At 37.1% G+C, this 72089-nt stretch overlaps 1 protein-coding gene across 3 annotated transcripts; it reads right to left on the reverse strand.

The window, feature by feature from the left end:
• Window positions 1–5406: 5406 nt before the first annotated feature.
• On the reverse strand, window positions 5407–36008 carry RAD21 (RAD21 cohesin complex component). Of its 3 annotated transcripts, none has more exons than XM_038555379.1 (14): window positions 35808–36008; window positions 27655–27829; window positions 20874–21003; window positions 18743–18842; window positions 16800–16906; window positions 15941–16147; window positions 15352–15477; window positions 14904–15026; window positions 13662–13885; window positions 12456–12615; window positions 11839–11987; window positions 9197–9346; window positions 7717–7800; window positions 5407–7112 (listed from the first exon to the last, which is right to left on the reverse strand). In XM_038555379.1, the coding sequence occupies exons 2-14, from the start codon at window positions 27796–27798 to the stop codon at window positions 6921–6923; spliced, it is 1896 nt and encodes a 631-aa protein (XP_038411307.1). In that variant the 5' UTR covers window positions 27799–27829; window positions 35808–36008; the 3' UTR covers window positions 5407–6920. The 3 variants fall into 3 exon arrangements, with proteins under 3 accessions (XP_038411307.1, XP_038411309.1, XP_038411308.1); XM_038555381.1 differs by lacking the exon at window positions 35808–36008 and adding an exon at window positions 35406–35540; XM_038555380.1 differs by lacking the exon at window positions 35808–36008 and adding an exon at window positions 33964–34070.
• Window positions 36009–72089: the final 36081 nt, after the last annotated feature.

Here is a 72089-nt window from a genome sequence, read left to right on the forward strand (position 1 = left end):
TACTGAGATGATCATGTTTTCTATCCTTCGTTTTGTTAATGTGGTACGTTAGGTTGATCGATTCTTGAATATCGAACCATCCTTGCATCCTTGGAAAAATATCACTTGATTGCGGTGAATGATCCTCTCAATGTATTGCTGAATTTTGGTTTCTAATATTTTGTTGAGGATTTTTGCATCTCTGTTCATCAGGGATATTGTAGTTTTCTTTTATCTACTGTCTTTGGTTTTGGTATCAGGGTAGTGCTGGCCTCATAGAATGTATTTGGAAGCTTCCCTCCTTCTTCTATTTTCTGGAATAGTTTGAGGAATATAGATATGAACTCTTCTTTAAATGTTTGGTAGGATTCACCTGTGAATCCATCTGGTCCTGGACTTCTCTGTTTGTTGGTAGATTTTTGATTAATGATTCAATTTGTTATTAGGAATCATTCTGTTCAGATTTTCTGTCTTCCTCATTCAGTTGGAAGAGTGTATGTCTCTAGGAATTTATCCATTTCTTCTTGGTTGTCCAGTTTGTTTGCATACAATTTTTCAAAAAATCTTTTATAATTCTTTGTATTTCTGTGGTGTTGTTACTTTTCCTTCAATTCTGATTTTAGTTATTTGTGTTTTTTTTTCTTGATTGTACATATCTGTTTTTTTTTTTAATTTTTTCAAATTAGCTCTTGGTTTCACTCATCTTTTCTGATGTTTGTTTAGTCTCTCATTCATTTATGTTCTGATCTATATCATTTCCTTTCTTGTACTCACTTTGGGCTTTGTTTTCCTTTTTTAGTTTCTTTAGGTATAAGGTTAAATTACTTTGAAATTTTTCTTGTTTTTTCAGTTAGACCTGTATTATATAAATTTCCATCTTAGAACTGCTTTTGTTGCATCCTCAAACTTTTGGACTGTTGTATTTTCATTTGCCTCCATGCATTTTTTGGTTTCTCCTTTGATTTCTTGGTTGACAAATTTATTGTTTAGTAGCAACCTTGTTTAGATGGCATGTGTTTGTGTTTTTCCCCCTTATAATTGATTTCTAGTTTCATATTGTCATCAGAAAAGATGAATGATAGGATTCCTGTCGTCTTAAATTGTTCCATGAAAGGGAGGTATATACAAAATGACCTCCAAAGGCAAAAAATGAAGACTGGTAGAGATTGAAGAAGTCTGACAAATCCAGGTTGATGAGAAATAGTTTATTATGGGGACTTTTGGATAGAAGAATGTCTTTGATGGCTGCAAGACAAGTAGATCTCTCTAACACTGCCCTTAAGACCTGCTTTTATAGCCCTGGAGTCTGGGAGTACATGCTGGAGAATGTGTATCATAGTCATATCTGCAGAGTAGATCAAGGACATTAAGCCCTGAGAGTTTACTTAAGGGTGTAGTGAAACAAACAAAAAAATCAGGGTACAGGAGCTGTACTTAAGATTTCTAGTCACAGAAATGTCCCCATGATAGATTTGTCCAAGGTGACATTAGTGTGGTTCACATATAAATTTATTGAGGCTTATTTTGTGTCCTAACATGTATCCAGGAGAATGTTCCATGTGCACTTGAAAAGAATGTATATTGTGTTGTTTTTGGATGGAAATGTTCTATGTATATTATGTTCATGTGGTCTAATGTGTCACTTAATGACAATTTCCTTATTGATTTTCTGTCCGGAAAATGTCTGTTATGTGGAGTGTTAAAGTCATGTACTATTACTGTATTACTGTCAATTTCTCCCTTTATGTCTGTTAACATTTGCCTTATGTATTTAGGTGCTCTTGTGTTGGGTGGACAGAAATTTTTTATGTCTTTTTATTGGATTGGTTCCTTTATCATTATGTAATGCCTTTTGTCTCATTACCCAGCCTTTGGTTTTTTGTTTTTCTCTTTTTAAAAAAAATTTATTTGCCAGAAGCAGAGAGTATGCATACACAAGCAGAGAAGTGGCAGAGGGAGAGGGAGAAGCAGGCTTTCTGCTGAGCAGGGAGCCCAATGCAGGGCTTGATCCCAGGACGTTGGGATCATGACCCGAGCCAAAGTCAGATGCTCAATGAGCTGAGCCACTCAGATGCCCCAACAGCCTTTGTTTTAAAGTGTATTTTGTTTGAAAGAAGTATTGCTACACTGGCCTTTTTTTTTTTCTTTCACCTGTATCAAGTATCTTTTTTCATCCCTTCACTTTTAGTCTGTACATGTCATTAGGTCTAAAGCGGGTCTTTTGTAGGTAGCATATAGATGAGTCCTGTTTTTTTTTTTTTTTTTTTTTTGAGTCCTGCTTTTTAAAATTCATTTCTACTCTTTACTGAGTGGAACATTTAGACCATTTACATTTAAAGTAATTAAAGGTGATGACTTTCTGCAGTGTTAGGCCTGGATTTTTTTTTTATTTTTATTTTTTTAATCTATTTTTGGTTTTGGGTTTGTGGTTACCATGAGTTTCATATATAACATTTTAAGTACATAGCAATCTCTATTAAGTTGATAGTCATTTAAGTTCAAACATATTCTAAAATAATTTTTATTCACATCTCTACATTTTGTGTATGCTGTCATATTTTGTATCTTTTTACTAATATTTTTATTATGTCTAAGTATGGACGTTTTCACTTAAGTCCCTTTGACATTTCTTATAAGGCCAATTTAGAGGTGATAGATTCTTTTAACTTTTGTTTGCCTGAGAAACTGTCTTACAATTCTGAATCTTGCCAGGTCAAATATTCTTGTTTGAAGGTTTCTTCCTCCCAGCACTGTGAATACATCATTCTACTCCCTTTTGGCCTGAAAAGTTTCTGCTAAAAGATTAGCTGATAGTTTTATGGAGTTTCCGTTGCATGTAACTTGTTTGCTTCTGTTTTAAAATTTCTCTTTCTCTTTATTCTTTATGTGTTGTGGTGTAGATCTCCTTGGGTTAATCTTGTTTGGAACTCTCTACTTCCTGAACCGGATGTGTTTTGTTACCTTAGGTTAGTGAAGTTTTCAGCTATAGTTTAAGTTAGTTTTCTTTTTCTCTCTTCTTCTGGGATCTCTGTCATGTGAATGTTTGTTGTCTTGATGTTGTCCAAGAAACATTTAACTTATCTCTATTTTTAAAAATTCTTTTCCTTTTTGCTGTTCAGATTGGTGCTATCACCCTATTTTCTAGATTGCTAATTTGTTCTTCTGCATCTGCTAATCTGTTGACTTCCTCCAGTGTACTTTTCATTGTTACTGTATTCTTCAGCTTTTTTTTTTTTAGGTCTTCTCTTTCTTGAAGCTCTGAGTTCTTCCACTCTTTTCTCCAGTCCAGCAAGCATCTTTATGATCATTGAACTCTTTATCAGCTGCATTGCTTATCTGTTTCATTTAGCTCTTTTTGTGAGGTTTGTTTTGTTTGGAGCACATTTCTGTCTCTTGTTTCGCTTGACTTTGTGTTTGTTTCTATGAATTAAGCAGAACACTTAGTCTCCTAAACTTGAAAGAATGGTCTTCTGTATGGCCATCCTCTATGAAGAGTGTGTGCCTGATGCCTTTCACTGGCTGGCTAGAGCTATGGGTGTGGGCTGAGTCTTGGGGCATTCTGTGCTGGGGCTGCCTGGGGGGGATGGTTGGAACTGAAATAGGCACGGACTGGTCCTGATGCTCTCTGCTTAGTATAAGTTCTGCAGGACAGCTGAAGCCTAAGTGTGTTCAAGCTGAGGACTTCCTTCCAGGTCTCTCTGCATAGATCGTCCCCTGGCAGGACAGATAAAGCTGCAGTGGGTACTAGCTGGGGGGCCCAAGGCTCTAAAGTGCAGAGGGCACACTGGCAGGCTAGCTGGAGCCAAAGTGAGTGTAAGCCAGAGTTTTCTGGGGTTGTGTGCAGAGGTACCTTTGCAACATGGCTGGAGTTGAGGTGAGGCATGGGCCAAGGGGCTTATGGGTCCTCTGTATAGGGGCACCTTGGCATGATGTAGCTCAAGTGGGCATGAGCCAGGGTGATCTGTGCAGAGGATGTCCTGGAAAGACAGCTGAAGCTGACATGGGTGCAAGCTGGCATAACTTGGGATCCTCAGTGCAGGGAGTGCCATGGTGGGGCAACTGAAACTGAGGTTGGTATGGGCCAAGGTTTCCCGGGGTGTTGTGCACAGGGGGCACCCTGGCAGGGTGGCTGGAATCAAGGTGGGCATAGGCTGGGGTTTCCTGGGGTGCTCTGCACAGGGGGCAACGTGATGAGGCAGCTGGATGAACTGGGAGGTCCCAGAGTGCTCTGTGCTAGGGGTTCCCCAGCAAATTTTATGAAGCTGAAGTAATGACCAGGAGTGTCCTGGTGTGGCCACCCTTGGGCTGTGTTGTTGGGACTGGTGGGGGTGGTGTGGGCTAGGGGCTAGGGGCTCATTGAGGTGATAAGCGGGCTAGGGCACCCAGGCCCTACCTCCTGACCACCCTACCAAGGTTTTGTAAAGGAGAATCTAAACCATGGTGCTTGCCAACCTCCCTGATCCCAGAGTTCCTGCAGCTCCCCTTCTGTTCAGCGGTGTTCTAGGGCTGTAGCTTTTATTCTCTAGCTTCTCTTTTAAACTATAGCTCCTTTTTCTGCACCCCAGGACATCCATGAGTGGTGTAGGCTAGGTTTCCAGGGCTTGAGTTAACTGGCTGGCTATGGCACAGGGAATGTGCTCCTGTCTATCAAGGTGGAGGGGGAAGGTAAATCCCGAGGACTTAGGTTCCAGCAGCTCTACCATCATTTGGCAAGGTTCTAGGGCTGCATCTTTTACATAGTGTTGCTATTTATTTATTAAATTTTTCTTTATTTATTCATGAGAGACAGAGAGAGGTGCAGAGACATAGGGAGAAGGAAGAGCAGGCTCTCTCTGGGGAGCCTGATGTGGAACTCGATTCCAAGACCCGGGGATCATGACTTGAGCCAAAGTGAATACTGGTTTTCCTATTATAAACAGCATTAACTATTTACGGTTAAGCCTTGCTGTATGTTAAGCATAAAACCTTAGTGTCTTGAAGCTCACAGCTGGGAACAGGATAAGGCTTGAATGCACAGGAACATACATTCCAAGTTACTGAATGCGCCCCGGCTTTTAGCAGGATTCTCAGATGGACCCAGGAAATCTCCAGCACATGGTCATCAGCTAAGTTTGTTCAGGGCTGCCAGGGCATACACTGACAGGCACGTCATAGCTTGTAGGTACTTAGCAGTTGCAGGGCTATCTATATCTGTGCCCCAAAGATTCCTCAGCACCAGCCCTTTGTTACTTCCATTTTATCTTAGATCACATGGCTCTTCTGTTAAAGACACACTAGTCTTTCCTTTTTTTTTTAACCCAAGACTTCTTGAAAAATTCACTTAACTATTTGTATGGACAATTATTCTAGATAAGGTAAACAAAACATGAGGCATAATTAACATTTTGCTGGGGAACACCTTCAACCAGATAATTAATACTCCAAAAATTACAGCTTATAACACAACTTTTATTAGAAAAGTTATACATAACATAGCATCAACTATTTTCAAGAACAATATTAAACCCGATAAGCAACAAAACCAGACTAACAAAATGTGTTAACAAGAAACTAATGACCTTTCTATAATCAAACATTCAATTATCTACAAATGACTTTTTACAAAGGGAGAAAAATCCATGGTTTACAGGCACATATTGAAAATAAAGCTGCAATAGCAATTTTATACACTTACCATTCTCAAGAAACTGAATCATCAAAACAATAATTACGAGTTCACTAATTTAAAACATTTCACATAATTTAAAATTACTGGGTATACACTGAAGTCTGAGATCCAAAAGTGATTTTTTTTTCCACAAAAGTGCCAACACTTAAGCTAGAACTTTCAGTGTGAGTAATTTTGCCCTAAAAAGTTAAGACATGTTCTGGTAATCATAATAGACACATAATTTCTGGTGCTATCTGGTCTGTTAATAGTAAAGCCTTTATTTGGGTGCTTTTCTTAAATTATAGGAAACTGGATACAGGATTTCTGTTGCAAAGCCATTAAAATAAGGTTCCAAACACAGGAGTGTGCAGCATTGGGAAAAGATCAGTACTAAAACTTATAATAAATATCAGAGAAGCCATTAGTTATTAACAGCATTGTCTGCTTAAGGGTTAAGTCAACCAGGTGTCTCATTTCCCGTCAGTCTGTCCTTTTAGTTGTTGGCAGAGCAATTTCTATTTTCATGATCTGAGTACTCAAATATATCCAAACATCTTTTTAAAACTTTGATTTAGAGTTTCCGGAAAGTCATAAATGTTTTTATATTTATTCTACTCTAAAAAGTCTACTTTTGCTCATTTCAGAGCCTCACTAAAACAACAGATTTTAGAATAGTCAGGTTCATTAAAAAGTTTCAAATGGAATGACTTAAAAAATAGAACATTTTAAACCAAGTCCTATAATTTTGTAACTGAAGGGGTTCAGTTACAGCACAGTTTCACAGACCCTCTTGGTCATTATGGAATTACACTTTATCTCAAGAGGACAATCTGTTTTGGGCACCATCCCTAAACACAGCTGTTAACAAGACTGCCAGTGTTACTCGTAGGAAAAGACAAGTTCTTCCTGTCAAAGACTCACACCATCATTCTCAATTGTCAGGAATTTTTTTTTCCTGACATGTTTTCCTTTCCAATGCAGTGATGGAGAACTAAGATAAAAATCCTGACTATTACATGCGCCAATATTGCACACATCTGTTCTGAACTGTTAAAATGATCTTCTGGGTCCTTGGGTGTGCTTGTTTTCTCCATCAGAACACAAACACATCCATATAAGCAGTTTCCCTTAAAGATGAAATTGATAAAATACTGGAAAAAAATAAAGAAAAAGGCAGAGACTTTGTACAGACACAAATCTAAATTTTCTCAAAGGGTTTTGTGTGCCCTACACACGGGGGCAATTTGTATACACTAGTGAAATGAACACTAGCTATAACTCTTCTAGCTGCTCAAATAATGTGGAACCTTGGTCCAGGTGTTGCAATGATGTCGCTGTATGGTTCTTCCTGCGTCAGCTCAATAGCTTGTTGCTTTTTAAGAACCAAGAAGCTGTAGAACTTTGCTGCAGCTTGCTTTCTGTTTGTGTTTCGACATAACTCAAGCAAACTGATGGATTCAGCCCCAGTTTTAGCAAGAGCTCGCTGAAATAAAACCAAAGGAAGAAGTAAATCAACGTAATCTCACAGTAAGGTGGTAGTTTTAAAAAGGTGCAATTTTGGATCCTAAAGAAAGTATACTGTGTATTCTGCTAAGAGTGGACTTTTTTGAATAGTCTGAGTGATGGTAAAGGGGCAAAGTATATTATGGCACCTCTAAAATCAAAGGTCCATGGAACATTCCAACAAATGTGATACAACAGTAAAACTGAACACATACACAGTTCCTAAAATTTCAACTTATTTTTAAAATCCAACTATCCTTTGCCCCTATTTTGGGAAACTTTGAATAACCTGCTTGGTATTTCACAGATGCTCAAAATATCTCATTTATATCTGGCTCAACAAAACCGTAGGAGATGCAGGTACACAAAGGCATTCTATAAACCACCATAGCTTTCCTTTGCAGCATAACCACAGGAAAAGTGTTCACCTGGAGGCTCTCCAGGCTCACTCTGAGCCCAACACTTTATATATTAAAATACACAGTGCTAGAAACATAGGCTTTCCGGTCCTAGCGTGTTGCTATTTTTTTGAGGGAGCAATGCCAAGTCTTTGCTCAAGTCTAAGTCTGGACTCATGTACCTACCTGAAGCCCATGAAGCATCTGCTGAGTCCTTTTGTTCCATCTTCTTTCTTCTTGATCCTGATCACCTCCGGAAGCATCTTCATCCTGAATGAAAAGGATCCCAACAGACAAAAAAGCTGACAAAAGTGGTCTACTGCAAAATGGACTATTTCCTTATGTCCTGAAAAATCTCTTACTTGGAAGCTTATCTTTCTTAAATTGCAGAAGAAAGTCTTCTGTAACTACAAGTAAGCATTTGGCTGAATATATGATTCTATACTGGTCTATAAGGATGTGCCTACAGAGAGAGCATGGCCCCTGGACAGCTACTGCTGGTTGGTGAGCTACTGGGTATTGATTGGCCCCCTTTTAAGATAATTAACTTATGTTGGCTATAAATCAACTATGCCACTAAGCACACTGGTTATTTCAACAGAATATATTTGTATGTTTTGGTAGCATGATTATCTAGCTGATTTATATTCTGGTGGACCCCAATCTCATTGTGGACCAGTACCAAAGAGCACACAGATTAGCAGGTAAGTAGTACTTGTCTACACAGTGTTTTAAAAGAAATGGGCTATAATCCGTAATACTTGATTTTCCCTGTGCTGCCCAGCTCCCCATCACCTACAGACCTGCCTTCTAAATGACTTTCTAAATTCTGAAGTTCACATGGGGCTACAGCTGAGATGCTTCCATGCTATGCTGAACTACATACCATACTTCAAAGAGCCAAGAGTTTATGGTTTCATACTGAGATTCAACACTAAGTCTGAGGTAATGGCCTACCTTACTACAGAGACTTAGAGTAGCTCTGGGGCTGAATTTTGACTTTAGTGCTTGAGTACTATAGTTTTTTTAAAAATGGTTATAAGATCTATGGCTGACATAATAATATATTATAAATACAGATACTAACAAAAGTATGTACCCAGTCCATAAGCTTCAGTCTTAGAAGAATTTTAAAAAGTTTCGAGGCTTCCTAGAGTTATTTTAAGGTTTTTAAAGTGCCTCTACTTTTTCAAAAAATAAAAGCTATTCAAACCTTTACTCAATCTGTTTTACAAAGTCACGTCTTATCCTAGTCTAACTCCTACAAATGGAAGATGTTTGGCTATCAGATTTCCAGGCCATAGACACAATGAAAAGTCATACCAGAGGTAGATGCTAATTGCAATAAAAATTGGCCACAAGATAATAAAGCCAACTACAAACGATCTAGAATTCAACCAAGAGATCAGTGAAAGGGCAGTCAGTCCTTCTAAAGCCCACAAAAGAGCCAATGACATAGCATGACATAAAATTTGATGTTATTAATGATAATCTAGATCATTAAGAATTCAGTTCAATTGTTCATGTCTGGACATTTTCCTTCGCTGTGATGCTCAACATCAAGTACCTTAGCTTCACTATGAATCTAAAAGAGAGCTGACTGAAGATCTGTGCTAAATCTAGGATAGGATTTATTCATCAGGTCTCTTTGCAAGTGTTTCCTTACCTCCTCCTCTTCATCATCTTCTTTCTCCTTTTCTTTCTCCTTCTCTTTCTCTGGTAGAAGTTCTAACTCCGGAATTAACTGACAGATATTTGGAGGCTCCTCAGGGGGCAGCTCTACGGGGGGTATTTCCACCTGCTCTACCTGCTGGGGCTTAAAGCAAGGGGAAGAAATACTGAGTTCATACTGCCAAACTCCCTCACCATCAAAAATTCTAAGAACAAGATATAATCAATTGCTTTAACAAAAGTGTTGTTTTTCTACTTTTTTAGGAACCAAATACTTATATATAAAGTCTATGTGAGAAATTTGTAAATTACAAGAAAAACTGTAACAGAAAAAAATCCCAAAAACTTTCTGTAGTTTTAGGAAAACCCACACAAAACAGAATTACCCATTAATGCAATGCAAACAGACTTTAATATTACTGTCGACCATTTCTGCATGAAATGGTCCTAAGGCTATTACAACTAAGCTTGGGCTCTAAAGAAGAGTCTTGGGAGCTCTTATGGCAGCATGTTTTCTCTGAGTCCATATCCTGAATTTCTTCCAGGCTTAATATAGACCGCGGAGAATGTTAACAAACAAGTTCTTCCAGGACAGTAGTACTAGAGTAACCCACTCATTATCTGTCCCCACTCCCATTCCTGAGCTCATACAGAAAGATGCTCTTTTGGACAACTCTAGCACCAGAGGGTATAGAAAACTAGTTCTTAGTCTTCTGCAAATACCTCTTAACAACCAAGGTTACCAAAAAGCCTCCGTTTGCCCACCAGATTAATTTATTCTATAAATTTAAGATTGGGAAGCCTTACATTAGACCTTACTTCCTTTATATTTAATGGTAGTCAGTCTGCACAAAATAGGCAGATGTTACTTTTTTTTAAAGGAATTTAACAAGTATATTCTGATTCTTTAATAAGATAGCTCTCTTTCTTTTGCAGGTTACTGTAATATGAGACAGTTTTAGGTTGCGGAGTCAATCCATGCATATAGAGTCTACAATGGAGAAATCTTATTTCAATAATGGTTCTGGGAAAATTGGACCATTATGGTATACCATACACAAACATCAACCCCAAATGGGTTAAAGTTTTGACTGTAGGACCTAAAACCATAAAACTACTAGGAGAAAACATAAGATGGATAAGCTCCTTAAAATAGGTCTGGGAAATGATTTTCTGATTTGATAGCAAAGGCAATAAAAGCAAAAAATAAGCAAGGGGGACTAGACGGAACTAAAAAGCTTCTGGAAAGGATATGAGCAATAATAAAATGAAAAGGCCATCTACAGAATGGAGAAAATACTTGAAAATTATTTATCTGATAAGGGGTTAACATTCCAAATAAAGAACTCACACAGTTCAAGAGCAAAAATAAAACCAATTTGATTAAAAAATAGTCAAAGGAGCTGAATAAACATTTTCCAGAGAAGACCCTACAGATGGTCAACAGGTCTGTGAAAAGGTGCTCAACATCTCTTATGCAAGGAAATGCAAATCAAGAGAGAAACGCCTGTGCACTGTTGGTGCAGCCACTATGGATCACTCTAGGATCCTTCCTCAAGAAGTTAAAAATAGAACCATATATATGATTCAGCAATTTCACTTCTGCGTCTTTATCCAACAGAAATGAAATCATTCCTGTGAAAAGTTACCTGTTTCCTCATGGTTACTGCAGCATTACTTATAAGAGCCAAGATATGAAAACAGCCTATCCATTAAAAAGATGTGATATATATATATGCAATGGAATATTCACTAGGAGAAAGAAAATCCTGCCTTTTGTGATAACATGGATAGAGTTGGAAGGCATTATACTACATGAGATAAGTCAGAGAAAGACAAATACTATATGATGTCACTTATATGTAGAACCTAAAAAAAGTGGAATTCATAAAAGCAGAGTACAATGATAGTTAACTAAAGGCTGGAAAGATACTTTCAGTCGTTAAGCTCTGGGGATCTAATACAGAGTATGGTGACTATAGTTAACATATATGAAAGGTGCTAAAAGTTCTCAAAAGAAGAAAAAATATGTAATTATGTAAGGTGATGTTATATGTATACACATACATATGTTGTCAAAGGATTTCACAAAATCAAATTACTGTTGTACACTGTAAACTAGTATAATGTTGTATGTCAATGATATCTCAAAAAACTGGAGAAAAATGTTCAACTTTACTGGCAAAAACCAAAACTAATCAGACATTCGGAACTAGATGTTAATGAAAAAGTGATATTTTTTAAAAAGAGTGACATTTACTCATTACATACTTGAAAAAGTTAATAGGTTCCATATGTTTTCACCTTTAATCTAGAATTTCAGATTCACCCTGGACTAATCCTTGAGAAATAAAAATGACTGGAATCAAGTTTAGTCAAGGATTCCACACTGGCCAAGGATGGGGTCACATTAGGCTCTGAAACAAGACTATTTAAGAAGAGTCAAAAAGGCTCAAATTTCTGTGTATCTTCTCCTATGTAGGGCATACTGCGTTCACATCCTTGACAGCCATTCTTTCTCTCCAGACCTATTCCTTATTTTTTTTCCTCTAAACCACTATATTTCAAAACAGCTCCTTAGATACTAACACTATTACGAGGGATCTAAAATTCTTGATGACTGATGTGCTTACTTACAGGGATCACAGGCTCTGGGTCAATCTGTCCTGCTTTTCGCTTGACTCCTTGAGGAGGTGGTGGAGGCATGGCTGATTCATCCAAGTTTGTTCTGCTGGTCTCCATCACTGATTCCTGGAGGCGGCTTGGCTCTTCCAAAATGGGCTCATCTGCAATTGGTCATATGAAAAAGAGACATAAATTGTACAAGTCTAACAATATTTTAGAATTTCCTTGAATACTAATGCATTAAGACAAAGGTAATTTATCTAATGAAGAAAGCCAAATAAAAATTTTAGCTCTGCGAAGATTACTCAATTTGTAACAATACACAATACACGTAAAGGGGAAAAAGGGTAAAATCCCCCCACCTGTAATCCAATGCAGGAGAATCCTCTTATTACAAGATTACTCAACTAGTCTAAAACTTTAAACCTTTCCAAAAACAGAACGCTTTCTCTTTAACAAAGCAACCAAATGTAGTTCCCTGTGCAGATATTTGAGTATGTGCCTTTGTTCCAGATTTCTGTTACTCTTGGCAATATATAGGTATATCTTTTTTTTTTTTTTTAATATAGGTATATCTTAAGCCAAATGCTCATTTAAACTTCATCAAGGAACTATTCAAACGAACAGACCGATAACATCACGCTGCTGGTGTTGCTGCTGCTGATCCTCTCTGGGAACCTCTGGATTTTCAAATTCTTTGAGGAATTCATCCAAATTATCAGCTTCTCCTCCTTTCCGCCTTTTTCTAAGATCTTCTGGTACTAGTGGTGTAAGACAGCGTGTAAAGAGCTATAAAAGAATTAAAAATCTCAACTATAAATCACATTAAAAAAATCCATCACTGACATTTCTATTTTCCATTAAGCATGGTTTAATAGAATTATAATCAGTGTGTACATAATTTAGCATGATTTCTACTTAATGTTATATACACTACATTATATCCTGATTTTTAAATATAGGACATCCGGTTTTAAGTGAAGCAATTTTAGAAAAATTAAAACACATTTTAAATTTGCCTGCAATTTATTTTCATATTCATACACTGAAAACTCCATCTAACTGGAATCCTGCCAAGTAGTTTTATGTTTTTTTGACAGTTGATGACTGCATAATATTCCACTGAGTGGAGATACGTGTGTGTATGTATCACATTTGAATGGTTCTTCAATATTAAGACTTTTTAGATTAATTGCAAACAATATAATGATCTTCACAGAAATAGCTTTTTCCATATTTTGAATTATTTCCTTAGGAAAATTTCTAATAATGAGGCCAATGAGTCAAAGAATATAAATATTTTAAGGACTTTCTTCCAAATGATTATATGACTAGGCTTCCAATAAATAGTAAAATCACTTGGTTCAATGCATATTTTAACCTCAGAATAACAGTCTAATAGCACTGCTTCACTCTGAGTTCTTCACTTCAGAACCTTGTTCTGGAATAGTCTGGAACTTAAAGTGAGCCGAAAAGGGCTTATCAGTGCAAATAATTTTCATAAAGCCAGAGAATTATTTACTGTGGGAAAAGGAGAACCATTCCATGGTTTAGAATGAAAGCAAGATGTAGACTGCAACTTGAAGCACAGTGTACACTAAGGCAATAGAACAATAATTATAAGGAGATTGAGGAGGGAGAACTATTAATAAAAACCTGTGGCTTTTAAGTATAGAAAAAATTCCTCCTACATCTTTTAGAAATACAGGTATGAGCAGGATCTTTTCAGATCAGGCTGTGTTTGTATGTTGTGATTTAAGTTAAAAAAAAAAAAAAAGTCAATGGTTTTGAAAGTTATTTTTTAAAAATGGCCAAAAAACTGCCAACTATATTACCTTCAGTAGTCTGTTATTCCATAAAGGCTGAGCAGGTAAGGAGAAGAGTTTTTCCACTCCCCCTGTCTCTTTCCACATCATCAATTTCTTGGTGGGTGGTGCCAAATCCAAAGTTGTAACAATATCAGAATAATCACTAAGTTGGGCTCTAATTGTCTTACTATCCAACTCTTTGACACTGTCAACAATCAGCTTCCTCTTCCTCTTGGCTTTTGTTTCTTTGACTGGAATGACAGGAGAAAATAACATCATTTTCATGTGAGGCCATCATGAAAAACAGAGCTTTTAGACTTGGTCTCATTGTATCCCTCCTTTTCTAGACACCTGTTAGAAGAGCCTCAAGAGGGCAGAATCTATTTTAACTTATGTCTAAAGAGGCTGGCATACTATAGGTGCTCAATAAAAATCTGCTGAATTAATGACTATGTATAGACTTTGGCACAACAGGAGTACAATAATGCAAAAACCAATACATTTTGCCCATGTAAACTTGTATTGTAAATACGGAACATCTCACACTTGATTCAGATTTGGGATGAAGTCCGGGATTGTATGGCTTACTATTACATCTGAGCGGCCATTAAGAAAAGTTACCTTTATCTTAAATCCTCCATAAATGGTCAAAATTACTATGATTTTTGGTGGAAAAATTACAGTTCATATATGGCAGTTGTACAAGCAGATTGATTAAGTGTGTGTGTGTGGGGGGGGGGGGGGGGGGGAGTCCACACCCAGATGGACCTGGAATTCCATCCTAGATTCTTATTGTATATTCATTTCTAATCTTTACTAAAACTCTGCAAAGTAGGTAACACTAGATCAATTTCTCAAGATACAAATTAATTCAAGATTTCATTATACGTCTTAAGAAGCACAACACTGATTTTAGAATCTATCACATTTCCAGACTGTAGCCCAACTATTCAATAAAGACACAGTCAATCCTGTACTTCACTGTAAAATTCTTTGCAATGTTTTCTAATTGTTACACATGTGATCTGTTAGCATAAGACTAAGCTACATATTAGCAAAAAACTTGGTTCTATACTTGTATTTCAAAGCAACTTTTGCAGGTATTCTCTAAGATACTTAGATTATAATAGAAGATTCTATGAGAGATGACTGACAAAGAAGAAAGAAGCTTTGCCATCTATCTAAACAAGAGTAGCAAATAGAGAAGAAAAGCCATAACTAGGACCTTATGTTCTGAATTTTGTAAGACAAAAAGTTTTGTTTGCTCACCAGTGATATCAATAGGTTCCAATGCAAAGGCTTCTTCCTCATTTGGAACAAGTGTTGTCTGATCAGTCATAGTTGGCATTGGTTCAACAGGATCCACTGAATCAGGACTATCAGGCCCACCCACTATAAAAACAGAAATTTGGTCACAAAAGGCATGGGTATTTAATACATCTCCTACAAATGGGGAAAAAAATCCCTTTGAGAAACTAAAAGAAACCCCTTGGTACCAATAACAAATACTATTCTAGTTACAAAGGAGGCTATATTAGCTAAAAGGGGGGGAGGGGTACAGGGTTAACATGTAAGAGAATCAGAATAATCATAAGCACTGTTCTTAAAGAGACTTATAATTCATTATAAGCTGGAACTTTTAGTTTGTGGTCTTCTATTAGATACCTTTTTCACTGCCATACAATCACGTTCAGGTCACTAAACAGGAAATGCTTACTTGAAACATTATCATCCTCATCCATATCATCATGTGCAGGCTGTTCTGGCAACATCACACCTGCCTCAGACAGGGCAGGGGGATCATCAAAGATACCACCATCATTGTTACTTATAAGTTTGTCATCTGAAATACAAAATATATAACTTGAGAAAAAAGTGCTAAAAGAATAGCCTATCACTGGGAAAATAAAATTACGTTAAAATTAACCAAATTAAAAAAAAAAAACTGTATTTAACTTGCATCTCTCTTCAAGATAGTATACAAAAGTATAACAGTATAAAAAAATTCTCTTTTCTAGTTCATATTTCTACTTAAAACATTTATTTAATATAGGTATCAAACACAAAAGAGAGCAGTTTAAGAAGTAGTAACACTTAAAACTCTGAGATAAGCATCTTTAACAAAATTAGGTATTATTATAACCTTTTTAGGCTACAGTTCCACAGAGAACTTGAATGAAATCGATTAATCACAATCCACACATGTATACCTAAAGAGCTGCTTACATGACCCAGAATTAGCGACTGCTCTAAAACACCATAAATGAACAAATAAATGCTAGAATAACCACCGTGTTGCAACCTACCTAATATACCACCATCATTTCCTTCTCCGAAATTGTCATCCTTATATTGGTCTTCATATTCTAAATGGTTAATTTTCTCATTCAGATTGCTGGTGCTCTGTTCAGGCTCTAACAGTAGGTTAGAAGCACTTGTGCTCACTAACATGTCATCATCCTCAAAAGCACTTCCTTCTCTCATTATCTCACGATCATCCATTCCAAAGTCACCTAAACAAATGTTATTAGTTGAAAAGAGTTAAAAACATCACTGTTATAAAAGAACTAAGGATTTATTATAATTGGAATGTCACATTTGCTGAGGCCTTATTTATCTTTGAGTATTAAACACCCAGTTTAAACTTTAAACCTTTAGCCTCTATATTTCATGAACGGATCTGGGGCACGACTAGCACATTCAAACGTAGGATCCAAATTTAGGTTATCTTAAATATGTGAAGTAAATTTAAATACGTGTATAGGTTAGGTTGCATAAACACTTAAAACATTCGTTATTGTGTGTTGTCATCAAGAAAAAAATTTGCCTGTTTTAAACACTATTCAAGAAGAATAGTAGGTACATAATGGAACTGTTCTCAACTGAGCATTATGTCAGTGTTGGGACTTTCTACAGATTCAAATATAGGTTCTATCACTGTGTATGGGAAGCAGGAATAGGCAAGGACTGAACTCAAGTTTGGTGCATAAATGGAAATGCTTAACATACTGGTAGCAAGGTAAATTCTTTTCTTTATGAGAAAGCATGAGATGAAATTTATCCTTTTATCATCATGAACATATGTCTGGGTTTTCCTTTTCAAACTGCTAGCAGTGTCACAACATACTTCTAACATTATTAGCTAGTAATTTGTTTCTCCATTACCAAAATCATTTTCTTGTAGAATACTGATGTTTCCAACTTCTTCTCTCATGGTTATTTCTTCCACTCTACTCTGGTTCAGGCTGAACTGCTGGGCCACATCAATGTCACTTTAAAAGAATTTCAAATACATTTTAGTCTTAAGTCTCACTGCAATGTATAGGAGAAAAAAATATCCTAATTCTCTCTACAAGGAAAAAACATACATATAAAGTTACCATGGTTTAGAAATCTAAGTATTTGACACTATATACAATCTAAGAATCTGAACAATGATTTGGAATTTGTATTTAGATTTAAAAACCATCAATGACCAGAAAGCAAAACATAGAAAAAACTTAGAAATGCATGGTCTAGACAGGTAGGGGTTTTCATCAGGGTCGTGGTATGAACTCTGAAGTTACCCCACTTTTCTGAGACACTGTCTTCCTCTAATAGATTAATATCTCGTATTGTTTAAAAAATACTCAATAAAAGACCTGTAATATTAAACAACGTGGAATATCATCGGCCAAATTCAGAATATAAATACTTCAAAACAAATGACCAGGTTTATTTAGGAAACAAGTGGCAAGTAAAAGCATGGAAGACTTCTGAGACCTATCAATCAAATGTAGTTTGCTGAATTTGTAGAGACCTTAAACAAACTGAGGATTTAAAAAAGGCCTATGTGTAAACTGGGAACATCTGAATGCTGATTGGATATTACATTAAGGAATTATTCTAATTTATATTTTAAAGGTGGGATGTTGTTATGGATGGATTTAGAAAATTCCCTACCTCAAAAGAGATAGTGAGTTATTTATAGAGGAAGAGATCTACTCTTTAAGATAACCCAGTGGGGTGTTGGAAGGTTGAGTCAGGGAAATATTAATGAAATAAAACTGGCAACATATCCATAATTAAAGAAGCTGATTGGTCAATACATGGGGTTCATATTACCAATCTTTCTACTTTTTAGCTGCTGAATTTCCAATGAAAAAATTTTAAAAACAAAGTGGGAAGTAAGGAAAGCAGCTATATAGCACCTACCATTAACACACACACTCCAAAATAAATCATAATTAGGAGTGATGGATCTTTTTCTTTTTTTTTCATGGATCATTTTCAAAAGCAGACAAATATGTCAAAAAAAGATGGGGCTTGGTCTAGAGGGTTCATCAATTGTGCTACTAAATTACACGAGAAGTTATAGGCACATTCCCTGTCATGGTAAAGACAGATTTTGAGGACTTGAGAAAAGGGAAACACTATAGTATTCTGCTGTAATGGCCATCTCTGTACAACTTTCCCCTTAAATGTATGTTGTTTAACAATGACCCTTTCTTGCTCTCCATGAAGAGTTATCTCATATGTTCATTAAAAAACAAACAGAAGAACCAGAAATTGTAGCTGAGTACAGCACAGCAAAGAAGATAACCAGTAAATTTTAATATATACCCCCAAAGAAAAAAATCATGAAGCAATAGTTCATATTCACTGATACTATGAAAGCACACATCTGAAAACTTTAGTTTACACAAGCTTTGGCCAAATAAGCACATTAGAATTCTACAACCTTAGATTTGTTAGAGTTGATATCTATATAACTTTCTTACAGAAGAAACGATTCTAAGGTTGTGCATTTCATATTTATACACTATCCTAATTGAAAGTATATATATTTTAGCCTCATGTTAACTTGATGTCAAAATAGTTCAAGGAAACTTTCTGTTTGGAAGCAAGTCATGTTATCTGTAGACCAAGTCAACAACTAAACAAGGGAGGAGGAAGGGCACCTGGGTGGCTCAGTGGTTGAGTGTCTGCCTTTGGCTCAGGGCGATCCCAGGGTCCTGGGATGAGTCCCAGCATCAGGCTCTCTGCAGGGAGCCTGCTTCTCCTTCTGCCTCTCATGAATAAATAAATAAAACCTTTAAAAAAAGGGGGGGGGGGGAGGAGGGACATACTCTAAGTCAGGAAGTGGCTGATCAAAGTCATGAAATTCTTCAGGTAAGGTAATAGCATTGTAAGCAGCTTCTCGATTTTCCTCAGGCAGGTCAACAACACCTGGAAAAGAAATGGTAAACTTCAAGGCCCGGTTATACCACAAATTATCTAAAGATCAAAGGAAGATAAAGTCAGTATAATTTCCTAAGGTTATAGTCTAGAAAGATCGTTAGCCTATGCAAAGTACCACCAAGGCACAATACTTTTATTTTTCTATAATAAGCCAAACTATTTGCTTTCCAAAAGCAAAGTCAAGGCACTACCTATGCATTAAGGTGATATCCTTAAAAGGACTAAGTGTTAATAACAGTTTTCTCAACAAGAAATTTGTGAGGAATAACTGCAAAGGAGCACCTTAACTGTTGAGGAATTGACTATTTTAGGCTAAGTATGATTATAGTGTTTTAATTTTTTTCTATATTCTTCAAGTGGTCTAAACTAAAAATGCATTGCTTTAAAAGATAAAATTAAACAAAAAGCATGATTATTTAAGCAAAATACAATTAGTATCCACCATGTTAGAAATCATTCAAGTATCATAGGCTCTGCCTAAACATCTTTGGTTTTTAGATTTTTATATAAATTCCAGTTAGTGAACACATAGTGTAATATTAGTTTCAGGAGAATTTAGTGATTCATCACCTATATATAACACTTATATCTAACAAGTGTCCTCCGTAATACCAACCTCCCATTTAGCCCTCCCCCTCACACCCACCTCCCATCCAGGAAGCCTGTTTTCTATAGCTGAGTTTCTTATGGTTTGCATTCTCCTCTTTTTTTTACCTTTCCCCTTTCTTCAGCTGTTTTATTTCTTGAATTCCACATAAGTGAAATCATGGTATTTGCCTTTTCCTGACTTATTTCGCTTAGCATAAGCTAGCTAACACTCTAGCTCCATCCAGATCATTGCAAATGGCAAGATTTCATTCTTTTTGATGGCTGAAGAGTATTTCGTTGTGCACGTATACACACACACACCCACTTCTTTATCCATTCATCAGTCAACGGACATCTGGGCTCTCTTTCCATGTTTGGCTATTGTAGATAATGCTGCTAAAACACCGGGGTGCATCGAGCCCTTTAAATTAGTATTCTTGTATTCTTTAGGTAAATAGCAAGTCGTACAATTGCTGGATCATAAGATAGTTCTATTTTTAACTTTTTGAGGAACCTCCATATTGTTTTTCAGAATGGCTACACCAGTTTGCATTCCTACCAACAGTGCAAGAGGGTTCACCTTTCTCTGCATCCTTGTCAGTATCTGTTGTTTCCCATACTGTTGATTTTAGCCATTCTGACAGATGTGATGTGATATCTCATTGTAGTTTTGATCTGTATTTCCCTGATGAGTGATATTAAGCTTCTTTTCATGTGTCTCCTTAGCCATCTGTATGAATACCTTACTTTTAAACAAAAATTAGATCTAAAAAACTTCACTATTCATATATTAAAATAAAGTGCTAACATATAACCTCAGCAGAAACTACTGTGTAAGGCCATCTCTCTTATGCTTTATTTTAATTACATTAAAATGTCATCAGTGCTTTAAAAAATTGTAAGACAATACATGAATTCAGATAAATGCCCTAGTTATCATCTATGGAGATGGAAATTTGGTTGTTAAAGTCTAGTTTTAGAACCAATCATTAGATAAAACATAAAAAACTACAGAGAACATTTAATAAAAGCCTCAAGTTAAAAGTGAATTTTAAGAATATGCTAAAATTATTCAAGAAAAACACTTTTAAATCCTAAGATTTTCTTTTCTGAGCTATATTTTTTTAAAAAAATCATGTAACAATTAGCTTTCAACATTTTTCCTGTCTATTTATTATTATTTATAAGCTTTCAACATTTTAACTCTTAGTTCTACAAAAGCTGATGAAAAAAGGTTAAAAAGAAGAGTGATTGTTATAATTCCAAATGCATGAGACATGGATTTCTTCCCTTGAACTGCTGCTTCTCCAAGTGTTGCCCTATTTTTGAAGGGTTCCTTGTACTACAATTAAAACAAGTGTATGTTTTGCAGTTTTTCACACTACAGAACTTCCAAGGTTTAAAAAAAAAAAAAAAAAAAGTCAACAATACCTGGCCGAAAAGCCATCTTTATCTTAATGAATGCTTCATTACAGTCTGCAAGGAGGTATTTGGCTTTTCTGTGATAGATTCGAACTACTCCCAGTAAGAGATGTCCTGATGTTCGTAGTGCCATCTTCACCTATGAATAAAACATGAATATTAATCTAATTTATAAAGTTAATATTTTGGTTTTAGAGATAATCATACTGTGAAGCTTGTATTTTGTGCAATTTATAGGCGGCTTTTATCTCTTTATACTTTTGATCATTTATTTGAAGTTATCTTATAGGATGGAATACTTCTAAACTCGTTTTATGAGGCCAGCATCACCTTAATTCCAAAACCAGACAAAGACCCCACCAAAAAGGAGAATTACAGATCAATATCCCTGATGAACACGGATGCAAAAATTCTCAGCAAGATACTAGCCAACAGAATCCAACAGTACATTACAAAGATTATTCACCATGACCAAGTGGGATTTATCTCTGGGATGCATGGGGAGTTCAACATTCGTAAAACAATCAACGTGATAGATCATATCAACAAGAGAAAAAACAAGAACCATATGATCCTCTCAGTAGATGCAGAGAAAGCATTTGACAAAATACAGCATCCATTCCTGATCAAAACTCTTCAGAGTATAGGGAGAGAGAGAACATTCCTCAGCATCTTAAAAGCCATCTATGTAAAGCTCAAAGCAAGTATCATTATCAATGGGGCAACACTGGGAGCCTTTCCCATAAGATCAGGAACACGACACGAACGTCCACTCTTACTAATGCTATTCAACATAGTACTAGAAGTCCTAGCCTCAGCAATCAGGCAACAAAAAGAAATGAAAGGCATTCAAATTGGCAAAGAAGTCAAACTCTCCCTCTTTGCAGAAGACATGATACTGTACATAGAAAACCTCAAGATTGCTAGAAGTCATACAGCAATTCGGCAGAGTGGAAGGACACAAAATCAATGCCCAGAAATCAGTGGCATTTCTATACACTAACAATGAGACTGAAGAAAGAGAAATTAAGGAATCAATCCCATTTACAATTGCACCCAAAAGCATAAGATACCTAGGAATAAGCCTCACCAAAGAGGTAAAGGATCTATACCCTAAAAACTACAGAACACTTCTGAAAGAAATTGAGGAAGACACAAAGAGATGGAAAAATATTCCATGCTCATGGATTGGAAGAGTTAATATTGTGAAAATGTCAATGCTACCCAGGGCAATTTACACGTTTAATGCAATCCCTATCAAAATACCATGGACTTTCTTCAGAGAGTTGGAACAAATCATCTTAAGATTTGTGTGGAATCAGCAAAGACCCCAAATAGCCAGGGGAATATTGAAAAAGAAAACCAGAGCCGGGGGCATCACAATGCCAGATTTCAGGTGGTACTACAAAGCTGTGGTCATCAAGACAGTGTGGTACTGGCACAAAAACAGACACATAGATCAATGGAACAGAATAGAGAACCCAGAAATGGGCCCTCAACTCTGTGGTCAACTAATATTTGACAAAGCAGGAAAGAATATCCACTGCAAAAAGTACAGTCTCTTCAATAAATGGTGCTGGGAACATTGGACAGCCACGTGCAGAAGAATGAAACATGGCCATTCTCTTACACCATACACAAAGATAAACTCAAATGGATGAAAGATCTAAATGTGAGACAAGAATCCATCAAAATCCTAGAGAACACAGGCAACACCCTTTTTGAACTTGGCCACAGCAACTTCTTGCAAGATACATCTTTGAAGGCAAGGGAAACAAAAGCAAAAATGAACTATTGGGGCTTCATCAAGATAAAAAACTTTTGCACAGCAAAAGAAACAGTCAACAAAACTAAGACAACCTACAGAATGGGAGAAGGTATTTGCAAATGACGTATCAGATAAAGGGCTAGTATCCAAGATCTATAAAGAACTTATGAGGGATCCCTGGGTGGCGCAGCGGTTTGGCGCCTGCTTTTGGCCCAGGGCGTGATCCTGGAGACCCGGGATCGAATCCCACGTCGGGCTCCCTGCATGGAGCCTGCTTCTCCCTCTGCCTGTGTCTCTGCCTCTCTCTCTCTCTGTGACTATCATAAATAAATAAATAAAATCTTAAAAAAAAAAAAAAAAAAAAGAACTTATGAAACCCAACAGCAAAGAAACAAACAATCCAATCATGAAATGGGAAAAGACATGAACAGAAATTTCACCAAGGAAGACACAGACATGGCCAACAAGCACATGAGAAAATGCTCCACATCACAGGCCATCAGGGAAATACAAATCAAAACCACAATGAGATACCACCTCACACCAGTGAGAATGGGGAGAATTAACAAGACAGGAAACAACAAATGTTGGAGAGGATGTGGAGAAAAGGGAACCCTCTTGCACTGTTGGTGGGAATGTGAACTGGTACAGCCACTCTGGAAAACTGTGTGGAGGTTCCTCAAAGAGTTAAAAAATAGAACTGTCCTACGACCTAGCAATTGCACTGCTGGGGATTTACCTCAAAGATACAGATGCAGTGAAATGCCAGGACACCTGCACCCCGATGTTTATAGCAGCAATGTCCACAAGAGCCAAACTATGGAAGGAGCCTTGGTATCCATCAAAAGATGAATGGATAAAAGAAGCTGTGGTCTATGTATACAATGGAATATTACTCAGCCATTAGAAACGACAAATACCCACCATTTGCTTCACCATGGATAGAACTGGAGGGTATCATGCTGAGTGAAGTAAGTCAACTAGAGAAGGACAAACATTATATGGTTTCATTCATTCAGGGAATATAAAAAATAGTCAAAGGGTTTAAAGGGAAAAGGAGAGTAAATGAGTGGGAGATATCAGAGAGGGAGACAGAACATGACATACTCTTACCTCTGGGAAACCAACAAGGGGTAGTAGAAGGGGCGGCGGGCAGGGGGATGGGGTGACTGGGTGATGGGCACTGAGGGGGGCACTTGACGGGATGAGCAATGGGTGTTATATGTTGGCAAATCAAACTCCAATTAAAAAAATACAAAAAAAAAATGAAGTTACCTTATAATCACTTCTATTTTACTTTATTTATGCCTTTACCTGTAGTAAATCCTGAGTAGTCACAAAGAACAGATTGTCAGTAATTCATCAGTTAACACAGATAAGAAGGCAGCTATGAAGCAGGTACTAAGGCATTCCAGAAATTGTTGTCATAAGTACTTTAAGGAATATGGAGCATTTTTGGTTGCCTAATCCAGAGCCATTGCTCTTTGCTGGCTAAGTGAACTCTGATTTTGTTTGAGAAGTGACTGTCCCCAGCCTTGAAGAGCTGTCTCATTCTTCCTTACTAATGCTTCTTGAATGGGCATATAACCCAGCTCAACCAACAAAAAAGAAGCATGAAGTAGGTCAGTTCTGAGAATGATGTTCCCAGTACAAGGAGAATGTCTGCCTCTTTCTTCTCCCTTCTTGTGTTGTGTGCAGGTTGGGGTTTGGAGCTGCTTGTAGTCACAGGCCGTGAGTGTAAGGACAAGAAGCCAACACAAGATTGAGGAGTCCTGGGGTGCCTAGGTGGGTCAGCTGGTTGAGCATTCTAATTCTTGGTTTCAGCTCAGATCATGATCCCAGGGCTGTGAGATCAAGCCCTGTGGGAAGGCTCCATGCTCAGTGCAAAGCTGGCTTAGGACTCTCTTTCCCTCTTCCTCTACCCCCACCCTCTCTCTAAAAATAATTAAATCTTAAAAAACAAAAACAAAAAAAACAGTGAGTCCTTAGATGAATGACACCATCGAACTGCTCAACTAATCCTAAATCTTCCTTTTTTCTAAACTTCTGGTTAAGTAAGACTGTTAATTTTCCATTAAGCCATTTTTCACTTAGTTTTATCAGCTGACTGGAAGGCAAACTAACTGATCAAGGATAATCATCTTTCTTCACAACAAAATATACTCCCTCATCCTGTTTTTTTTTTCAAGGTAGATCTCAATCAACGCTTATATGGGATCTAGTGTGTTATGAGTGTCGGTGTTGTAAGGAACACAGGTTATAATATATCCAGAGAAAACTCTACAGAGGTTACCTATGGCTGTTCCAACAGAGGGTTGGGGTTAGGAGGGGCAGAAGGCACAGAGTTGCAACTGAGCTATATGTCTGACACTTGTTCTAAACAACTAACCCAACATTCATCCCTAATGAGAACCACACAGCAAGAGCAAACCTTAGAAATATTCAGGTCAGTTTACTCTGTGGAAATATCTTTATAGTCTATCAAAATAAAACAGGATCAATCAAATAACCTACATAGAAATGGTTAAGTTATTCTCTCTCTCACACATTCGTCACAGTTTTTGATATTATTCCTGAACCATATGCCTTGCTTTGTGGCTACTGGTAGACACCTTCATATATAAGATTGTCTTGTACTCTTTTATAGCACCCCTAACAGAGTACGAAGTACTCTGTACATACTATTAAAAAATTTGTCATCCTTTTAAGCCAAATCACCCTCAATATTAATGGGTGTTAAAGATTAGTCACACATACTAATTTCAAAAAAAGAGCTCAACTTCTTTCCATTCATTTAACTCAGTAAGCCTATCTATAAAAAGTAGAAAATATCATATTCTCATACAATTCAACCAGCAGAGCAAACTGGCACTATCTCCCCACAGAGCCAAATTATAATGCATATCAGAAATCTCTATTATCACACCTGGCCCAACAATTATATTCCTAAACATTAACATTAAGGAAAAACTTACAGATATGAACAAAAGACCACTGAACACGAAGCTTCTCTATGTAATACTGGTTTTGACATATTCTAACATCACATAAAAATTAACTTGGAGTCAAAAAAAAAAAAAAAGACACAGATGTGAACAAAAGATTTTGCAAGCAGTGTTTGTTTATTCAATAGTTTAAAAAAAAATGAAAGAGGAAAATAAACCTGTAGTCCTACTACCTAGAGAAATCTTTGGATAATTTAATGGTTGCACTGTACAAGACCAGAGGAATTAAAATTCAAGAAATTAGGAAAAAATATAGACTACCCAAAAAAGAGACTGGTAAAATAAATCATGTACAATCACAACAATGAATTAGAGGTCCATAATCCTTTAACTTAAATCCTAGGGGCCAAATATGTTTTGGAATTCAGAGGTTTTTTTGATCATAAAGATAATGCAGAGCATGAGATACATATAAAGATATTCCCAGCAACATCTATTTAGAGCACTTTCCAATAATCCTACATGTTAGGGATTCTACACTGAATATATGAATACACAAGTGGCTTCACTTCAATTTCTGTCAAGTCTGTTCCCATTTTTTTGTATTTAAATTCTGTGGATAAGAGGCTGTAACAGTGTATAATGCAACATTAAAAATGATAAAGCTATGAACAGAGCTTTTTCTGAATGCAGCCTATGTTACAAAACATGTAATAAAGCTGTGTATACATACAGTAAGGTGAAAAACTGTGTAAAGAACATGCGCACATTTTAGAAGGCATACCAAAACACTAAAAGGTTTCTCTACATGGTAAGACTAAAGATCACCTATTTTTCTGCTTGTAAAGTTTTCATTTTAATATTGTCTGAGATATAACATGACAGAAATGTCCTTTATAGCAATAAACTCCACCTACTATAGTTCTAAAACCAGCCTAAATTCCATAGACAGATGGAAGCTTTATAATTAGCTAATTACAAATACAAATTTTCACGTTTTCACCTGTAACTTCTTTTCCCACACTATTTTTCTAAATAAGTCTTTTCTATATCCCAGCTTTATTCCTTTGAGATCCTCCTGCTCTTTCAGCAATAAAGAACTACTCTTATTTAACATGTTATGGCAGCCAGCACCATCCAAACTGCCAGTTCTAAGAGTAGCTCCCAACGCTGGTCCAGACAGCTGTGATCTGGAATGTTTTCTCAATAGGACAATGGACGCATGTATATGTTAATACAAGGTCCAGGAAAAGACCTTTAAAATAGGCACGATATGCATGTATACATAAAAATCGTATTTAAGGACTTTTCCTCTGAGATCAGTCTGTATATATTTTTTGAAGTCAATATATCTGTTTTTAAATGAAGTGCTAATGATGTCAATAGATTTAATTGTGTCTGCATGTTCTAAAAGTACTTTCTTGGCAACAAAAAAAACACTGGATTATTTCCAGTTACACTATTTGTGAAATTCAAGGGTGAAAACCACTGCTTCACAGAACAGTTCTGGAGGATGTCAATAAAAGATCCTCTCAGCACAGATCAGTCAACAAAGTAGGTAAGGTAAGGATATTCATGAGGCTTCCATTCTAGTGGAAAACAGAGTAATTAACTATTTAGGAAAGAACATAGCAAGTATAAGTTTTGAGACAGGAAGAAGCTGGATATCAAGAAACAGCAAGTAGGCCCATAGAGCTGAGGAGGAACAAGTGTTATGGACACTGTGGGTAAGATAATTAGATCTGATCCCTGTAACATTTCCTAATTAATGGATGGTCTTTTTGATTATTTTGTAAATTCTCAAATTAGTAACATCTATATACATATTTAAGTACAAAAACATCTAGAAAGAAAAATATAAAATATTTGGGTACTGCTTGACGTCATATTTATCTACCATGGAAATAGGCAAAGAAAATATCTGTGCACTCGGAGAACTTTTTAAAGGGAATACTATAAACATTTCTTTGCCTCCAATATACAGAGATGCCAACCTAAAAAGGTGTTTCACAGAAATCTATCTTACATATCAATAAACAATTGACAAGGTGAATAAAAATATCAACATCAATCATACCTTTGGTGAGATGATACTCTCCACACTGCTCTCTAAATTACACTCAAACACATGGGCTTTGGTTAGCTTCTTATCCCAGTGGGCCGCTAGCCAAATTTTGGCCAGAGGCCCTCTCTTACTGAGGACAAAATGTGCGTAGAACATTGTTCCGGCTGATTATGAAACAGGAGGAAAACTGAAAAGGAAAAAAAGTTAATATAAACACCATATGAAAACAAAGACTTATCAATACATATAAGAAATCTGAAAATAAAATAGTTTCCAATTCTTTTTAATATGAGAACTATGAAAGGTTTGAGTTAGGTACAATACTCATTTAAAAAAACCACCTATTGGGGATCCCTGGGTGGCTCAGCAGTTCAGCACCTGCCTTTGGCCCAGGGTGTGATCCTGGGGTCCCGGGATCGAGTCCTGCGTCAGGCTCCCGGCATGGAGCCTGCTTCTCCTTCTGCCTGTGTCTCTGCCTCTCTCTCTCTCTCTCATGAACAAATAAATACAATCTTAAAAAACAAAAACAAAAACAAAAAACCACCTATTGCTTAGTTTTGAGAGGGCAAGAACCCAAAAAAATTAAGAGCTGAAGGGGGAAAGGAACAAAAGAGTCAAATCACTTTCATACTCCAAACAAAAGTACCAGTTTTTTTTTTTTAAGTTGTCACCAAAGAAACTCTTGTTCATTTTGAAGTTCTATCAAATGTGCATATTTCATCCTGTCCTGATTACTGACTGTGGAGTCTGCCTCTGTCCAAAAGCTACATAAATATATTCTTTATGGCAAGAAAAGTATGTCCAAGAAGAAAAAACATTCAGGCACAGATATTAATCAATACCCAAATTTCTATTTTTAGAACCTCATTAATAATTGATACTCCACTAGATTGATATAATAACTGCTACCTCATAACAAGCACTGTGATATAATAAATATTTCATACTGTAGGTACCAAATAAAGATAAGCAGGTGGGTTGGTCCCATTTTACAGGTGAGTAGTTTAGAAAAGCTGAGGCTTAAAAACTATTATGTATATGGTTTTACCAACTCAGGAAGTTAAAAGCACATGCCCAGTTATAACTAAAACACTAAATTCAGAAAAATGATAGTGTAACACTTATCTTACGACTGAATTAGTCTTAGTAGAAAAGCAGGGGTTATTCATATTTTTCTTTCAGCAAGCTATGTATTAATACATATAATAATAATAATAAGAAGAAGAAGAAGAAGAAGAATAAAAGGCAGCCTAAAAACTCCAGCTTGGAGAGTATACTAACTGTGCATGTTTCCTAGATTTCTTGTGTTGATAGTTCCCTTATCTTCCCTCTTTCACAGAAGACTTAAAAAGTCTATTTTGCCAGATAAATTTCTTTCTAAGATGCCCCATCACTGGAATAAGATGTAACGTTTTTACAGAAATAAACTAAGGAACACCAGTAGCACATGAAAAGTACTCAAACATTTTTAAAACATCTTTGATCTGGAAATAATTATAGATTCACAGGAGTCCCAGAAATAGTACAGAGAGGTCCCATTTACTCTTTAACCAGTTTGCCCCATGATGACATTTTACATATATAGTGCCAAACCAGGGCAGTGACAATGGTGCAATGTGTATGTATAATTCTGTCATTTTATCACATGTGCAGATTTATGTAACCTCCACTGTGAGAATAAAATGCAAAATTAGTTCATTAACACAAAACTCTCCCTCCTTTCCTATCCTTTTTGTCACACCCATTCCTTCCTCTCTACCATTCTTAAGCCCCAACCACCACTCTGTTCTTCATATAATTTTGTCACTTTGAGAACATTATATAAATGGAATCACACAGCATATGACCTTTTGGATTCTGCTGACACTCTTTGAGATCCACCCAAGTCGTTGCATTTATTAACAGTATATATGTTCCTTTTTATCACTGAGTAGCACTGCATGAAATGGATATCCCACTATTTGCTTTGTCAATCACCTACTGAAGGATATTTGGTTGTTTCCAGTTGGAGGTTATCTAAAATAAAGCAGCTATAAATATCTATGTATGCAGACTTAGGTGAAGTTTTCATTTCTCTGGGACAAATGTCCTGACGTATGACTGCTGGGTAGCACAGTAAGTGTATGTTTAGTTTTAAAAGAAACTTTAACATTACATCTATCAAAATCCTAGTGAGTTTTCTTTATAGCCACTGACAATTTCATAAAATTTATATGGAAAGGCAAAGGAATGAGAATAGCTAAAACTATTTCTTTTTAAAAAATCACAGAGGGATGAACTTGTCTAACTAATTTCAAGATTTACATAGTTACAAAAGTCAACATTGTTTGGCAGAGAGAAAAACACAGAGATCAATAAAACAGGACAGAGAACCCAGAAATCTACATAAATAAGTCCAACTGATTTTTCACAAAGATGAAGCAGCTTGACAAAGAGGAAAAGATAGTCTTTTAAACAAATGGTGCTTGGGTGGGGCACCTGGGTGGCTCAGTGGTTGAGCATCTGTCTGCCTTTGGCTCAGGTGGTAATCCCATGATCCTGGGATCGAGTCTCTCACATCAGGCTCCCTATAGCAAGCCTGCCTCTCCCTCTGCCTATGTCTCTGCCTCTGTCTCTGTTTATGGGGGGAAAAAAAAAAAAAAAAAAGTGCTTGGCTGAGTGGATAACATCCACGGGGGGAGGGGAGAGGGGGGGAACCTTGATTCAAACCTCACACATTATATAAAAGTAGTTCAAAATAAATAAATAAATAAATCCCAAACTTTCTTTTTTAAATTACAGACTTAAATGTAAAAGTATAAAAGTTTTAGAAAAAAACAGACAAAAAACCCTTTGGTACCTAAAGCTTAGTAAGAGTTTTTAGACAGAACACAAAACCTGTCCCATAAAGCAAAAAAAAAAAAAAAAAACCCAATAAATTGGCCTTTATCAAATTAAGAAATTGTGTTCTATTAAAGAGCTCAGTGAGAATGTAAAAATACATCACAAAATAGGAAAAAAAAATTGAAAATGAAATATCTGACCTGGGTCCAGAATAAAAAACTCTAAAAACTCAAGAAAAAAAAAATCTAATTAGAAAATGGGCAAAAGAAATGCAGAAAAATTTCAAAGAAAAGGACATACCAAAGGCAAATAAGAATGAGAAGATGCTCACCATCACCAGTCATTAAGAGCAAATTTAGACCCATGAGAATTTAAAAAAAATTTAAAAAAAATTGGGATCCCTGGGTGGCGCAGCGGTTTGGCGCCTGCCTTTGGCCCAGGGCGCGATCCTGGAGACCCAGGATCGAATCCCACGTCAGGCTCCCGGTGCATGGAGCCTGCTTCTCCCTCTGCCTGTGTCTCTGCCTCATTCTCTCTCTCTGTGACTATCACAAATAAATAAAAATTTAAAAAAAAAATTTAGACCCATGAGAGATCACTGCACATCTATTGCAGGACCTAAAATAAAAAATAATGGCAACACCGAAGTCCAGGAGGATATACAGAAGCTTTCTCTCTTACAAACTGCTAGTAGGAATATAAAATTTCTTTTGAACTAGCTTAAAAAAAAAAAACCCCAAAGTTAACTCTAATTTTCATGTTTGTAAATTAAAAAGAGACTGTAAATTTTAAAATGAGAATTTTGCTTACTGTACTTTGAAATAAAAACTGTGCCCATTCTTTCCAGTGATGTACAGAATATATTAAACATATTACAGACAAGAGATTTCATGCCTGTCAAAAATGTTTGAAAGGATACAGGGGGGTGGTGCAAAATTCAGTCAGATTTGTCTCCTCTCCATTTTCCATCACTTAATGGCAAAAGGTCCTGAAATTCTCATTTGCTGAACCAGACATTCCAGGAGGATCATTAATATACACTAGGAAAATTGTCTCAAAAAAAAAAAATGGCCTCATCAAATGCACAATGTTGTGAATTTTCTCTCAAATGTAAAGTGAAGAAAAGAACTTAGGAATATGAAACTAGAGGAATTTAGGTCAAACACTCTAAAGTATAAGAATTAAATAATAACACCTCCAGCTTATCTTATAACCTGCTCAGCAGTATTTTATAGTTCAAAATATGCTTCCCATATTCCAAGAGTCTATGTTGCAAAACAGTACTTTTACTTTAAGCTCAAGTGTTAGTGTGAAAATTAAAACACATCTACAGCACTATAAAGTCTACAGGATTTTGTAGAAAGCCAATATGGCAGTGTGTGGTTAGAAATGCAGTCACTGTCATACACAAGAAGTCCCAAATTTCACGGCAGAAGACAGTTGTGTTCCAAATAAAAATCTCCTTAATATTTAGCTTAGAATACTGCCTATCCCTTGACAACTACTAAATAGGTGCTTAATGAATAAAGAAATGTGCTTCTTAAATAAAAGAAATGAGCCACTTAGGTGGCTCAGTCGGTTAAGTGTCTCCCTGCAGCTCTGGATCTTGGGTCTTGGGATGGAGCCCCTCATTACCTTGGGCACCTTGCTAAGTGGGGAGCCCATTTCTCCCCCCCTCTGCTCCCTCAGTTTGTGCTCTCTGTCAAATAAAGAAAGAAAATCCTTAAAAAAAAAAAAAAAAAAAGAGAGATACACAAAGTGATCTCATAATTGGCACATGTAAAATATTCTGGAGATTTTAGAAATTAAAACTGGTGCTTTTCAACAGGTGTCAGTAGCTCATGGCCTGGACTTAAGCTCCTAGTCAGAGTACCATGCCTAAAATATCCCAGCTATGCGGAGGCAGATTCCTAAATAGATGCTTTCTTGGCATGGGATGGGGTAACTAAAGCAGAGTGGTGCTAAAATTATTCTGGGAAACAATTAGCAAGAGGAAATCACCCTAATAACTAAAGGAAGCCTGAAGCACAGTGGTGGATCAACTACTGGCTTATATCTAAATAAGGAGAAAGTATAATCATTGCTTTTAGACAGTTTTTTTTCTTAGTATTACTATACTTTAGCCAATCTTAAAAAAAAAAAAAGGCTGATTAATCTCTGTAGATTTGGAAGATTCTAAAGCTGCTAATTCTTTGCAAAACATCTTAGCATAAAGCCAGCATTTGGTCCCAGAGCATAGTTTAGCAATTTCATGATTTCTCATTTTTTTTTCTAAAGCAGCAAACTTTTTCCAACATATCCTAAAAAGTAATTTTAGTCTAAAGTGAAATGGCAGAAAGATCAATATTTTAGAACATATTTAGGAATGCAAAAAACAGCAATTTCTTTATGATCTTTCAACAAAAGCCAAAGGTAAATGTGTTTACAACATTAGTTATTACATTTCACTCATCTGTTAGAAAGCTGGGTAGGACAATGGTTGTATGTAAATTGGTATGACCTCTTTGAAGGGCAATCTGCCAACACCTTATGAAAATCTCAAACAATCATACTTTTAAACCAGAAACTGCACTTCCAATAATAATGCCATATATACTTGGAGATGTATAATATTAATAAAAACAAAAATCTTAAAAACCTCACTAAGCTCTAAGAATGTTGTGTCCATCCTCTTCAGGACAGTTGTCTGAAAAGTGCTGGCCCATTTTACAGATGGGAAAACAGAGAAAAGGAGAGGACAATGTGCTAAAGTTCACTAGCATTTAATCCAAGTGGGAACTTGAATTTCAGAGCCCACACCTCTAACTGCAACACCGTGTTGCCCTGTCAGCATGAATTCTAATGACAAAATATTAGAAACAACCCTACCTGGTTGCTAATTGGTGACTTTTAACAAAATACGTATAAAAGAATCCCATGCGGCCTTAAACAATGACATATATATATATGTATTAAAAAAAAAAAGAGGGCTCTTTCTATACTATATACTCAATGCATTTGCATAAAATATCTCTGGTGTACAAATGAAAATGAGACACTGACCTTTGGAAGTGGGTCTGCTGGGAAAGTGAGATCTACCTTTTTGTACTGTTTGACTTTAACTTGGAACACACACATATATCACCTATTCAAAGTAAATACTATTATATTGGAAGTCAAGACACAATCCTGCTTTGCTATTAACTAGCAACTTGAGCGCTTACTCTGTGTGGTTCATTCTCACAAACTATAAGCACCTAAAGGTTGAAATTCAGCGATTTACTGACCTTGGAAAATATACCTAACTCAGGTAAGAAAGTAACTATCTCTGGGGGCTTGGGAGAGTGTCGCAGGAACAGAAGTTATTTCCAACCCTGCACACCCTCCCCACCCTTTTGGTACTAACATTCTTTGAACAAGAGTTTTAGGGTCAGGGGTCCGAGATTCAAATTCAGCTCCTTCCTTAGCTGTTCTGTAATGGCTACAAGTTACTTATTATTTGAGTCTTGGGTTTCACACCTGTAAAATGAGGATATTTACCAAACAGGATTACCAGAACGAGGAACAGCAAACTGACACAATCCCATTGTAGTTATAAGTAAACAGCAACTTTGAAATAAATCTCACAGCAGAGCATACACACAAGCCAGTTACGATTATGCTCTAATCACCTGACGTCACGTTTAAACAAACAGAACCTTTATTTCTCAAATATTAGAAATCTCCCTTCTGCGCAAAACTGTAAAAGATACAAGTTCTCAGAATACGTGTCTCAATGAATGGAAATTCATCAGGAAAGAAACCATCAACTTTAAGAATACTTTAAACATATACCACACTTCAAGTGGTAAACCATTCTAGAGCGGGTGTTGCCTTTATAAATAGCAAACACGGTAAATTAGGATACGCTCTACCAATGGAATCCTCCTAACTGTACGAAAAGCATTCCGTCCATTAGTTACGCACCGCTGTCACCTCGACCGTTTACGAACTGCTACATAATGTCATCACTGGATATGGTGTATGTCCTCATCAGTGTCTTTTTAAAAACCATGAGTCGTCTCCAACGTTAAAAAAAAAAAAAAATTAACGACTCTACAACTTAGGAAAGCCTCTCCAACCCATCTGCAAGATTCTGCAGACTCCCATAGCTCCCTGGCATTTACATTCATTTTATGAAAATAACAATTTTTCTCCCCTCCCTGGAATTCAGTGATGATTCTAAACAGCATTATGAGGGCGAATATTATAACTTTCGATTGCACAAGAGAGCCGATAAACACGGGCCTTTACCAAAAAACCCTCAAAAACACGGGGCGCGTTTTTTTTGGACGCTGAAGACAGCCTGACAAATCGGGGCGGCGGGGGGGGTGGGGGGGGGGGCAGGCGAACCCTCCAGCGCCGCCTCCTTTCAAAGCCGAAGGAGGCCGCTAGGTCCGGCAGCACCGCCGACGGCGCCTGGTGGGGCGACGCTCGGCCGCAGCGGACCGTTCGCGAAGCCCTCCTCCCCGAGAAAGAGACATCAAGCATTTGTCAGCAACACACGCCTCCCGAAAGCGTCTCTGTACCAGCATCCAAACACCCAATATCCCTAATCATTAGAAAAGCCGGGAGAAGAGGGGGGGCGGGACGGGAGGACCAATTATGCTAATTCCCTTAGAATCAGAAGCAACTTCCCTTGGTCGGTCGGTTTTCTATAGGTCTGTCCAATATGCAATATTCCCAACGTAAAATTTTTCCTTTAAAAAAAAAGGGGGGGGGGGGGGGGGGGGGGAGGAGAGGCAGCAGCGGCGCCGGGAGAGGGGCCTGCCGCCCGCCGCGGCCCGAGCGCCCGCCAGCAGCGAGGCCCGCACGCCGGCGGCCCCCCGAGCTGCCCCCGAGCTGTCCCCGCGCTGCCCCGCGCCCGCCGCCGCCGCCGCCGCCGCCTCCCGCCCCGCGGCTCCCCCGACAGCCATTTTTACCCGAGTAGGCGGCCCAGCCCCAGAGCGGGCTCGTTCAAACCTCCGCCTCTCCCTCCGCCGCCCAGTTTCCCGAGACGCGGCTCCCCCGGGGCTGGCGGAGTAACGGCTTTGCCGCCCCGGAACCGACCGGGGCCATCTGCCGCCGACCCAGCGATGCTGCGGGCCCGGGCTGCGCGGGTCCCGGCCGAGGGCGGGCCCGGGGCAAGCGGCCTGGGCGGGCGGCGCCGCCGCTCCGGGGCCCGCAGGGTGGCAGCGCGGCCACCGTCCCGGGGCGCGGCCGGGGCTCTCTCCCCCGCCCGCCCCCGCCCCCCGCCCCCGGGTCCCGCTCCCGGGCGGCCGGACGGCAGGGAAGGGGTAGGGGGAGGGAGCCGGAGGGTAAGAGGGGCCGGCCGAGCAGCTTACCTTGCTCTCCGCCGGGTGCAGGGCGGGCTGGGCGGCCTGGGGAGGGGAAAAGGGTCGGGGGAGGGGGCGGGGAAAGGGGGGAGCCCCTGTGAGGTGTAGCTTCGGCGCAGCTCCCGCCGCCGCCGCCGCAGCCACCGCCTCCTTTCCGATTCACTCAAACAAACAAGATGGCTGCCGTTACGCCGCGGCTCTTCCTGCCGCCCAAATCCTCGGTTCAAATCGGCAGGATGTTTACGGTCAAAATGGGACCTATGCGCCTGCGCAGCCAGCCCAAGCCCTAGCAGGAGCGGCGCAGGCGCAGTGACCATTTCCTTTCCTGTAGGCCCCGCCCCCTGGCTGTGCAGCCCGGGAATGAGCAAGCGCAAAGGTGATCCTCTGGCCGGAGGGTCCCGGAGCCTTGCGGACCTGGCAGACGGCGCATGCGCAGTGCACATCTGGCGCCTTACCTTTATTCTTGCGCTGGTTTCAGGGGGAGCTGCTGTCGTGCAGTCTTGTTTGCCTTGGCACGGAAATTCATTTGAATGGTTCCGTAGCGACGAAGGTCACACAAAAGCCGTAAACAAGCTCCATAAAATCTAGGGGTTCGTTGAGTCAACGTGTATTTATAGATGGTCTTCTCCGAACCACATATTGGGATAACTAGGGTCTGGGGCGTAATGATGAATGTGAAGGGCATAGCACCTGCCTCCGTGAAGCCTTCAGTGTAGCGGAATTTTTAGAAATACTTGTGCCAACAATTATAAAGCCAAATGCAGGAGACCCAAAAGTGGGGAGGTTGGGAGTGTGGAGCTGGGATATAGAGGTGGAGGCCCAAGAAGAGAGAACAGCCTGTGCAAAAGTCCCATGGCAGCAGAGATCAAGATAGGGATAGAGGAGGAAAAAGAAAGTCATGTGTCTGGACACTAAGGGAGACTCCTGCATTTTAGAAAGACCATCCGGGCATATTGGAGAGGACTAGAGTAAATGTCCAGGTGTAATTTGTGCTCGTTTGTGGTTTTTTTTTTTTTTTTTTTTAAGGAAATAAAGCCAATAGAGATTCCTTACGAGTTTGTGGTAGAGGGAGTTGCAAAGATGATTCCTCTGGTTTGGGACTTCCTTGCAAGGATTAGATAGACTGGACTGGGGAGCCATACACTGAGGCCGACTAGATGGAGGAAGGTTATATGAAGGTTAGTTTTGTTGTGTTTGTTTGCTGTCTATCCCACCATCAAGTATGTATTCCCAGTGGCCGTCTTAACTGGTCTCTCTACTTTCACTCTTGTCTTCCTTCAGTTCATCAATTCCCTGCAATGCAGCCTAAAGAACCTTTGCAAAAGACGTGTCTGATCACTCCCTTCGTCTTCTAAAAACTCTTCCATAGCTTTTAGGCTATTACCCAGAATACCTGATGTAGCCTCTGCCTCCTGTTCCAGCTGCTTCTGTTGCCTGCTCTTTCTCACCCTACTCCAGTCACTCCACTTTTTAAGTCATCAAATGCACTATGAGCACTCTTGCCTCAAGATTTTGGTACTGGATGTTCCCTGTGCTTAGTACAGTCTTGCATTTCCATTGCCTCCCTTGGTCTAATTCTTAATCTTCCACATCTTAGTTCCACAGTCATTTCCTCAAGTGAGTCTTCCCTGATCCTCGGTATTATTTAGGGTAATGCGATTATTGTAAAATAGATTCCCTCCTCACTCAAAATTTCAGGGCTTTACAAAATGGCCTGCCAGTTACTGCCTGTATGGGGATAGTAATTTCCATGATTTTTGAAAGAATTAAATGAGATCATATATACAAAATACTCAGCCTAATGCTTGGAACTATAATTACTCAGTAAATTGTGGCTACTATTCTTGTTCCTTCTACTTTCTGAGAAATGAAATAGCCAGCAAGGTATGGCAAATATTTATCAGATATTCAACTTTTAAGAACGTTGAAAATACCTGGATACTCTAAATGTCCCGCTTAACTATACTTGTTCTATGCCCATTTTGTAATCCTTATTTGAAAATGTCTCTCTGTCTCCCCTTTTGTTCTCTGTCTCCTTCCCCTCCCTCTCTCCCTCCAGTACTGAATTTCCAAGGTACTATCACTTCTTTTCTCTTGAACTATTTTTATTCTTATCCATTAGATCTCCACCCAAGCCCACCTTCCCTTTTGTGGATTTTTATATAGTTTCTTCACATACAGCCGTAGTCTCCTAAATCTGCTGGATTTGATTCTTCTAAACAAGGTATATGTTCTGTTCTGGCTCAAAGTCTAATCCTATCAACATATTCATTCATCTCCTTGTACTAAAATGTCAAGTTAGCTTTTCTTGTCACAGAAGTTAGCTGCAGTCAACATCTCCTTTGCCTGGAAAAACTTATTTGATTAATCTGCATATGTTAATTTTAATAATAGTGAATTTTTTTGACTGAAACCACGGCAGGACTGATTTATTTATTTATTTTTAAAGATTTTATTTATTCATGAGAGACAGAGAGAGAGAGAGAGAGAGAGACAGGCAGAGGGAGAAGCAGGCTCCATGCAGGGCGGCCGATGTCAGACTTGATCCCGGGACTCCAGGATCACATCCTGAGCCAATGGCAGACGCTAAACCACTGAGCCACCCAGGGATCCCCAGAACTGATTTAAATTACAGCTTCAATCTTCCTTTAGTTGAAAATGGTTGGCTTTTCTTCTCTGATTACTTAGTTGATAATGTGTGTGATGTGGGACAATCACTGAAGAACTGGATGCTGCCACCATCCTGAGTATATTTATGAAAGCAGGTGTGTTCTTTCTTAGTTCACAAAGGCATATATACACAACTGAGACTTAAGGTGAAATAAAAACTGTTACAGAGAAAGATGACCAACTGATAGTAGAGAGCTATTTAAGATTTACATACAATTTTGTAGACCTGTTCCTCTGAATTGCCAAATTTTAAAAGCAGAATTAATTATATATTATTTGTGTGTGGGTATATATATATATAAAGTAGGAGGCATTACATTAAGAGAGAAATAAGGCAAATGGATAAGATTTTCAGGAGTATTTCAATGTTAGTAATGGATGAATATTGAACATTTTGCACCAAAATTTTGTTTTTTTTATTTCTTTGCACCAAAATTTTAAAAATTTTTATTTAAATAAAGAAAAATCAAAGTATAAAATATTTGTTGCATAAGAATTCTAAACCTCTTTACAGAAAATCCAGAAAGAGTGAATAATCTCTTTAAGATTTGGAATTAGGCAGAGAAATGGACAGAAAGCAACTGAAAAAACAATTGTAGATTCTGGCTTTTCTTGCCAACAATATCCTTTTTATCTCTAAAAGAGACTGTAATATTTTGATCAGAAAGGAAATTCACTTTAAGGACAACAATCCTAGTCAAAAATGTTATAATCAGACAAAAAAGTTATGTAAGAAATATATTAAGGACAAAACATTGAAGTATCAATTTTCAATATGCTTAAATATTAAGTAAATGACTGGTAATGGAGTATAAGAAAGGGTTTTATAAGCCATTGAAATGGTAGATCCTGGGGATCCCTGGGTGGCTCAGCAGTTTAGCGCCGCCTTTGGCCCAGGGCGTGATCCTGGGATCCAGTCCCCTGTCGGGCTCCCTGCATGGAGCCTGCTTCTCCCTCTGCCTGTGTCTCTGCCTCTTTCTGTCTCTCTGTTTCTCTTTCTCTCTCTCTGTGTGTGTCTCTCTCTCATGAATAAATAAAATCTTTAAAAAAGAAATGGTAGATCCCATTCAGAGTCACATGCTCAGCTCTGGGCATGTGGGCTTGAGTCAGTGCTCTGGAGAGGAGCTGTAAATATCTCTCCAGGTGGACTAAAGGTCTGCTTAGGCAGAGAGGTGTCAGCAAAGAAGAATCACAAGGGCCCAGTGCAGGCCCAGGGATGCTGCAGGTGTGTGGGCCAGGTGGGACTGTCAGTTTGTCAAGGACTGAGGTTGAGACCAGGAAATGCTGCTGAAGCAGAAGCTGGGTCAGGGTCTCTATGCTAATTACTTAGACTTCTCTCAGAAAATGTCATCATGCTAACTGCATCTCAATGCTGAGAGCAGTTTAAACTCTTTAACTGGGAGGTTTTGTGACTATTTTGATGCATTTCTTCTGTTTTCAAGCCCATCATCTCTTCTTCTGTGCATTCTGCTGCACCTTTGAGAATAGTGGGTGTTTATCCCAAAGCAGATGGATAGTGTTTCCTCTGAACCCCTCTGGTCATTGCAGAATGCAGGCATTTTTGTTGTTGTAACACGATATATTTTGTTCCTTTCAGAATGGCTTACTAAAAAGAGTAGGGCAATTTGGAAGAAAATGAGGTTGGGTAGATCTCTTAAATCCTATACGACAAATATGGTAACACCTTGATGAAAAATCCTTGCAAACTTAAAACAGACATGTTAAATTACCATTAATCAGGAAGTCATACAGTAAATATGGTACTTTTCCTACAAAGAAGGGGAGGGTGACTTGTTGGAAGAGGTGTGAGGGAAGGTAGAAGCTGCTGTGTTATGAGACAGGGGCGCAGAGATAAAGGAAACTCTAACAGTACGTGCTTCAGAGACACAGCTTGTGGCTAAGCTGAGCCAAGGGCTGACTCCAAGTGAATGGGCATCATGTACAGTTCCATGACCTCCGTGGGCTCAGCTCAGTTAATGTGCTTTGCTTTAACTTGTTGGAGGCAAAAAGTTAATATGTCAGGGGAAAAGAATCAGACCTGAAGTAATGCAGTGTCCATTTGGAAATTATTTGGAAATTTGGAAATTATTTCCCTATCCGCTAATCTTATGTGGGAATTAATTGAAAAATAACAGACTGAAATTCTTTCCCTAAGACTAAAGGCAAACTTTTTTTTAAAAAAGATTTTATTTATTCATGAGAGACACAGAGAGAGAGAGAGACAGAGATATAGGCAAAGGCAGAAGCAGGCTCCCTGTGTGGAGCCGGACGTGGGACCGGAAATCAGGACCCCGGGATCACGACCTGAACCAAAGCAGACACTTAACCGCTGAGCCATGCAGGAGCCCCAAAGGCAATTTATTATTTATTCATTTATAATTTATTTATTTATTTATAATTTATTATCAGTAAGGTCAGATATATTCAATGAAGAATGGCAGAAAGTGATGCTTGTCCAACTAATAGGCTTGTCACTTGGGAACTTGTGAAATTGCTGGTTTGCATTTGACAGTTTGGGGTGGGGTCCAAAACTCCACTTTTGTTTGCATGCTTTTTGGGGGGAAGGTTCCAAGTAATTCTGAGGCTGCTGGTATGTGGACCACATCAAGAAGCAAGGATTTTTCACAGAACAGGCTTTGGAACCAGGTAGGCCTGGGTTGATATCATGGCTCTTCCATTTAGTAGCTGTGTGACTTTCAACAAGTTGCTCAACTTCTCTGAGACTCCGTTTTCTCATCTGTAATGAGCCTGCTTCTCCCCCTGCCTGTGTCTCTGCCTCTCTCTTTCTGTGTCTCATGAATAAATAATAAAATCTTTAAAAAGAAAGAAAGAAAGAAAGAAAAGAAAGAAAGAAAGAAAGAAAGAAAGAAAGAAAGAAAGAAAGAAAGAAAGAAAGAAAGAAAGAAGAAAGAAAGAAAGAATCTTTTAAAAAGGATGATAGCAAAGAATTATTTTAGGTGTGAAATGGTATCATGGTTATATTTTAAATTTTTATTTTATTATTTTTAATGTTCTGATACTTTGTCTTTAATGATTTTTTTCCCTCATCTAGTTGTTCTATCAATTTCTAAGAAAGACATGTTAAAATCTAAAAGTATAGGAGTGCCTGGGTGGCTCAATCAGGTAAGCCTCTACCTTGGCTCAGGTCATGATCCTAGAGTCCCAGGATCCAGGATCCATGGGAGTCCATTGAGCTCCCTGCTCAGCAGGGAACCTGCTCCTCCCTTTGCCTCTCACCTTGCCCATGGTCTCTCTCTCTCAAATAAATAATTAATTTTAAAAAAATCTCAAACTATCATTATGGAATTGACTATATCTCCCTTTATTTCTATCAATTTTTAATAAATATATTTTAAAACTCTGTTAATAGGCTTATACATATTTATAACTCTTACCACTTCCTAATAAACAGATTCCTTTAGCATTATAAAATATCTTTATTACTGATAATGATCTTTGTCTTGAATTCTGTTTTATTTGCTATTAATTCCACTGTGCTCTTCTTATGGCTATTATTTGCATGGTATATATTTTTCTGTCCATTTACTTTTTAAAAAACTAAAAAAAAATTTTACAGTTTTTCATTTTAATTCCAGTATAATTAACATACAGTGTTATTTTAGCTTCAGGTATATAATTTAGTGATTCAACAGCTCTCTACATTATTACTCAAGGCTCATCATGAGGAGTATACTCTTAATCCCCTTTACCTATTTCATCCATCCCCTGCCCACCTTCCCTCTGATATGACTAACCTCAGTTAAGGTTGCTTTTTTTCAACAAGAACATTTTTTACTTGAAGTATACTTCAGAATACATGGTTCTAAAAGATATATATAAAACATTCTATCCAAGAAAAATAGAATGCACATTTTCTTCAAGTACACACAGAAGAATCCACTGCTTAAATCACATAAAAAGAGATATAACAAAATATTATGAATTAAAGAAAACTGGAATCATACCAGGTACATTTTCCAACCACAGTGGTGCAAAACTAAGATCAACAATAAAATCTGGACAATCTGTAATGTAAACATGAAATATGTAATTTGTAAATATTAAACAACACACTACTGTACAAGCAATGGGCCAAATCAGAAGTCAAATGGCAAATCAAAATATGTCTCAAAACAAAAGGAAAAGAAAACACAATATTCCAAAACCTATGGGATCTGCAAAAGCAAATGTTACAGTAACATTTATGCTATAAATTCTTATATTAAGAAAAAAATTCAAATAAACAATATTACGAGGAACTAGAAAATGAAGGAACTTAGCTGAAATTTAGTAGAGGAAGGAAACAACAAAGAAAAATCAGAAATAAATAAAATAGAGACCAGAATAAACAATAACATTGAAAGTAATGACAAATTTTTCCAAAAATAAAAACAAAATTGGCAATGCTTTAACTACATTAAGAGAAAAAATAGAAGACTCAAAAACCAAAATAAGAAATGAAAGAGAAAATAATACAACAGGTAACCACACAAATACATAGTATGATAGATTAAACAACTATATGCTAATAAATCAGATAGTGAAAAAACCCAGATAATTTCTAAAAATGCACAAGTTTCCAAGATTGAATCATGAATCTTGAATCCAAGAAGTAGGAAATTTTCTTAGACCAATAATAAGAATGAAAGTTGAATTAAGAATAAAAAATTTCCCCGCACAGAGAAGCCCAAGACCACATGGTTTAAGTAGTGAATTCTACCAAACATTTTAAAAAGTAATGATAATCTTTATCAAAATCTTAAAAATAATGGCATAGATGGAACACATTTAAAATCATCCCATGAGGCTGGTATCACACCGCAGGATAAAAACAACACAAGAACACATGAACAAAAAAATCTAGTTTGTCCAATATAAGTATTGCTACTCAGACTTTCTTCTGACATCCATTGGTGTGCTAAATGTTTTTCCACCTCCTCACTTTCAATCTGCAGGCATCTTTAAGTCTAAAACAAGTCTGTTGTAGGCAGCATCAGCATAGAGATTGGCCTTGTTTTTAAAATCCATTTTGACACTCTATGTCCTTTGATTGGAGCATTTAGTCACTTTCCATTCAACGTAATTATTGATAGATATGTATTTATTGCCATATAATACTTGTTTTGTTGTTTCTGGAGATTTTCTCCAATCCTTTCTTGTCTTTGTCACTTTTGGTCTCTCCTTTGCAGTTAAAGAGTCCCCTTTAATATTTCTTGCAGGGCTGATTTAGTGGCCACAAACTCCTTTCGTTTTTGTTTGCCTGGGAAACTCTTTTAACTTTTCTATTCTGAATGACAGCCTTACTGGATAGAGTGGCTGCAGATTTTTACCATTCACCACTCTGAATATATTATGCCACTCCCTTCTGGCTTGCCAAGTATCTGTTGAGAACAGATAACTTTATGAGTTTTCCTTTGTAAGTGAAGGATTTCTTTTGTCTTGCAGCTTTTAAGATTTTTTATCACTATATTTTGCAAATTTAATTACAACATGTCTTGGTGTTGGCCTGCTTTTGTTGATTTTGATATGAGTTCTTTGTGCCTCCTGAATCTGGATATCTGTGTCCTTCCCTGGCTTAAGGAAACTTTCTATTAATATTTCTTGAAATTGATTTTCTTTCCCCTTTCTCTCTCTCTCTCTTTTTCTGTAATTCCAATAATATGAATATTATTACATTCGATGGAGTCACTGAGTTTCCTATGTTTATTCTCATGTTGCATAATTCTTTCTTTATTTTGTTCAGCTTCATTATTTTCCATTATTTTATTTTCCACATCACTAATTCATTCCTTTGCTTTTTCCAGCCCCAGTATTCATTGCATCAAGCCTTTTTCCAATCTGATTTATTGCATTCTTCATCTCTGATTGATTCTTCTTTAACTCCTCTATCTCTTGTAAGGGTCTTACTGATATCTTCTATTCTTTTCTCAAGCCTGGTGAGTTGCCTTTTGATTATTGGTTTAGATTCTCCATCAGTCATGTTACTTTTATCTGTTTGGCTTAGTTCTCTGGCTGTGGCCTTTATGTTGTTCCTTCATTTGGAATAAATTCCTCCATCTTGGAATTTTGTCTAAGTGTCTGCCTTCTTCTCTGTGTTAGAAAAGCTAGTTATGTCTCCTGCTTCTGAAAGTAATGCCCATATGAAGACAAGGTCATGTAGTGCCCAGAGTCTGGCACTTCAGAGAGTCTCCAGTGTGCTGCATGTGCTCTACTACTGTGTTTTGGCTGCTCTATCCTTTAGGACAGTCATCTGCAAAGGCTCTCCTTGCCTGCTGTGGGCAGTGTTTGGTCTTTGGCTTGAATGTGGAGACTTTTACTAGGTGTGCTCTAGTCTGCTTGTGAAATAATACCTGACACCAACTCCGTCAGAGTCTAGGCCCCCTAGAATTCTCTGGTCAGGAGACACAAGCGTGGGTAGGTGTTGGTACTAGTCTTCTAGGGGAGGGAACTGGGACGCTGGGACTGAGGCAAGTTTGACTAACAAGGGCAGCCCTCCAGAGTGTAGAGGGGTGGGGCTTGGTGTAAGCAAGTTAGACAGCCAGTGTCAGGGGATTCCTATAGGGGGTTCTGTGTTTATGCTGATAGGGGGAGGAGGGAAATGCACCAGACAGGTCCTCTTTTCCAGAAAGGCTCTCCGTGAAGATGCCTATCAGGGAGGCGCTTCTAGGCTAGTGAATAATCTCCCCACTGTGTGCCCCAGGCATTCTTCAGATCATGCTTTCCACAGTCTGCCCCAGGATTGTTTGCCTGCCTTCTCTCTAGAGCAAGACAGTGCCATCGTGGCTCTAACCAGCCAAGCTCAATAACCTTTAAAACTCTCAGCTTTATGTCCACTGGTTTTAAGAGCTCATGAAATTCAGTTCTTTTTTTTTAAGATTTTATTACTTATTCATGAGAGACAGACAGAGACAGAGAGAGAGAGAGAGAGAGAGAGAGAGGGACAGAGACACGGGCAGAGGGAGAAGCAGAGAGAGAGAGAGAGAGAGAGGGACAGAGACACGGGCAGAGGGAGAAGCAGGCTCCATGCAGGGAGCCCGATGTGGGACTCGATCCCGGGACGCGGGGATCACACCCTGGGCTGAAGGCAGGCACTAAACCTCTGAGCCACCCAGGGATTTCCCTGAAATTCAGTTCTTCTTAATGTCCATGCTGATGGCTTTGGAAACTGTCTTCCTTGTGCATTTTCTTGTGTATTCTCTCTTGCCCGCAGCCATGGCTCCCTTTCCTCCACAGCCCCTGTGATCTATTTCTCCCATAAACAGTACTTCAGTACTCCTTACTTCTTTGATGTGGCCTCTTCTTTCCCTTTATTTGTGGAGTTTGTTTTGTCAGTCTTAGGCCAATTTCTGGGGGTATTTAGGATGATTTGATAGTTATTTAGTTGTGTTCATGGGACAGGATGAGTCTAGGGTCCTCCTACTCTGCTGCCATCTTATTATTCCACATGTGCCTATATTTTTAAAGAGCATCATTATCCTTTAGAGATCCATACTAAAATATTTACATGTTAAATGATATTAAGTTTGGCAGGTATTAAAAAATAATTTCCAAAAAGTAGGAGGGCAGCCTGGGTGGCTCAGCGGTTTACTGCTGCCTTCAGCCCAGGGCGTGATCCTGGGGACTCGGGATTGAGTCCCACGTCAGGCTCCCTGCATGGAGCCTGCTTCTCCCTCTGCCTGTGTCTCTGCCTCTCTCTCTCTCTCTCGAATAAATAGCTAAAATCTTAAAAAAAAAAAGAAGTATGAAGAGGAGTGGGTAGGATTATAAATAAAATAGGATTAGCTATGAGTTCATAGTTGTTGAATTTGGGTGAAGTATATATAAAGGATCATTTTAATTCTCTTTTTACCTTTGCATATGTTTAAAATACTGAAAATTAAAAAAATAAAACATGACATTGAGACATGAATAATTTTAACCTTAAATAAGCAAATTTCCAAAGATCCAGAGAATGTTTTCAACCATCATTTACTATTGACCATTTGGAATTTATCAAAGTACATTTATAAATATATAAATAAATAAATAAATAAATAAATAAATAAATCCATCCAATTTGACAAGTTGTTCATCTTTTTAATTCACAATCAATTGGACATAGGATTTCTCATTCACATACCTTGCTGTTAGCATAGACACTTTATCCACTGTCTCACTATGGGAAGGAGAAATCTACTTGATATTTTAAGCAATGCATTAGTTAGTCTGTATGGCTTTCTATGCCTTATGTTGCTTCCCTACTGCCATCATTCATTTCTTTAGCACAGTGAGGCCATGAATATCAGAGGCAAAGGTGGGTCATGATTTCATCTGTCAGGGATGTAGCAGGTCAATGGCAATCTCCATGTTTTCATCCCAAGGTGAGCTCTACCACCCTCTATGTCTGTCTGATAACCAAATATCTAATCATCCATTCAACAAGCATCTATTTGATAATTGTTATATGATAGCAAGATTTCCAATATTTTAAAAACATACTCTTTCCTTCACATCCCCTTCCAGCTACTGTACCATTTCTCAGTTTCCCTTTAGAACAAAACTCCTTGAAAGAATTGTTCATATTTTCCACCTCCAATTTCTCCCCTTCCATAATATATCCTTATATTGTGGTAAAATACATATAAAATTCACTACTTTAACCATTTTGTAGTGTACAATTCTGTGGAATCTGCAATATTGTACAACCATCACTACTATCTAGAGTATTCTCATCACCCCAAAAGAGAACCTCATACCTATTCAGCAGTCACTTCCTATATTCTCTTCCCTCCAGCCCTGGAAACTGCTAAGCGGTAGATTTTCCTAGTCTGGATATTTCATATAAAAGAAATTATACAACATGTGACATTTTTTTGCCTGATTCTCTAACTTAGCATAATGTTTTCTAGATTCACCCATGTTGTTGTGTGTGTACCTCACTCCTTTCTATGTTCCAGATATACCAGATTTTGTTTATACATTCATAAGTTGATAAACATTTGGATTGATGCCACCTTTTGTCTATTGTGAATAATGTTGCTATGAACATTTGTGCACAAACATTTGTTTGAACACTTGTTTTCAGTTCTTTAGGGTATATGCCCAGGAGTGGAATTGCTAAGTCACATGGTAATTATTGAGGAACAGCAAAACTCTTTGCCAGTGTCTGCACTATTTTAGATTCCAGCAATGTATCAGAGTTCCAATTTCTCTATACTCTTACCACTACTAGTTATTTTATGTTACATTTTTAAAAATTTATCTGAGGGGATATGAAGTGTTATTTCATTATGATTTTCATTTATATTTTTCTAATGACATAAAGCATTTTTTCATGTGCTTGTTGTCCATTTGTATATCTTCTTTGAAGGATGTTTATTCCAATACTTTGTCCATTTTAATTGGGTTGTCTTTTTGTTGAGTTGTATGAATTCTTAACATACTATGGATAATAGATCCTTATCAGATACATGATTTGCAAATATTTTCTCTATGATTGGTCATTCTTTACAAAGGATAGTGCAGATCCTAAGGATCTCAAATGTTCCGATATTTAATAGTGTGTGTTGAAAGTATAGATTAAAAATATGTAGTTTTCCTATAGGCTTATTATTAGCAGAAATATAATTATATCAAATTCTTGAGTTGTAGGCAATAGTAGAGTCCATTTCTAATACCAAAACATTTCCCCGAATATTGAAGTATTTAGATGTGCAATTCAATTCTCAGACTGACATTTGAAATATTGTCTTGGGCCACAGTTAAAATGAATGTTAATGGGTTTAAGGAAGACCACCACAACTGAAATTGTTTTTGAGTCTTTCCTATTGCCAAGCCTCTGCAAAATAATCTATATAGATTAAATATAATGTACTGGATTACCAGGCTTGGAAATTTGGTCTGAAATTACAACTGCTATTTGGAAGTCCATAGACTCTTGACATTTGTGTAAAATAAAGATGCCCCATGCAGAATTCCTAGGAATGATCTAGAGATGTGTCAGGAAGGGTGTAACCAGGAAATAGAAATCACTCAGTAATTTAAGTGGAACATTTTAATACAAAGAATTACTATTTAGTAATGAACTAATACCAAATGTATAGCATGGAATTAACTACTAAGGAATTAAATGGTTAATAGTTAACTAATAACAGAGGATTCAGGACTAAGCAATAAAAAGAACTCAGAATACAAGAATAGCAGATATAGGGAGTAGCTTCTACCTCTACAGTTGAGGATAAGTTCCTATGGAATGTAAAGAAAGGAGGACAACACTGACACCCAGACTCTGTTGGAGAGGGTGTGGCTGTGGCCTACTTAATGGCAGAGAAATCTGCTGCAGTGTCTCCAGTCATCGCTGACTGGAAACCACCCTTTGAGGTCCCAATGAAATCAGCTGGTAATCAGCATTCTGGGATGTTAGGGAAACTCAATGGGAAGCTACCCTCTGAGGTACTAGTGAAACTTTGCAATGGTGCTGGCAAAGCTCCCTGGAGCATGAATACTTCTAGGGGTCCCATTGGTTGCTTGCTTTTAAGAGTTGTGGGAGCAAAAACCCATACAAGAACAGGGAAGAGCAACCCCTTCCTCCACCAATGTCCCTTCTATGCCCCCTGCTGACAAAACCTAACATTGCACCAGCTGCCAAAGGGAAGATGTTCACATAGTCCAGCTCCTGTATCACAAAGCAAGACAAAGAAAGGTGGATTTGGAGCTGACTGACAATATAATTGATATCTGGCACAAATGGAGTTTTGTGACTGTTTGAGAGAAGAATCCAGGAAAAAAATATGGTTGACGAGGGAAAAATTCAGAGGTGGTTATTTGTGCAATGCATGGTAGCAGTGTGATTAATTTGAATACAAAAGTTTAGCAATAGCTGAACCAGGAAACCTGTACTAGTTAAAAAATAGATATGTTGAGCATTATCTGAATTTGTGAGCCAAAAGTTCCCAAAACAGGAAATTCTCTTTTGGAGCAGACCCAAAGGCAATGCCAAAAGCAGGTGCTATACAATTAAGTATGAGTCAGTATCACATGTTTGAGATAAAGTGTTCTATTAATTGAAGAATTGCAGATATCATCAAGCAAATGATTGTTTTGTTTTGTCTGAGAGTGTTGTGGCAAAGAGGACTTGAAACCACACCAGGCCTATTTTTGAGGATAAAAGATAAATTTTTCCTTTTAGGTACTCATCAATTAAGAACACATTTTTTTTTTCCTTAAGGTATATTCTTGCCATTTTTTTTTTCTGTGAGTAATAAATAACAGTGGTCTCAAGAATAAAGAATAAGACATTTAATTATTTCACATAACAAAACATCTGGAGGAGGAAGCTCCTTGATAGCCTTAAACACCATATCTTTTACAGCTTTCTGCTCTTTCATCCTTAAAATATTGGCTTGTGGCTTCATGGTTGGAACATGGTATCTATTGCTCTAGGTATCACTTCATCATTTAAGATAAGAAGAATAAAGGAGTTGCCATGTGCATCTGTACTCAACAGACCTCATTGGTATCAAACTGTTTGACAAATATTTTGTTGAACCATTATGTATATGGCAATGTGTCAGGCTGTGGAATTTAATGATTTAAAAAAAATGTACATAGAAGACCCTTTCTACAGATCCAACTATGAGGCTTGTCCTTCCTAGGGTTTCCTTTTCTACGCTACACATGGTTGACTTTGCATAGCAGGGTCTTTCTCCAATCCCCACACACTTGAGGCAATTCCTCTGACTTGAGTCTTCCTGGTACATTCTAGGAGTTATCCTATTTATTTATTTATTCTTAGTATATAATATTTTTAGGATAGCTTTTTTGATTTTATTTTTAGATTTTATTTATTTATTTGAGAGAGAGGGAGCATGAGGCAGGGGGAGGGGCAGAGGGAGCAGGGGACAAGCAGACTCCCCACTGAGCAGGAAGCCCCACATGAGGCTGAATCCTAAGACCCCAAGATCATGACCTGAGCCTAAGGCAGCTGCTTAATCAACTGAGCCACCCAGGCACCTGAAGGATAGCTCTTTTGTAATGCATTTTTGTGATACAATTCACTAATACAAAATCTTTTTTAAAAATATAATTTCTATTGGGGTGCCTGGGTGGCTCAGTCAGTTAAGAGTCTGACTCTTGGTTTTGGCTGAGGTCATGAAGAGTCTGACTCTTGGTTTTGGCTGAGGTCATGTTCTCATGGGTTGTGAGATTGAGCCTGGAGTCAGGCTCTGTGCTCAGTGGGGAGTCTGCTTGAAGTTTCTCTCTCTCTGCTCCTCCCCTTCTCACAACACTCTTTCTCTATATCAAATAATAGTATGTGTATATATATATTATATATAAATTATATTTATATATAATTTATATATATATATATAATTTCTGTTGGTGGTAGCACAGATTTTATTCTCTCCCTCCTATCTCCTCTCTTTTAAACCTAATAAACTGTTATGCTAAATAAATGAAAGTGCAATTTTTTAGAGGTGTTCTCTTTGTTGCTAGAGTCCGGATTTCTATTTGAGCAATAGGTACTTTATGGTTGATTTTGATGGCAAAACAGAATATCTCTTAATAACTTTTACTAATGACGATTTCTTATTATCTATTTTACAACCTTAGAAGGGCTGTTTATCCCTTCTGTAAATTCTTGGAACAATTGTTAAAAACTTATGAAAGAACTCAGTAAATAGAAAAAACTGTGTTAAAAGTGCAGTATAGTTAACACATGGTATTTGATAACCTTTTGTTACTAAGTTTCAAGTATCCCTGAAGAAATATGTTGATTTTATTCATCCTCTGATACCTTCTACTTCATCTGCTTTTTATATTATGGAATTCCCTCTTACCAAGTTTGTTTCTTCAGAGGAGTAGCCCCTCCTTGACTTGTTTGTATAACACTATATAAATTATGGAAAGGATTTTCCCCCATGATATTTTATCTGAGATGGTTTTCTCTCCAAAAATGTTTTCAGTTTCAAAAGCATACTCCACATAGCCACAAAAAATAACTAGACACAAAAACAGTTTAGCTGGTTCAACAGAATGTGCAAAAGACAGGAAGCAACAGCTAGATTCTCCGTCTTTCATTGTCCCAAATCACACAAGTCATCAACTGAGTAATCAGAAAAGGAAAACAAGCCATTTTTAGTTGCAAGAAGATTTGAATCCATAATATGCACTGTAAACCCACAACGGATGTTTCGTAACCAAACCAAGCTGATTTTTGTGACTTAATTTGAGTTCCCCAGTACAACACATATTGAAAATTCCACAAAAATATCATACAGGGTACATTATGTAAAACACTCAGATACTGAGATGCAAAATATTCTTGCCTCTTGGGAGCAGTCTTAACAGGCATCAGTAGCAGGTGCAAACTATTCTAGGCAGAGGGCTGGGCTGGAAAGAATATATGTTCATCAGTTCCAGAAATTGATGTTTCTGAGGAGGAATTTCTGGGACTGAGTAAGTTTTAAGTATTCTGAGTCATTAAAGGAGGAGTCTAGAAATGTTCATTTTGTTTATGGGATGATATAAACTTGATTGTGACTTATTCCTATCATTCAATGTTACTGATTTTCAGCTTTCTTACTGTAAAATGGGGACATAATATTTGTCAGGGCTCAGTTGTGTATAATAGGAAACATCTGGATAATCTAAGATGAATGAGAAGATTGTGAAGAAGGGTTGGCTTTAGCTGGGTCTCTGGGAGTGGCTCTCAGAATATCAACTGAGAACCACCCTCTAAAAAAGAGTAATCTCTGCCACTGTGAGGAAGCTGATGAATTAGAAAGGTATTGTTGGGACCCTTAGTTCCATAATCACACCACCTTGGATTTGAACTGGAGTTAGAAGCAGCCAATATGGCATTATTACTCCAGAGCCAGACCATGCTTACTAAATCCATTTCAGCAGAATGGATGTTGCTGGTATCCTCATCGTTCCCTCCTTTTTTATTTACTAAATGAACAACACACATTTATTGAATACTTACTACAATAAAGAAGTAAAATATTTGTCATGTTAGAAAGAGGTAAGTGCAGGTGAGAAAAATAGTGCAGGAAATGGAGAAAGTATTGAGGGGGTGAGGGAACACCCCCCACCAACCCCCTGAGAAATTGATGTGTAAAGATTTGAAGGAGGTGAGAGGATGAGCTCTGTGGGTTTTCAGGGAGAGAGAACAAGGTACAAAGGCTCTAAGACAGGAGCTTCCCTGCAAATTTCAAGGAACACTAAGGAGACCACAGTGCTGGATGAAGAGATGAACCCTTTGTCAGAGATTCACACATATTCCAAAGTAGAACTTTTTTCAGAGATTTCTTAAGTATTTAAACTTGGTTTGCTATATTAGTTGCATGTATTTTGGACTAGGATATTCTAAGATTTGAATAGAATTCAAACTAATACGTGCTTCTTGAAATAAAAGAACAGATCTACTAATACCAATGTATTTGAAGCCATTGTGCTTTCAAATAACGTTGTGTGTTATTAAAGATGCCACACGTGGTTTGATGTTTTTTATTTGTTTTAGATGTTATCAATGAAAAGTTTAAAAATACATATGTCTTTGATGTAACGTTTTTTGGTGAAGAATTAATGAGTTACATGATTAAATTTACCATTTAGGGGATTCTTACAACAGATTTCATCTTTATTTAGTACAGTTATTACATCTAAAGAAAATTTGAGTATAATTTGTCAGATGCATCATAGAAACATGTCTTAAGGGTAGAGAATAATAAGTAGGCTTTGACACACTACTTCTTTTCAATGGGAAGCTAAAAGTGAGAAAATAAACTCATTTCTGTAGGAGACAGCAACTTACATTTATTTTTCTATGACAATACTCCACTCTCACAAGTAATATACAGATTCTATGAATATTAGTTTCTGTAGGAGACAAAAGAGATCTTATTGTAAAAACCTTTGTCATTATAATTGTATATGTCTAGGGATTAAAAGAAACACGTGGAAGGGGGCTGAGAAGAAGACTACTCAGAAGGCATTTGGGAGAGAGAAAGTGTTTGAGCAGGAGTTCTCAGCCTTTGGCATTATTGTTGTTTCAGCTTGGACAATTCTTTGCCACAGCAGCCTTCTAGGCCTAGGATCTTTAGCCGTATCTCTGGCATCTACCTACTAGATGCCAGTAATATCCCCCTTCTCCTCCCTAAATGACAACCAAAAACATCTCTAGGCATAACCAAATATCTCCTGGGGGCAAAAGTATCCCAGTTTAGGACCACAGAGTTAGAGTCAGAGGAGTGAAACAATTTTTTAAACTGATCTGAGCTTGAAATCTAGAAGGGAGCAGAAGAATTCACTGAAGAGAGACATAGTGATCAAAAATTGGATCTCGGAGACAATTTTAGTATTAACTGCAACTCTAGTTAAATAATTATTGGTAATAATTGCTATTTTAGCACGTGTTTTTCAGACTAGATTGTAAGCTACATGAAGGCAGGGACTGTCTCTCTTACTGCCAAACTCATATCATAATCCTAAAGTCAATCAATCACCAGGTATTTATTGCATTGCTATTATAGGTTTAGCAATGGGCTGTTGTGCTTTGGAAATAAAACTGAGGATTTAGGCTTGAGTCCTCAGAATAGTTTATTATCTAGTTGCACAGAAAAGAACTATTGTATAATGAACAATAAGAAGCCATAAACTTGATTGTACTAAGGACCTTTGCTGAAAGAAGGGAGAAAAGACTATGAACTAGATTTTAAGGGGAGAGAAGGATTGGAGCTGCGTCTTAATAAATGCATAGGCTAATTGGAAGAAGAAAACAAATGAGAGTGTCCAGATATGGTGAACAGCATACACAAAAAGTTCTATTGATGAAACAGTTGGGAGGGTGGCCAATGTTTATTGGTTATAAGAGTTTGTGTTATAATAGTAGGACTTTGGGGCATTTTAAACCTAAAAAGGATCTTTCTTTTTAAAAGATTTTATTTATTTATTCATGAGAGACACACAGAGAGAAGCAGAGACATAGGTAGAGGGAGCCTGCTGCAGGACTTGATCCCAGGACCCCAGGATCATGACCTGAGTCAAAAACAGACACTCAACCACTAAGCCACCTAGGCACCCCTAAAATGTTTCTTTCATGCCATATGTAAGTTTAATAACCAAAAGGAGGTATTCTCTATGTATATGACATCAGATTCCTCATGAGATGATACAGGTAAAGACATATTTTTGGAAATCATCTTCCAAGGGAGTAGATGAGACTATTATTAAAATAATTAACCAAAAGAAGAGTTGCTTGCTGAGGCCAGAGCCTGAAAGACACTAGGTGTTGGAACACAGGACAATGAAAAAAAAGGCAGCAAAATGGGTCAGAGAAGAAATCAAAAAGGAAGGAAGAGAACCAGGAAAATACAAGGTCAAGACATGTTTAGAAAGAAAATGATGTATAATCCCTAGGATTTCCTACAACTCTGTAAAATGCAAAGGAGATCAAGCCAATTTGAGGAGCCCCTGAAGTCATCATATCTTGAGTAATTTTATCAAGAAGATGAGGAAGTCCATTTGGCCCTTCAGTTCTTAAGGCTCCAAAACATCATGACAAAGTGGTTCACTTATTTTGTAGTTTGTATTTCCATTTGTGGCTACAACATGGATGGTTTACACTTGGTAACACTTTTTACAGGAAAACCAATTAATAAAAGGAATAGCTATAAAAGGGTGATTGTGGAAAGACAAGACTCACACAATGTTCAGTGGACAGTGGGATCCAACATGGATCATGACAAAGTTCTCAAAAAATGCCCAGTGTGACAATGAGAACAACATAAATGTGTTCTTTCATGAATATACCATTATAGTATCAGACACAGGATTTTCACTGCCCCCAGCATCCTATGTGCTGTGCCTATCTATCCTTCTTCTCCCCTCAGTCCCTGGCAACCTCTGATCTTTTTACTGTGTCCATAGTTTTGCCTTTTCCAGAATGTCATATAGTTGGAGTCATATAGTATGTAACCTTTTCAGATTGGTTTCTTTTACTTAGTAATATATATTTAAAGTTCCTCCACGTCTTTTCATGGCTAGATAGCTCCTTTCTCTAAAGTGTTGAAGAATATTTTGCTGTCTGGATATACCGTGGTGTATTTATCCATTCACCTACTGAAGCAAATTTTGGTTGCTTCCAAGTTTTGGCAATTGCAAGTGAAGCTGCTGTAAACATTCATGTACAGGTTTTTGTGTAGGCATAAGTTTCTAACTCCTTTGGGTAAATACCAAGGAGCACAAATGCTGGATCGTATGGTAAGAAAATCTTGAGGTTTGTAAAAAGCCACCAAACTGTCTTCCAAAATGCCTGCATCACATTGCATTCCTACCAGCAATGGAAGTTTTCCCCCATCTTCACCAGCATTTGGTTTTGTCAGTGAATTTTGACCATTCTAGTATGTGCATAGTGGTATCTCATTATTTTAATTTGCATTTCCCTGATGATATATGATGTGGAGCATCTTCCCATATGTTTATTTGCTATGATGTATTTTCTTTGGTGAGGTGTGTGGTAAGGTCTTTGGGTCGTTTTCTAACCAGATAGTTTTCTTATCATTGAGCTTAAGACTTCTTTGTATATTTTGGATAACACTCCTTTACCAGATATGTATTTTGTAAATATTCTGTACCATATTTGTCTTTTTGTTGTCTTGATGATATCTTTACAAAGCAGAAAAATTTAATTTTAATGAAGTGCAGCTTCTCAATTATTTCTTTCATGGATTGTGCCTTTGTTGCTTTATCTGAAAGGTCATCAACAAACCAAAGGTCATTTAAATTTTCTTGTAGTTTTGTTTTTTACATTGAGGTCTGTGATCCATTTTGAGTTAATTTTAATGAAGAGCGTAAGGTCTACTTCCTCCTCGTCCTTTTTTTTTTTTTTTTTTTTTTTTTTTGCATGTGGATATCGAGTTGTTCTGGCACCATTTGTTGAAAACCTAAGCACATTTTAGGTGTTAGTTTATTTAATCCTTATGAAAACCTTATGAATTAAGTGCCATCATCATCCCCATTTTATTGACAAGAAAATTGAGAGCAGAGAGGTCTAGTAATCTATATGAAGTCCACTAGGAAAGGGGGGAGGTTGTCTTTAAATCTTGAAAGTGTAGGTTCATAGATTGCAATTTTAACTACTGGGCTAATGTTGTTAATTCCTGCCAATAATTACAATATGATAATAATTACAATAATGATATTGATAATTACTGCTATTTCTTCTTTTTCAGAAGAAATAAAATATTTTATGCATATATTATGTATAACTATATATTATTCATTCTGCTATAGGTAATAATTTTATCCCATGTTACAGAGAGAGAAACTAAGACTTAAGGAGGTTTAAGTATCAGCTAGTAAGTAGCAGGAGCACTCTTTGAACTGAGGTCTGTCTGACTCCATAACCATGTGCTCAATTGTCAGATAATACTTAACTTTGATTTTAGAAATTTAGTTTTGCCAGTGGTCTCTGCTGCATCCTGCAGATCTTTCCCAATAAAAGGAAATAAAAACTCTGCCTGAAGTCTAAAGGTAGAATCAAGAATCCAGTGTCTCCTTTCAATTGTGCAATTCCAGCCATCTAGTGTGGTTTTACAACTCTTCCCAGATTGCATTTATTACACTTGTTCCAAATACAGACCATAGAGACCAAGTAGTCTTTGTCACAAAATATGGGATAGCAGCAGTCTTTTGGTTTTCTAACAGGGAAGTAGAGGATGCCAACAATAACTTCCCAGATTTCCATTAAGATATATTATTGGTGCTTTCATTCTTGTAGTTGAATCCATAAGTTTATAGTAAATTATACTCATTTTTTCATCCCAGAAGTTGAAAGTTTCCAAGTAGGAAAGCAAATTGACTTTCATGTAATTTTCTTAGTTCATTTATGTTGAGAAGCCTCTTACTATCTGAAGTTTTCTGAGTGTAGCTCAGAGGCAAATGAATCTTTCACTTTAAGTAGCATGAAACATCTGGGAGTTAGTTCTTATCTGTTAAATTAATAGTTCATGGAACTCCAGTTCTGTAGAGTTTGTCCTATATTCAGGGTTGAATGAAAGTCCTTTTCCCTGATGGAATACCTTTGCTGCTATGCTGAGATTGGTTTTGTCAAAGATTGCAGTCTGCCCATTGATTTAATTAGGTGATTCTCATTCTATTTTACCTTAAGAAGATGTCTCTAGGGGATTAAGTGGATTTTTTTTTAACACACATGATACAGACAAAAATTAGTTATCAGTCAATATCAGAAATTGTTGATCTAGTTGTCAGACTGTCAGGCTGAAGTGACCTGAGATTGAGATACTTTTCAGGAGTGCTCTCAGATGGCAAAAATTGAACAATATTCCATACAAGTTCTTCCCTTTATGTTAACCATTTTACTTTTTAGAATTCAAAACCATCGTAAACATAAAATTCTGTATCAAACACTTTCTATAATACATACTCTGTAGACATCATCTATGCAGAATTTATTCCACTAAAAACTGGCAAACCCAAGCATGCAATTCCATCCAACATGCAAAACTGTTCCCTTTTGTTTTAAACATAGCGCTGTTCATCAGATGGTATCTGAGTTTCACAGAATAAAATTGATTGATCCCCTTTCTCATTGTAAAACTTTAATAAAGATATGGAAGACCCAAACATAGTATAAAATAAGAAATTACTGAATATTACTTGCATTTGAAAATAGGCTATGTTCATATTACTTTTTTTCTTATTGGTGAATTTTTGGTTCATCTTAGTTCATGTAGGTCTTTTTCAGTTTTGATTTTGTTAAGTGACATCTGGAAATTTTTTGGCTATAACTTTATCCAAGTCATTAACAATAAACAACGAAGCAAATAGGAAATATTAACTAGACAGCACCAAGGACAGAGTCAATATCTCGTTAAAGCAGTTGGATTGATTCTGTTACCATGTGAGTAAAAACACAGACTTGACTTTAGCATTAACACAGACTTTTCTAATTTACAAAAACCTAATTCGGGGTGTGTGAGTGGCTCAGTCAATTAAGTGTCTGCCTTCGGCTTAGGTCACAATCCCAGGATCTTGGGATCGAACCTGGGATTGAGTCCCCCTAGTTCAGTGGGAAGTCTGTTTCTCCCTCTGCCCCTCCCATTGCTTGTGATCTTTCTTTCTCAAATAAATAAAATCTTTTTTTTTTTAAAGACTAATTCATACATCAGAATGCCAATGGATTGATTTGTAACAAAAGATTTATATGCTGTTACTAATGTTACCATTGTGTCTGCCAGAGGAAATCCTTCCTATTATCAAATATCTGGGAATTTAACTCAACTAGTAAAGAAAGTTGCTTTTTTTTTTTTGAAAATGATCTTGCAGAGCAAAATCCAGTTGAATTCATCTAAGAATTATTTTTACCATTTTGTATTGTCCCTTACAAATACCAAAATGTCTTGATTACCAACTGGCTGTGTTTCAAATGTTGACTTGGGATTTTGGGTTATAATTTGTAACATATATTTCCCCAAGTAATGATATTACCATGGTGGTTAAATTGCAAGCTATTCCAAAAATACTTTTTTGGCCTATATTGTAGGTAAAACAATGTACTTTTAACAAAAATTGGTAGGAAATGGCAGCTGTCTTACAACTGATAGTTAAACCAAACAAACCACATTGAATGAAAAGTGATCCAACAAAATACTCACAAAAATTCTCCAAACTTCAATTTCTGTTGTGTTAACCTGGTCCCAGTCTACTTTCTTTTCTTTTCTTTTCTTTTCTTTTCTTTTCTTTTCTTTTCTTTTCTTTTCTTTTCTTTTCTTTTCTTTTTTCTTTCTTATTTCTTCTGTTTCTTTCTTTTCTCTTTTCTTTTCTTTTCTTTCTTTTCTTTCTTTTTCTTTTCTTTCTTTTCTTTTCCTTTTCTTTTCTTTTCTTTTCTTTTTTTTCTTTTCTTTTCTTTCTTTTTTTTTTTAAGATTTTATTTATCTATTCATGAGACACACACACACACACACAGAGAGAGAGAGAGAGAGAGAGAGAGGCAGAGACACAAGCAGGCTCCATGCAGGAAGCCTGACATGGGACTCAATCCCCTGTCTCCAGAATCAGGCCCTGGGCCGAAGGCGGCGCTAAACCACTGAGCCACCCGGGCTGCCCCCTAGTCTACTTTCAACACTTTTCCTTCCATCTTCATGGCACATTGGATAGATTTATAAAGTGACATTTATTATACTGCACTATAATTATCAGATTACTTTGCATTCTTCTTTACTAGATGATTCTTTTGTAAACTATAATGCTCATGGAGATGTTTAAAAACGTTTTTGAAAGAATTAATTACGAGCATGACACAAGCAAAAAGGCATCTAGAAGTTTAATTTAAAGATTCACTCGGTAAAAACATTTAGAGGAAAAGGGAATGATTATCTAATCTTTGTTGAAATATAGCAATAGTCATTGAGTGAGTCAGCTGTAAGGGTGGATGACTGCTTTCTCAGAACAAGTCTTAAACCCATTAAACCTCATGAGGAAATGCTTTTTTTTTTTTTCTTCAGGAGAGTTGATTTCTTCCCAGAGGGAAGTTTGGAATAACTTTACAAAATAGGGTTCTGTCTCATACTAGGTTTTGGATGATTTCTTTTACAAAGATAATGAGGTCTTGTATATATAAACAACATTGATGAAGAAAATATATGTGGTTTACTTCAGTCTTGTTAATGAACCCAAATTTAGCTCCTCACCTTGGAGATCACAGGTATATAACTAATGAGGATATTACAGAGAGAAAATGTGTGTGTGTGTGTGTGTGTGTGTGTGTATGTAAGCTCCATTCTCTCTATAGATTCAAGATCAGGAAAACCTTGCCCTCAAGCACTGTGATCATTTATGATAAGGCAGGTGTTGCAGAGCATGTTGAAACAAAACAGCAAGAATGCAAGTGTTAACATTACATTTCAAACCAGTAAGGGCTAGTTCAAACATATGAAGACCTAACAGACCTGCAAGATATTAAAATTGTGGTGAAATCAATTTTGCCTTAGCAAAATGATACCACAACAATATATCGTGAACAACAGAAGACGGTGATTAATGAGAAATATTATCTAATATGACTGGATCTTAATGCTGTGGATCTGAATTGTTTTGGAAACTGTTTTTTTGGGATTTTATTTATTCTTTTAAAAATATTCCTAATGCCATTTCAATCATTTTTAACTCCTTAATTTATATGAAACCTTGATTTGTGCCAACCTAGAGTCTGACAAATTTAAGAATTTCCAAGAAACTAGACCTCAGAGGTTGACAAGATGCTACTATCTAGGGCAGGGATTATCTTTAATTTGTTTTTGCTCAGTAGGTGGTTGATTTTTTTGTGAGTAAACATACCATTTTTATATTTTTCTACAACTAGCATGTATTACTTTTTATATAAAAATGTGTAAAAATATTTTAAACCTAAAGTTGACTTAATTTCTTCTCAATTCCCAAATTTCTTCTTACCCAAATCTAAATACTCACATAACAATCATACCCTATGCTCACACTTCTATAGCTCTCAGTAGATATACTAGAAGAACCGTAAAGTTGTACAAGGAATTCAAACAACAAAGATAAGATTAGACCAAATTTTATGTTTCTGCAACATTCACTAGACAGTCTACATTTTTAAAAAGCATGTAATTGGTGTGATAAGTCTCAGGAAAACAAGATAAATAAGATGCTGGCCCTGTCTCTATGAAGCTTGTATGTAGGCAAGTACATGTATTATCTACAATTCATGTAGTGAGTGATGGATGAATAAGATTCTTGGGTGCTATGGAGTCAAGAGGATGGCATGACTCATTGTACCTCCAAGAAGGATCAGAGCACACTTTTTAAAAATAGACTCCTTTACATCTGAGTGTTCAAGGGTTGAGAGTTATGAGGTAGACTAGGGAGGAGGGTTAGTCCATGTACAAACATCTAGCCAATGTCAGAGATGCCCAGGGTATTAATGTGGTTAATTTAGACATGGTGGCCCTCACAATTTCTGGCTTCACTGGAGTTGTTGCCACTGAATGGATGTGACTCACAGAAATTGGTGCTTGTCAAAATGAATGAAACTCGGTACTGTGATAGAAGAGCTTATTTATACCTCTGTTCTCAAGGTATTAGAATCTCCTTCACATTAAAAAAACATTGTAAAGTGAGGTAGACAGTACTTTTAATTGCAGATTCTCAAGTCAGATTGCCTGGCTTCACATTTCCAGCCCCACCATCTAGTACATCTTCCAACATAAGCAGAAGACTACTCTCTACTTCAGTATCCTCATGTGTGTAACAGGAATAGCAAGAGTAACTATTTCATAGGTTGCTTGTAAGCACCGAAAAATGCAGTATAAGAAAGATCACTGTGGCTTTATTTCTGGGCCCTATTCTCTTCCATTGATCTATGTGGCTATTTTTGTGCTGGTACCCTAGTACCACACTATTTTAATTACTACAATTTGTCACATATCTTGAAATCTGCAGTTGTAATACCTCTAGCTTTGTTCTTCCTTTTCAAACTTGCTTTGGCTATTCAGGGTCCTTTCTGGTTCCATACACATTTTAGGATTATTTGTTCTAGTTGTATGAAAAATGTTGTTGGTATTTTGATAGGGACTGCATTTAAAACTGTAGACTGCTTTGTGTAGTATGGACATTTTATTAATATTGGTTCCTCCATTCCATAAGCATGGAATATCTTTCCATCTGTTTGTATCATCTTCAACTTCTTTTATCAATGTTTTATTGTTTTCAGAGTACAGGTCTTTCACCTCCTTTTTTATTTTTTTTTTTTATTTATGATAGTCACTCAGAGAGAGAGAGAGAGGCAGAGACACAGGCAGAGGGAGAAGCAGGCTCCATGCACCGGGAGCCCGACGTGGGATTCGATCCCGGGTCTCCAGGATCGCGCCCTGGGCCAAAGGCAGGCGCCAAACCGCTGCGCCACCCAGGGATCCCGGTCTTTCACCTCCTTGATTAAGTTTATTCCCAGGTATTTTATTTATTTATTTATTTATTTATTTATTTAGTGCAACTGTAAATGGGATTATTTCCTTTACTTCTATTTCTGCTACTTCATTATTAGTGGATAGAGATTCAACAGATTTATGCATGCTAATTTTGTATCCTGTGACTTTGCTGAATTCAGTTATCACTTCTAGCAGTTTTTTGGGTGGAATCTTTAGTTTTTTCTATATACACTATCATGACATCTGCAAAGAGCAGAAGTTTTACTTTTTCTTTACCAACCTGGATGCCTTTTGTTTCTTTTTCTTGTATGATTGTTGTGGCTAGGACTTTCAGTGCTATGTTGAATAAAAATGGTGAGAGTGGCCATCCTTGTCTTATTCCTGATCTTAAGGGGAAAGCTCCCAGTTTTTCACCATTGAGTATGATGTTAGCTATGGATTTTTCATACATTACCTTTATGATGTTGAGGGATGATAAATGAGGCAAAAATATACAATGGGGAAAAGAACATCTCTTCAACAAATGGTATTGGGAAAACTGGACAGCTACATGCAAAAGAATAACACTGGATCACTTTCTTACACTATCCACAAAAATAAAGTCCGAATGGATTAAAGATATAAATGTGAGACCTGAAACCATAAAACTGCTAGAAGAAAACATAGGCAGTAACTTTTTTGACATAAGCCATAGAAACATTTTTCTAGAAATGTCTCCTCAGGCAAGAGAAACAAAAGTGAAAATAAACAAGTGAGACTATGCTAAAATTAAAACTTCTGCACAGTAAAGGAAGCTATCAACAAAACAAAAAGGCAACCTATTGAATAGGAGGAGATATTGGCAAATGATATAACCCATAAGGGCTTAACATCCAAAATATATAAAGAGCTTCAACTCAACCCCTCCCCCCCACATAATCCAATTAAAAAGGGACAGAGAACCTGAATAGACATTTTTCCAAAGGAAATGTACAAATAAATGAATGGCCAACAGACATGTGAAAACACACTCCACATCACTGATTATCAGGGAAATGCAAATCAAAACCACCATGAGATATCACCTCACATAGGTCCAGATGGCTAACATCAGAAACAGAGAAATAACAAATGTTGGCAAGGATGTGGAGAAAATGGAACCCTCATGCATTTTTACTGGAGATGCACACTGGTACAACCACTGTGGAAAACAGTCTGGAGGTCCTCAAAAAATTAAAAAAGAATTACCATATGATCTGGGAATTTCACTACTGGGTATTTGCTCAAAGAAAACAAAAACACTAATTTGAAATGATATATGCACCCCTATATTTATGCAGCATTACTTATACTAGCCAAGATAGGGAAGCAATCCAAGGGCCCATCAATAGAGGGATGGATAGAGAAGATGTGGTGAAGATATATACACACTGGAATACTACTCAGCCATAAAAAGGAATGAGATCTCACCATTTGCAACAACGTGGAAGAATCTAAAGAGTATAATGCTAAGTGAAATAAGTCAGTCAGAGAAAGATAAATCCCATATGATTTCACCCATATGTGGAATTTAAGAAACCAAGCAAATGAACAAACAGAGAAAAAATGAGATAAAAAACAGACTCTTAGGTACAAAGAACAAATTGGTGGTTGTCAGAGGGGGTAGGTGGGAGAGGGGCAAAATAGAGAAAGGAGATCATGAGTACACTTACCATAATGAGCACTGGTTAATGTATTGTTGAATCATTATATTATAGACCTTATATTAATTATACTTGAATAAAAAAGAAAGATCACCATGGCTGTACTTCCAACCTCATCCTCCAATAAGGTTTTTGGTAATAATCCTGTCTTATACAGGGTGTCATGCTTAACAGTGGAAGAAAGTAGTGTTACATGTTTGATACTTAAAACCTCACTCACTTAATGAGTTGCCAAATTGGGAGGAGAAGGGATCCCTGGGTGGCGCAGCGGTTTGGCGCCTGCCTTTGGCCCAGGGCGCGATCCTGGAGACCCGGGATCGAATCCCACGTCGGGCTCCCGGTGCATGGAGCCTGCTTCTCCCTCTGCCTGTGTCTCTGCCTCTCTCTCTCTCTGTGACTATCATAAATAAAAATTAAAAAAAAAAATTGGGAGGAGAAAAAATCTAATAATTTTTTTCCTAATTAGACATTTTTCTTCTTGGAAGATGTCACAGTAAATGATAAGAACATTCTGATTGATTTGATAATTGTATTTCTTACGGTAAATTAATAGATGGGTCTTTTAGTTTAGCAAATCAGAAAGCAAAATGTGGCTCACATCTCATGTAAGCAATTTGAGAGTCAAATAAACTTCCTTTAGAATGATCTCTCCCTCTAAACATGATACATAGAGGCACCTGGGTGGCTTAGTGGTTGAGCATCTGCCTTTGGCTCAGGTCGTGATCCCGGGGTCCTGGGATTGAGGCTCCCCTACCGGAAGCCTCCTTCTCCCTCTACTTATGTCTCTGCTTCTCTCTGTGTGTCTCTCATGAATAAATAAATAAAATCTTTTAAAAAGTTAAAATAATTTAAACATGATACATAAAGCTTACTAATAAAGTATGTGCCTTTCTTCCAATGCCAGCATTATAAATTGGCTAGGTCTTATACCTTAAAAATTTTAATCAAAATGGGAACATTTCTACTTAAATAGAAAAGGTATAAGCCAAATATATTATTCCAGGAGCTATTTAAAATTTTAAACACCTCTCAATAGATATTTATGATTCTTGGATTATGGCATCAAATTTTGTCTTGTTTAAGATTATCAAATTCAGTAGAAATATTTTATTATATTAATTAAGAGACATTGTAGGGACATGTTTAATGGTGGTAGGAATCAGTATTATTAATGATGGGCTGAATATATAAAAAAAAAAGATTCCTGACTAAAACTTATCTTGATTCACTTTCTAAAAATAATTCAACATATTTCATTTTCTGATACATTTATTACAATTCTCTATGAATATCGTTTAGCCCAGGCAGCATATTTCATTAATTAAGTATAAATTTTACTTCATCAAGGCAGGAACTAATAAAGTTATGCATAAGTATTAACATACTGAGAGTAAATGATAAAAATTAATCTTACCAAAATGCCAATCATAAAAATAAATTACACGTGTTGAAGAAAAATGTTAATATCAAATAAAAAAGAGGAATTGCATTCTAAATCTAAGGCGAGGTGAATGGGTGAAGTTGTCTTCCAGATAAAGACTTAAGTTTATAACTATAACCAGCCTTAACTTCAAAATAGCAAATTCAATTTAATTTCTTTCTTACCCTGAGCTGCAGCAATATGTCTCCATTTCATGATGAATACTGTCATGAGTGACAATGGAGGATGAGTTAGACCATCTTAAAGCTCCTCCCAGAGTAAAATGTCAGCTATGTAAGAACATGGACTAAGAAGTCAAATTAATACATATCACCAGCATCCCCCAAACCCTGACTCATAATCAGGCCAAAGCAAACCCTTTCTTATATATTCTTCAATTTTCAATGTTTCCTGGATAAGTCACAAAGAATGGGATTTCTCCAACAAAAACAAATGTCTCTCCAAGAAGCTATGGTAGTAATGGTAAGTTGACATGAGAAACATTCATCAAAAGCAAAAACAATACACTGGGTTATGTCTATTTAGTTTTTTCCACTCATTTTTAATTGAAGAATAATTAACATAAGTGTTATTTTATATAGGTATACAATATAATGATTCAGTAACTCTATACATTACTCAGTGCTCATTATGATAAATAACATGACAAAGCTATAGCAATTAAAATAGAATGGTAGTAGGACACTGGCACAAAAATAGACACATAGATCAATGGAAAGAGAATAGAGAGCCCAGAAATAAACCCATGCCTATATGGTCTAGCCAATTTTTAAATTGTAATTTCTTATTTTTTTCAGAATTCCCCCTTAATTGATACACACTCATTAGAGAAAAATTTCAAAGAGAAATCAAAAGCAAGAAAAGATCCTATGAAATGTTTATTACTTAAAGAAAAACAGTCTAAATATTATTGTACACTCTCCTAAACTTAATCATGATTATATAAAATACACATTCAAAATATATGTTCTTTATTCAATATGTACATATGTATAATATTCTGTACTTTATTCATTTATCAATGTATTGTAAGTATGTTTCCATGTTATAACATACTCCTAATAAAGATAATTTGAAACACATCACAGTAATCTGACAAGTATACAGTTCCAGAAGATATAAGTATCCTAGTAACTTTATACATAAAGTTTAAATAACAAAGCATTAGAGTGTGTTTTGATTTGGGACAGGCAAATATCCCTGAAGATTCTTTTTCTGCCAGTTCTTTGAAAAGTATATTAGGCTTTCCCCCATAATAATGTTGCAATATTTCTAAACTTGTTAAAACAATCTTGTAATTTTTATTGTGTTTTATTACTTCAAACTCATTAATGAATTACCTTTTGTTTACAGCAATGGTGCTTGACTAAGAATGATATTATCCCCCAGGAAAACTTGACGAAATTTGGAGGCATTTTGGTTGTTGCATTTGGGAGGGCAGTGCTGCTACTGGCATCTAGTGGTTAAAGCCAAGAAAGCCGCTCAACAGTCTTCAATGCACTACAGAGGACAATCTCCCCCGCAACAATTTTCCTGTATTTTTCGAAGTGTCACTAGCGTGGAAGTTGAGCAGCCCTGGCTATGGGGTAAATTGAAAACCCCCTTGATTGGTACATCAATCTCTCATTCAAACAACTTAGAACTCCTCAAACGGAGTACATATGTACCTTTGGTGGTCAGTTTCCAGATCCTCAAACTGATCTGCTGTATAACATGCCCAAGTTAAAAATAATATTTCTACATTAGAAAGAGGAGGGGGAGGTAGAAGAAGGAGAGAGAGGCATACTCTTCATTTATTGCAAAGCATACTATGCATTAATCCATGTGGCTACCCATGTAGCTTCAGCTTTTTATTTTTTTTTTTTAAGATTTTATTTATTTATTCATGAGAGACACAGAGAGAGAGAGGCAGAGACAAAGGTAGAGGGAGAAGCAGGCTCACTGCGGGGAGCCTGATGTGGGACTCCATCCCAGGACCCTGGGGATCATGACCTGAACCAAAGGCAGGTGCTCAACATTGAGCCACTCAGGCATCCCTTTTTGTTTTTTAAATGTAATACAGCAAGCATTCAATATTTGGTAAGGCTAGTCTTATCTTTTTGTTTGTTTTAGTTTTTTTTCTAGATTTTTCACAAATTTGAATTTGAAAACTGGTTCAGCTAAAAGACTCAATCCATTGGCATACTTTATTTGGATTACATTGACTTTATGGATTAATTTCAGAAGTAGAATGGCCATTTATCTTCTTTTATGCCCTTTAGGAAAGTTTCAGAGCTTTCTTTCCATGACTTGTTATTGTGAATCAGATCTTCTCTCCCTTGATATTTAAAAGTGGTTAGTATTTGAATTTAAAGTCATTCTGATGTAGACTCCCCTCCCTGTGATTCCTGACCACACATACTTGTTTGCAAGTCTCCAGCCTTGTGGGCTGGCTGGGCCTCACTCATCTCTGTATTCCCTGCACTCAGCAGGGGGTACCTTACACATTGCAGGTAGGCAATGAATGTCTGCTGGATCAAGAACTAGTTAAATGTTTGAGGCAGGATATCTGAGTTGTAGTCCCAAGTACTCCACACAGTAAGTACTCCTTTTTCTTCTCCTTTTAAGCAAGTATTTAGATTATTTTATTATTATGGAGAAGATAGATGTACAAATTAAGCAATTGTGTTTATGTTTACACCAACACCAGTATCGATGATAAACACTGGGCTGTTATTACATGCCTGTAGTTAGTTATGCTAAGAGGTTTGCCTATAGATAGCTCATTCCATTCTTCCCAAAGCTTATGATGGAGTATTGTTATTAGTTTGTTTTTTAAAAATAGACTTTAATTTTTTTAAAGATTTTATTTATTTATTCATGAGAGACACACACATAGAGAGGCAGAGACACAGGCAGAGGGAGAAGAAACAGGCTCCATGCAGGAAGCCCGATGTGGGACTTGATCCTGGGGCTCCAGGATCACTCCCTGAGTGGAAGGCAGGTGCCAAACCACTGAGCCACCCAGGGATCCCTAGACTTTAATTTTTAGAGCAGTTTTAGGTTCACAGCAAATTGAGCAGGAAGTACAAAGATACATCTCCTGTCTCTGTACCTGCCCCCATGACTCTCCCACTGTGACTATCTCCCACCCAAGTGGTACATTTGTTACACTGCTGAACTTACATTAACACTTCTTTATATGTGTGTATATATGTGTGTGTGTGTGTGTGTGTATTATATACATACATTAACATATTCATGCTACCTTTGTGATTTTGAAGAACTGTATGTATCTTGGCTTTCTAGTTATGAAAGGCAAATAATCCTTCCTGAGAGCAAAGAACTTCCCTCTGTCTCAGGAACTTTCTAGAATTATCCCAGAAGGCAGGTAGGAGGATGTTGTAAGCTGTTGCACTTTAATACAGGGTGGGTGGGAGAGAAATGTAAATATCAGGTTCCCCAAGTAAACTCTTGAAACCAAATAAAAAAGCTAACTCTCATGAAAAGAGAACAAAAGAAAGACTAACTTCTCTTCCCCCAAAAGAGAATACCATGAAAAAATTAAAAAAAAATTCATTAAGGCTGGTGATATTATGATCCTCATTTTATGAAGGAAACAGGTTCAGAGCAGGAACTTGCCCCAAATCATAAATCTATGAACAATCTAGGTTAATCCAAAATCTATTTGATGGTTTTGTGCCCAGTTTTTTTTTTCTAAGTAGCAGTCTTTTTAAGGTGTGTGTGTATGCTTCAGGGTAGTTTTGTCCTAAGCAACAATTTCAGAGAAATTATAGTTTTGAAATGTTAGTTATATTTCTCAGAATACATTCCTCCCACAATTCCCTCAGAGAGCCTGGCTTTGTCTTTTATATACACTTAGGAGCACTTTGTTTGAAAGGCTAACACAACAATGGCCGAAAGGCAGGACCAGGAGTGTTGAGTCTAATAGGCTTCAGGGTCTGTCATAGAGGAAGGGGCTGGTGACCAAAGCAACTCATGTCCTCAAATACTTTGCCAATGGCATTGGATTCCTGAGCTTGTCATATTCTTATATTTCTGGCATCCAAGAACAGAGTGTCTTGTAACTTATTCTTTCTAAGCAACTCCCTTATAGGAAACATCACTCATTACATTAATGAAAATTATTTTTAATATCACTTATGCTGATTAACACACCCTCTGGTGTAGATATCAATAAGCATATTTTAAGGACACATTAACTAATTCTTAATCACCTGTTGCAAACTCCACCCATTGCACAAATGAAAAATTATTTTTAATACTGTTTATGTTGATTAATACACTCTGGTGTAGCCATCAATAAGAATACTTTGAGTACCAGATAATCTCTGAAAATGTTGATCCTTTTTGGGACATTTGAAGTGGTAATTAATTGTCTCTACAATGTGGATTAGGAATAATTTGCATTATACTCCCAAGCACAAGCCTGCAACAACAACCATCCTCTCTCCCACCAATAAATTCTGAGTTGGTGCAATTTAAAGTAAATTATCATGCATACCACAGAGCAGCATCAGCAAGTAATAATTACTAGGATATTCATCCCAATGTATGTATAGTAGTACATTTTATTTAAATGTCTAATAAGAATGGCTTGGTTTTAAAAATCATGCTATATTCTCAGGTTTCACAATTGCAGCACTTTTGAAATTCTGGGCTGGAGAATTGTGGGAGATTGTTCTGTGCCTTGTAGGATGTTTAGCAGCACCCTAGATGCCAGTAGTACCTCACTTTCCCTGATTGTGCCGATCAAAAATGTTCTAGACATTGCAAAATGTCCACTGGGGACAAAATTGTACCACATGAACCACAAGTCTACAAGCTGGAACATTGTACAATGAAACTATTAAAAATATATTGTAAAAAATTTTCATGACCTAGGAAGAAGTTCAAAATGTTTTTAACTAAAAAAATCATGACATGAGACAAAATGATTTGTAAAATTTTAAAAATGGAGATAGGCATTGAAATATAATGACAGGTATTGTTTTTTATTAATAAATTTATTTTTATAGGTGTTCAATTTGCCAACATACAGAATAACACCCAGTGCTCATCCCGTCAAGTGCCCACCTCAGTGCCTACCACCCAGTCACCCCCACCCCCCGCCCTCCTCCCCTTCCACCACCCCTAGTTCATTTCCCAGAGTTAGGATGACAGGTATTCTTTTGTGTGTGTGTGCTCACTCTGCCAAACATAAAGCTTTCAGGTGCTTTATCTATTTAATTCTCAAAATAACTTTAGAAGGTTGCTACTATTATCAACTTCATTTAATAAATAAGAAAACTAAAGCTCATAGAGGTTAAGAAACTTGGAAATACCATAATATTAACAGCAGTCATGTCCAAGTAGTGAAACTGAGTGGTATTTATCTGTATATATTTTTTAGGCTTTCTTCAATAAACATAACTTTTTATTGTAAAACTTTAAAAAGACATTGTAGGATAATAAATCTTTCTCCTAAAGAACAAGATTTACTGTGTGCTTTTTGATTGTTTTCATCTAATACTTATATTCTCAGCCTTTTTCCTATGCCTTAACTTTTTAAAAATTTCTGTTTTTTTATTAAGTTATAATTGATATATAACATCATGCTAGTTTCAGGTATACAACATAATGATTCAATATTTATATATATTACAAAATGACCACCATACATCTAGTTAATATTTGTTACCACACATAGTTACATATTTTCTTCTTGTGATGAGAACTTTTAAGGTCTACTCTCTCAGCAACTTTAAAATATGCAATACAGTGTCATTAGCCATAGGTACCATGCTGTACTTGGACTTCTTTCTGAATAACATTTTCTTCCTAATTACTTGATTACTAAAAGCTGTAATGAAGAATCTTCCCCATTATTCTACTCAGATGCATATTTAGTTTTTTAACTTAAAGCCTGAATCACTAAAATAAAACCTTCATGAACTTTCTTGAGAAACAAGGTACCCAGAAACCTTGAAACATTTTTTTAAACTTAGAATTAACTAGGAAACTCTTAAAACACCTTGTTGAAGATCTTCTAAAAAAATTATTTGTTTTTATTTGAGAGAGAGCACGAGAGCAAGTGAGCAAGAGAGAGTCCATGAGTGGGGGAGAGGGAGTGGCATTGAGAAACAGAATCCCCGCTGAGTGGAGCCTACTGTGGGACTCTGCCTCATGACCCTGAGATCATGACCTGAGCCAAAACCAAGAGTCAGATGCTTAACAGACTGGTGCCCCTGTTGAAGATGTTTTGAAAATACATCACTCAATTTCCCTCTCCTTCGTGAAGTATGCTAACAGGCAGAGCAAGTAAAAACAGCATTACTATTCTTGGATGGAGCTTCCTTGAGGCTATGGAGGCATAGGTTTCATGATCAGGACACAATATAGATGTTGAGGAAAGACATTTCTGACCGCTGGGAACTATTTTTATGTTGCTCCTTGCCTGTTTGAGGATTATTGAAAGTTGCAAACATAGATGGTTTCTAATCATTAATTAAGGTGTTTTCCATATCCTACTTATTTATATTCTACTCCTGATATGACACAGAGAAGG

Source organism: Canis lupus, chromosome 13, assembly GCF_011100685.1.
Source record: "Canis lupus familiaris isolate Mischka breed German Shepherd chromosome 13, alternate assembly UU_Cfam_GSD_1.0, whole genome shotgun sequence".
In the NCBI taxonomy this organism is placed as follows: Eukaryota; Metazoa; Chordata; class Mammalia; order Carnivora; family Canidae; genus Canis; species Canis lupus.

Coding starts and splice junctions, on each gene's coding strand:
- RAD21 (XM_038555379.1), bottom strand. CDS start 27,798: ATGTTCTACGCACATTTTGTCCTCAGTAAGAGAGGGCCTCTGGCCAAA. Junction 13,886..14,903: donor GGAACCTATTGATATCACTG/GTGAGCAAACAA, acceptor CTGTCATTCCAG/TCAAAGAAACAAAAGCCAAG. Junction 7,113..7,716: donor AGATGCTTCATGGGCTTCAG/GTAGGTACATGA, acceptor GTTTTATTTCAG/CGAGCTCTTGCTAAAACTGG.